We start from the raw sequence: 72089 nt of genomic DNA on the forward strand, positions 1-72089 counted from the left end.
ATCCAATGAATTATTTTTTGCTGCTAATAAAAAATTTAGAGATGAATCTGTTGTTATTGCTGCCAAGAATGTTTTAAATATATCAAATACAGATAAAGCAACTGAATATTCAGCAGACGAAGCACTGGCTTTAATAATTGATGCAAGTCTGACAAAAGCTTCCTATCAATTGATTAGAAGCGGAGCCTTGGAAATGTTATCCTGCATTTAAAAGCAAATATAGAAATATAAAACTTCCTTTTGTAAATCCGGCAAAAATATTACCGAACTCTTATTTAGACATTTATTAGTTAAATTCTAATCTAGAAATTTATTATTAGTCGTTCAAAAGCACAACAAAAAAATAACAATACACTAACTCTAAATATCGCTTACGAATTTTTTACACTTCCATTTTTTATTTGCAATCGTTTATAACGTTTTGAAACAATATCATTGGATAATTTTTGTTAAACGTGGAATGTGATTGGTTAACTTTAATTATGATAATTACGCAGTGTTTAATAGAAAATTATTTTACTACAATAACTGTTTCTTGAAAAATGACGTATTTTAACTTCGTTCTCACTACAGTCTACGTTAACTCCTTGGTAAAAAGTAGTATTTGAAAATAAATAATTTAGTGTAACATTCATTCAAAATATCTTTATAATATAATAAAGGTATATTTCAAGATCAGATAAGTCTTCCGAAATCGCTGATGCTACGGTTTCATACGGAAAAAACTAGGAAGTTCCGTCAGAGACTGTGAGTCAGAGAGTCATGTCTGTCGCATGTTCTTGCCAATGCTGGCATGCATGATCATATAACTGGTTATTGTAGAGCAGAGAATATAAATACAGTCATATCATAAAAAATAAATAATAACAAAAAATGAATTTGAAAAAAAAAAAAAAAATTTTAAATGCTTTTAAATTTTTTCTAGTTAATGATTTTAAATTGGATGAAAAATCCGATCCAGACATAAATTATTTTAACAAGCGAAATTAATTTGGCTGAATTTGCATGCAGGGCCAATAACATGATTTTCAAAGTAGAGGGGAACAATTTTCAATTTCTTAAAAAAAAAATAGAAAAAGAAGGTTAACTAAAAAAATATAATATCTTCTTTTAGCTCTTGGTACCAGTCACATTCAAATAATTGACTTTTTTTATAGATGAAATGTGCCAGATTTTGGTTTCTTTAACAGATACTGATTGGAATCTAAAATGTAGTAGATTAACAATGCTTTTTTTATCAGTTATTAATTTATTGTCACAAGTTTCAAGAGTTACTACTTTTGTGTGTTCTTGATTTTTTCTTTGCACGTATGCATCGAAGCGTTTTAGATTATGTTTTACATCTTTTGCTAAACTTATTTTATAATCACGTGTAGATTTTTTAATTTGTTTTTAAATTATTTTATTAACTAATTTGTATTCATTATTCAAATTTGTATTCCTAAAGTTGGTTGTAGTTGGTTGCTACTTTTGGTTTGGTCAGTAAGGTCGTACGCACGCTAAATCTGTTATTATATTTAGTTTTGAAATAAAAACTAAACAAAAATCCTTGGAGTATGTAATAGAGGTTGCTTTACAATTAAAGTATTTTACGAGCAACTGCAGATGTAGACATTTCAGTAAAGCAGAGTTTCTTGTGTTTTACTTTGAACTGGGTGTCTCCAAATTTTATACTTGAACGTGCTATTTTAGCAATAAAAATATTTTCTTGTTCATGTAGCGGTATGAATATCAAAAAAAAATTCAAAAATATTGCAGAAAAGTGGTATATTTCTTATTTCAGATCTTTCTTGTCCGCGATATTAAAGTTGATATGATAAAAAGTATTCAAGATGCAGAAAATAGTTCTGATAAGTACTTTGTTTGTTTTGATTACACAATATAATCTGAAATGCTTTTGTCAAGAATTTTCAGAAAACCAATCAATACAAGATTTAAACAAAAGCATTGTGTTTTTTATACCCAACATCATCATGATTCATTAAACAAGTTAATACCTCCTGAACGGGAATTGATGGAACAATGTATTAAATTATTAAATAGTTCAAGAAGATAACAAAAAATAACCAGCTTAAATATTTCCTGCAGTTTTAAGATATTTCCAAATGTTGTCACATTGTTAAAATATCTGTGAAGGGAAGAAAACAGCACAGAAACATTTCGCACACCAAATTTAAGGATAAGATTTACAGCATCTACATGCCGAACTTAAAGGTTCTATTTTCATTAAAATAACAAATATCTGGAATTGTTTTGAGGAAGTCACTACAGAAAGTATACACTCAGATGAAGATGTCGAGCAGAAAGTTTAATTCCTAACAATATAAAACTGTTCGCCTTGATTAGACGGCAGACACTTACAAGTGCTGTTCAACAAAAAAGTATCCAAGCCAAGCAGAATTTTTCAACATTTATTTATTAACAGTGTTTACAGTGAACGACTATTTTCGGAAGCAGGCATTTATGAGAAAAGGCGCAACCGTTTGCTTAAAAAAGTCTTATCACCAAATGGTGAAAAGTATTTTCATTCATCATAATTTTCCACTGATTTAAAGTATTAAATATGTTTTTATTAAAATAATATATTTGTGTATTATTCATTATGCAATTTTTTTTCTGCGTTTTTGGTATTTAGCCGATTACCGAATAGTAAAGGAGGTTGAAGAATTACCAAATATTTGTGGTATCTTTAGTCCTCAATAAAGTACCAGCCTCGTCAACGTAGTTTTAATGGCCAGTGGGCATCCAAATACGAGCTTTTTAATATTGCGATTCCTAAATATTATTTTATATTCTGTATTTTCTAAACTCAGATTTCTTCAAACTATTATAGACCTAAAATTCATTTGTTGTTTTACTATATCGTCGAAAATTTTGTTTAAATATTTTTGTGGCAATTTTATTTAAAAGATATTAAAATGATAAAGTTTTTAGGATAGAATTAACACTTGAACTTTTAAGAGTCAAAAATTTTATAAAAACCTTTTGTAGTTTTACAAGTATTACAAAAAATTAAAACTAGTTTTTATAAAGCACACATCAAGAAAAGTTTTTATTTCAAGTCATTTTTATTCATTTTTACTCATTTTAATCATTATCAAAAATTTTCTTATATTTTATTTTTTCTATAGGAATTTTGATAAAACTGAACTTCGCACAGTGGAGCATTTGCATAATAAAACCGCTAAAAAGTCAAATCAAGTTAGCACAAAAATCTTAATAATGTTATTATTTTCAAGCCAGATAATTGCTTCATTAGATTACATCATAGAAAATTCTCTTTGTCTTTCCTATTGTCACATTAATGTTATTGTGGCATTTGTTATACCAGCTATTGTTACATTGTTCAGTTTTAAAAAATCAAATTTTTAATTCAGGCAAAAGATGGTAGAGGAAGGCAGAGGCGATTAAAATAAAATGAGGTATATTATATTTTATTAAAATATATTATATATTATTAGTATATTATATTATATTTTATTAAATAAAATGAGGCATATTATAGGCGGGTAAACCCTTAAAAAGTACCGACTAAATAAAAAAAAAAGGTCCTCAAAACTAAAATCTGAACTGCGTCAAAGACCCAACTAATTTTGTCCGCTACCTGTTAGTTTAAAGTTTTGAAAATAGTAACCAAACTTAACCAAACTAAGTAAATAAATCTTAAATAGATATTATATTCAACTATTAAACTATAAAATCTCAAACAAATAAATATATTTTATTTGTCAATCGTTAACGACACCGTTACCCAGTTTTGTATTTGTTGTTTTATTAATTATAATGATGATTGGCCTGAAGTCAAAATATTGTTCAGTCAAGAGAGTTAAATAAAATAATGAAAGATTATAAAGGTAAAAAACGTGATGAAAAGTTTTCGTTGTGGGAAGAACAACTTATAAGAGCAATGAAACATCAAAAAAATACCATAACAAGAATTTTAAAATTCTTTAAGAGCAATTTCAAGAAAAGACGGATAGCTGAAAGTTAACTGTCAATAAATTAACACCTCAAGAGGCACTGGCACTCTTTGTAGTAGGCAATTTTACCAGGAAGCAGTGATAAATTATTCAAAATAACCCTGCTACTCAATAAAATAACAAGCCAAAAAAAAATGTTACCTTCACAAGGAAATGATAAAAGTAATTGAAACTACAGCTGAAATTCAACTACAAGTATTACTTGACCACACCATATTACGCTTATATAAATATATCTCAGAAGTTTTAGAAAAGTATTCAGTAGAAGAACAGAAAAGTATGGTTTTAATAATATTTTTTAAAGTTCTTTAGTACCTCTTAACCATTGATTTTAACAATCATTTTAGAAAATGGTTGCTAAAATTAATGGTGAACAGGAAAAAATTATTTGTCAAAACCCAGCAGACCCATTCGAATAAGTTTCATTAGTAAATCTAAAGACATAATAATGGACAAAAAAGAACACGTAAAAAATCTAAGCAAGGAATCTCAAGAAAATAAGGTTGCCCAACGAAATCTGAAAAACAAAACATACCTTTCTTATTACATTTGGAAATGGTAAAGTGTCTAACGCTACAACTAATACTACATCTACTACGAGGTCGTTTGTAGGAAAACATCAAAAGATTTCAATAAATTAATTAAAAAAGAGCAAATCAATACAAAAGCCATCTCATTTGGACTCAATTCTTAATGTAAGGATTCGTTTTTTTGAATTGCATCTTTATTTAGATTATAAAATTTCTTTACAAAAGAGGCATCAGACAAGGAAAAAAAAGTTGCCAATGGCGCAAGAAGAAAATACAAGCATCCTTCAAAGAAGAATTTGGGCTTTAATTGGATATCCCTAAAGCAGGGTTTGGGAATATCAATGACGGCAATATATCAAGAACATATTTTTTTCACACCTGGAATTATCTTCAAAAATAACTGGTGTTAACTAGGATTTGATCAAACGTTTACACTTTGTTCTTAAAGTTATTTCAAGTGGATATAAAATTGATACTGTTAAATTTGACCTTTTGCTCATAAAATTAAAATCTAAATCTGTATGGTTGGTATCCTATGTTTCCTACCATGCATAAAGTTTTGATGCATCCTCTCTATCGGCTAGTTATCTGAGGAGGCAACTGAAGCCCGAAACAAACATTTTTGGCAGTACAGATAAAATTTTAGTTAAAAATTTTCTCGCATCGACTGCAATACAGACGTATAAAATAGGCTGTTAATGAGTTCAGACCCATGCATAAGTAGCAGGGTGGGTCATATTTTTAATTTTTCTAATTTTTGCATTGTTACTAGTGGTAAAAGTTGCTAAACCATGTAATATGACTACCTGATAAATATTAGCCTTTTTGAATTTAGTTTAAAGGCGGCATTTTTTGTTTATAATATATGGGTATGAGATCCACTATTATTCGCCTACGTATCACCTAAAAATAAGTAAAAACACCATGCAAAGAATAAAAGCTACATTTGTATACTAAAAAAGAATGTGAATATGCAAAATCCTTAGATAAAATCCTTTTTACAGTCAAATTTTGGATATTTTTGTTTCGAACTTGAAGCAGAAACAAGCATTTGATGACATTTTTCATAGTCTTTGTTGTTCACTTCAGATAAAATCGGAAGAGGAGAGATATCAACATTTGACCAGTTGATCATTTCTAAATACGAGGAAGCATGGAAATTCAGAGATGTCTTTTGTTGAGAGAAAACATGTACCTTATCAGTATTCTCTTCTCTTCTACGTGCAATAATTTTCTTTGCTGCATCGACCGCTTTTTTCTTGTCTTCATCTTTGATGGCTAACAACAAAACACTTTCAGGATAAGCAAAATAAAAGTTTCTTTACAATGGCCATTGCTATTGTATCAGGATGATTAGGACTACGAATACATTTCATAATCATGAAAAAATTCCGTGCTCTATCAACGCATTTTCAATTTTTCTTGATTAAAAACCAACAGAAACAGTAAGCTTTTATGATGTAGTCAACAATTTTTGTCAGACTTATCGTAGATTGACATGTATAGCCGAAATAAGCAATTGGAAAGTGTGAACCCCCTGGCATGATTGAGATTTCCGGAAGGAGTATTTGTGAAATATTTTTTTGTTTTTACATCCAAATTTTGGAATCCTTGGATAGCAGTATTGCATGTTTTAAGTAAGTATTTCTGATCTTTATTGAGATTATGAATGGCACCATCAGACATTTCAATGAGTACTCTACTTACACCGGCAAATCAACTATCGGTAGAAAGTAAACATTAAAAGATAGTGATTAACCAAGAATGCCTTTGAATACAGTAGGACCAGATGTACTGCCATCAAGTGCAGTGAAAATTGCTCTGAAAGGCTGCTCATTCTAATGAAGCAAATAAATACACCATTGAAGATGTCAGCCAATACGAGTTTCAAGAAGACGGTTCCATCACAAACAACACTTTGTAAAATCACAAGAGAATTTCTGTTATTTAAAACTGAAATGATTTCAATCGCAACATCAACTGTTTTACCACTTTGTGGACAGATGTGATCAAAGTAGAGGCTTTTGAGAAGACGACGTAATGATCTTCTTTAATGAAAGTGACCCAGCTAACTTGTTCCACTAACCTTAGGGTTTTGTCTATACGGCCATCAAAACGATTCCAATGATTTCTTTGGCTAATTCTGCATGTTCTTCGACATCTTTTTGTCGCCACAGGTTTCTTTGTATTCTTAATTTTTCTAGATCTAATATGTATTCTGGTGAATCGAATTATATATCTTTCAAGCAAGCGTTAATAATTTTTCATGCATTTCGGTTGCTAGCTCCTATTCGTTTCATTATTTGACGTTCTTTGTACTAAAATGCATCGCGATATTTGGGATCATGTCCATTATGTAAACTGTCTTCTGAATCAGTAGATTTGTCATATTTTCTATTACCATCACAACAACTGCTTACTTAATCGCCCTTGCAGGAAAGAGTTAGTGCCGATGACGAAGTTTGGCATATTTGTTCATTATTTTTACCAAACTGAATTTCCTGTACTTTACTCATTTTCTGCTTTTGGAGTTTGGCACTGAAACGTAGATGAATTTCCCTTTTCATCAACATATTTCCTCAATCATTTTGTATCAGTAACCAATTTATCTAAGCTCTTTAGAATGCTGTTGTATAAAATTGTTGGAAACACCGCCCTCGACCATATGTTTACCAAATCATCAGCTAATATCTTATTTACGTCTCTGCTTGATGGTTCTTCAAAGTTTAAAGATAGTGAGAAAGTTGTATGTAAAAGTCGTATATAAAAAGATGTATAGATTTGTTTTATCAAATGCGTTAACGAAGTAGATATTGCAGGTAATAAAAAAATTATGTTTTTGAAAAATGTTTCAGTTCTTTGTTTTATTGTAAACTCATTTTGTAAAAGTAAAACCTGACGAGATCGTCTCACTTTACCTAAAAAATAATAAAAAATAAATGTAATATTTAGTTTAAAGACTTCTGCTTTTGTTGGCAATTGACTTTCTGTAAATTTATAAGATTGGCCAATTACTGAGTGTTCTGGGTCACTTCAAGTTTTGATAAACTTTTTCTTCAAGTTCATTATGCAATCAAACAAGAATCTTAAAATTGTGGCTTTGCAAATAATAATAAATTTATACTTATAAAAAGTTAAACAAAAATAAAAAATATTAAAAACAAAAATTATTACTTGTTGCAAAATAAAACAAAAAATAAAACTGTCAGGTCAGATCCAGCTATTGGTAACATTTAACCCAGTACAATTTGCTTCATGTCCTGCTGTCTTGTTGGATACGCTTTTTTAGGCAAAGGCTAGGAAAAGCCAACTCCGACTTAAAACACCCCCTGCCTTGGGGTTCTTGGTTGAGTAAAGGCTAGAATTGGTGTCTTGATAAAAACACTCATCACCTTTCTCTTTGTTCTATACCGCTCTCCTTCTTCTCAAGACTGCACTCTTTTTGATGTTATTTCTGATCAAATTGACCAAGACACCTCTCTTTATCCATCAGCCAATATTGTAGTTGTTGGTGACTTTAATTTTCATCACACTGAATGGCTTGGCTCTAGTGTCGCTGTCTCTGCCGGCGTTGAAGCCCACAACCAAAAATTTATTCCTCTAGTTTTTTTTCTTGAACATCAGTTCTTTGGAATTCGCTCCCTTCATTTTGCTTTCCTGATTCATAAATTTGCAACCTTTTAAGTCATCTGTCAATCGTTATCTTGCTCTACAATCTTCATCTTTTCTCTTCCAGTAACTTCCAACTCTAATAGTGGTTGCTTACAGCCTTGTTAGAAGCAAAGATGTTAAAAAAAAATGAAAAAACCATTTAAAATCCACATTTAAAAAAATTAAATTAGAAAAAGTCATGTTCTTATGTAAACGTAAATATCAAGTGCCAAAAAATCAATACACAAACATTCAAATAATTCAACAATGCGTCAAAATTTAACATCAACAATCAAAACATAATTAAAGCATGCATATTTCAATATTAAAATTGTAATATGGATTCAGAACACTCGCAATATTGCGAGTGTTGGATTATCGCGATTATGTATTGAAAAACAACTATCTGATATTTATTTATTCTATCATGTTCATTACATAAATTCTTAAATATTTATATACAAATTAGAACTCCCATGGCAATTCTCTAAGTACAATAGTCATCAAAATAACTCTTATAAGTAATCATAAAAAAATGCGTGAATTTTAACACGCTTCTTTATGTGACATCTAACACGTACGATTATAATTCATCAATCTTAAAGAATAGAACAGTGAGTGATAAAGTAAAAATGAAATTAGAAATAAGGACTATGTCAAATATGGGTATAGTTAATTAAATAAAATTTGAAATATTCCTTTTGAATTATTGGTGAATTCAAACTAGTAGAAAAGCGTTATTTAAAATGTTTTAACAAAAGTTGCCCCCCTAAAATGTTAAAGGAAGCTTAAATTTTCATTGTTTTCTTATTGTTTTCATATTGTAGCAACTTTTTGTAACAGCAACAATAAATTAAAAAAATATGACTCTTCCTAATGAGTAGTTAAAGATTAAAACGACACAAAAAAACGCTGTCTTTTTCATAAATGCAGTCATTATGATGATCTCAGTATCAAGATTTGACAAACGAATAATTGAAAGAATAAATAGCTTTTTTCTTAATTATAAATCACTCTTTCAAATTATTTTTTTCTAAATTAAATAATTATTTGTGATAAAATACTGTATTCAAGCTAATAAATTAAAAAAAATCCATAAAATATTTTTGGGCGGTCTCAGACAAATACTCCGCTGCGCGTCGCAATATAAAGAAGTTTTCAAATTAATTTAGTCATATTTTTTGAGATCTAAAACTAGAATTTGATGAAAGTTATTTTTGAACTTGAGTTTAAGATGAAATCTCTTTTTTTTTTCAAAAGTTGATTACTTTAATAAAAAAATGCGAGAAGACATATTTAGGAGGCTTTAGTTACTTATTATTCAGCATCGTGGTTTGCCCAATACAAATGTAACCACGGTCGTGTATTGAATCGTTCTTGAACAAACAAATATTCTTAAACAAGCAAAAAGTTTGATACTAGACTACAAAACATGCTGCAAGTTTTGATAAATTTGAAGGCCAATATCGTATTTACTAAGTAGAATTGCTAAAAAAAAATGTATTTGGGCAACAATATGTGAAAAGAAGTAAAGTATTTAGTTCATACCAAAATAAGTTTTTTAATTGCAGAAAGTATTGCAAAGAGTGACAAACCTTAAAAAAAACCGTTTAAAATTATTTTGTTAGGAGATACGTCCTAAAAATAGAAGTTTTGATGAAGATGTAAGCTTTTCATACCAAACTATTGCTAGAAAAGTTAAAAATCATTGGGAAAAAAATTAAACAATTGTGAAGCATAAAGTATGGCAAATCAACAGATGATGTCTAATAAATATAAGCGATACTGCTCAGCCAGCTATTCTTTTAGAGGTGTAACTAGTTTGAAGTAATTGAAGAATTGTTAGATTTGGTGATTTGAAAATGGCTAATAATAGCTATTTACAACCCTCCGTCTCAGATAAAAGATTGTTTCTTTCATCAACATAAAGAAGGGCTTGACTTATATTTGCAATCCTTCAATGATTTTATTATAATAGACGACTTAATTTTAGAATACTATAATAGTTCAATAAATGAATTCTTAGAACTCTATCAATTCAGTAATTCAATACAATCACCAAATTGTTTTAAATCGGTTATAATCCCATCTTTTATTAATCTCATCCTTACAAACAGAAAGCTTTGTTTTAAACATTCAAATACTGTTTGTACGGGTGCGAGCAATCATCATCAGCTTGTCTATACTATGTTAAGATCTGCTTTTTGCAAGCTACCACCCAAAAAACTATTGTTTAGAATCTTCAAAAACTTCTAAATCGATTTTTTCTCAAACACTAATTAATAGTTTAAAATCTTGTCATAATTTTAAATTTTATTTGTAAATTTAATTAAGTATTTAGTAAAATTTTGAATTTGCATGCACTATTAAAGACTAAAATGCTAAGAGGCGATGACAAGCCAATCGTGTTTAAGCCATTTAGAAAAGCAGTCATGCTTCATTCATACCTAAAAAATAAATATCAGGCTGATAACTCTGAAATTTCTTTCCTATTGTATAAAAAGCAAAGAAATCTTGTGGTTAACCTTAAGCAAAAAATTATGCCAACGTATTTTGGATGCGTCAATTTGTACACCACAACTAATATCTCTCTTTGGAGGTTATGTAAACTATTTCTTTCAAATAAGCCTGGTAATTCCAATGAACGTATAAATTTGGTGAAAATGGTGAAATGGTTTTTGACAACATTATAATTTCAAATATTTTTAACAATTTTTTCATAAACGTCTCTTCATCTATTTATAATGATGATGAAATCTCTTAACATTCGATAGTTTTGCAATACTCTGTTAAAGCGGCTGTTGAGAGATATATAAACCATACGATATTATAAAAAGCAAATTTAAAACAATATCTCCGAGTTTTAAATTTCATAAAATTATATCTTAAACATTGTCTTTGATTTATCTTTGGATGAAATGGTAAAGTTAGATTAAATCCATCATCAAAATTTGCGATTTCTAATGATTGAAGTTTTTGAATCTCTTAATGGTTTAAACCCTGAATTTATGAATGGCTTATTTATAAAAAAAGCTATACCATTTCAACTTAGATGCTGCAATAAATTAATGTTACCGTCATAAGCCTCTAATTATCAAAATACAAATTATGTTTTATTTAGAGCTACATGTAGCATATTTCTATCAAGGCTGGGGCTGAAACTCTAGAAAAACATTTGGATACCTGAAATAGTGCAGTTTCTAAAAAATAAACGGAAAGCCACAAATTTGTTCGAAAATATTGACTAGCTTTGGTATTTTCGATCGACATAACTCAAATGTTAATGGAATTAAATGTCGCAGGAGAAAGATCAGCTAATTAGAAAATTGTTTGAAAATGTAAAAACATTTGTTTTGAAATTGAAATTTCTGTTTTAAGTTAAAGCTCAAGTGACAGGGTAAAGATCAGATTATTAGTAAATTGTTTGAAAATGTAGAAAACTCAAGATCTCATCAAAATCAAAAAATATTTTTTTACTTTTATCTTTTATAGATATTGATTCGTGTCTCAGTAATATTGGTTTTTAAACTCTTTTTTTTTTGCTATGAAAATCGCTCCACCCTATTGGACATCCCTATTTTAAACATTCTATTTACTTACATTCTTATTTTTTTGTTAATTAAATATGCACTCTTTTATTTTCATTTAATAATTCTCTAGATTATGTTCCATAGATTTTTAAATATCATAAATCAAAATGTTTTAATAACGTCAAGTAGTAATTTTCAATCATTTCAACGCAACGACTTCAGTAAAATAGTCGCGAACAGGTTAAGTGCAACAGCTGCAAAAACCTGAGCACATTACTTGCTTTGTTATCGTTTTTATACGTAGTGACAACATTTTGAAGACTACAAAACAGCTGGACAAGTGCCGACAGGAAATAGTTTAACATCTTTGTCTGCTAATTTAAAATGCATTCTGTTGGTTTTCTTTTTTTTATAAATAAGGATCTAAAGTAGTAAATAATAGCTTAAATTTGATAACAAAATATTTTGTAAAATTATTTGAAAAATAAAGTCATAAAATAAAAAACTACATATCTTTAAAATAATATAATCACCTATAAAATATTATTCATTTATATATATATATATATATATATATATATATATATATATATATATATATATATGTGTGTATATATATATATGTATATATATATATATATATATATATATATATATATTATATATATATATGTATATATACCATGTATATATACCATATATGTATATATACCATGGCCTTTTTTATAGAAGGCCTCGACACCGCGCGCGATTTTTTTTGACTGAAGGCCGGTTTTTAAAAACTTTACACCTTTATCCAAATTTTGTTTGGATAAAGGTGTAAAATATTGATTGCTATTTTTCAGAAATATTTAAAGTTATTCTTCAAGTGAATCTAAATTAAATAATTTAGAATGCCTTTAAAATGCTGTGTTCCAAAATGTTCCTCAAATTACAAGTCTTCAGGTTGTAATGTATCTGTATATAAATTCCCTCGTGAAGAATCTGAAAAAAATAAATGGTTTATGAGTATCCTTCGTTTAAATTAGACTGTTACAAAATTCACTGCTGTTTGTAAATTGCATTGCCCAGATGAAGCGGAGTTTACAATATGTCGTGGTAAATTGAGACCGATTCATGTTCCATCAGTGTTTCCAAATATCTCTAAAAGTTGTCTCTCCTCTCCACCACCAAAAATGAGAAAGACTTTATCTTCTTCTTCAAAAAGAAGTATCAAAAAAGATGAATTAGAAGAATATAAAATAATTGATAATTTAAACTTTGGAGAAATCGAAAATTACTTATCTAATGATAATGATTTGATTGCATACAAGCAAAACAATTCAATTTTCATCCCATCTAAAGTATTCAATTGTGGAGTTTTGCTGATAATTAATCAAAGTTTGTTGTTCGAAGCATTTCATCTTGGTTCAAAATGTACTATTAAACCTCTGTCAAATAACAAAATCACTTCTCTTTGTACAAAGTCATCTTTAAACGAAGCCCTTAGATATCTGAAAATTAAGGATAAGGATCATAAAATTCAAATAATTCTTGAGCATCTAAATGTAATGGGAGATCATTCTGTTGGTTGTGCTGTCTATTCTGCTGATATAATAACGAGAGCTTTTGAATATTTTGCAACAAGTCGTTCCACCTACCATCGATTATGTTATGATTATCAGTTGCCAAGTATTCGAACTTTGACGCGCATAACTTCAAAAATAAACTCTCAGGATGATTTAACTTTTTTAAGTTCTGTGTTATCGAACTTAGATGAAAAAAAAAGAAATTGTGTTTTATTGATAGATGAAGTTTATGTAAAAGCAGCATTATTATAGCATTATTACAGCATTATTACAGTTTTTCTATTGCAAAGAAACAATGCCAAACATTAGCAAACATTTTTTAAAAGAACTTTGCATTACTTCTCACTCCCAAAAGTTATAAAGAAACCAAACTAAAAGAAATCAAGCTTATGTAAAAAATTTTTTTCATGTTTAGTAAAAAAATAATTTGGTTTTTTATTGGTGTATTTTTCTCATTACTTATTATTTCTTATATATTATATATATAAAACTTTTATTTAAAATGTTTTTATTCATTTTAATAAACAATTTAAGCTTATAAAAAAGTTGTTAATTTAACGTCAAAAAACTAATTTTATAATAATGCATCAAAAAAATGCAAGTAGAATGTTTACTAATTATATATTTAGTCTTAGCAAAGCTATACAACATTTTTCTATTATACTAAACTGCCATATTTTTTTTAAATCGGCCTTCAGTCAAAAAAAATCGTGCACGGTGTCGAGGCCTTCTATAAAGAAGGCCATGATATATATATATGTGTATATATATATATATATATATATATATATATATATATATATATATATATATATATATATATATATATATATATATATATATATATATATATATATATATATATATATATATATATATATATATATATATATATATATATATATATATATATATATATATATATACCACTTGTATAATTAGACGTATTTACAATTTTTTTCCTATGTAATTTTTTTAAAGCATACTTAAGTTTAATAATATATAAGAAAAGTTGAAAGAATATATTATTTTGAATAAATAAACAAAAGTGATGAGGAAACATGAGGGATTTGTTTGTTTATTTATTAAAACGATGTATCATAACAGCTACATCCAAAACAGGATATTTGAAGAATGCTGTTACAGAAATCAGAGAAACTGGCTCCCTTGAAGATAGAAAGAAAAATGGTAGACCTCCTAAGTTAACAAAACATGACAATAAATATTTAAAAACCCTATCTTTAAGAAATACAAAAAAAGCATCAACCGAGCTGGCAAAAGACATTAACACAGCAACTGGGGAAAATTTCAACTCTTCTTTTATTCGACGGCATCTACTTAAATCGGGATTAAGAGGGTGTGTTGGAATTCGAAAACCATTATTAGGGTGTGGCAATAAAGAAAAACAACTTAAATATGCAAAACAACACAAAGATTGGGCCCAGGAAATGTTTAATCGGGTTCTGTACACCGATGAGTCCAAATTCGAAATTTTTGGAACGAAAGGACGCCAATATGTTTGAAGAAGAATTGAAGAAGCCTATCAGCCCAAGTGTTTGATATTTTAAAACAATGACTATAAAGCTTTCATAAAACAACAATTTTTTTTTTATCAAAATGCCTTTTCTAAAACTATTTGCAATTGTTAAGTTGATACTTGCAGAGATTCAATAGGCATTAAATAATAAGGTTACTAATGAAGCAAAAAAAATATGATTTTGCTCCTGTTTCTATTTGTGAGAACGTCCAGCAAACTCTTTTTTTAATATTTCGTTAGCAGGTTTACAAAATGGTTTAAAAAATATGTAACTTACCTCTCCAGACACATCACTGCTGTATCCAGTTTTTAAAGAACTAACATGAATAGCAAGAGTTGAATAAGTTTTCATGAAAGCTTGAACACGTGAACAAACAGTGTCATCTTCATTACAATGACCCAATATAACAAAAGATACGCACTTAAAAAAAATATAAGGAAAACAAAAAATTAGTAAGTGCAAAATTTAACGGTTAACTATTTATGTAAGAGTGCGAGAAAAAAAAAAAAAATTAAAAAACTTTTTTTTTTTGTAAAGTTTTAAACTTTTTTTTAAAAGTTTTAAACTTTTTTTAAAAACAATTAAAAAACTTTTTAAAGTTTTTAACTTTTTTTGTTTTAATACAGATTAATGAAACTATAAATTTTTGTTAAAACTGTATCTAGAAATCGTTTTAGGTCAAGTTAAATATGCGTTTTTTGAAAATTTTTTTTTACTTTTTAAAAAGATTTTATATTTTATACATTTATAATATATACATTTATCATCAATATTTATATTATAAACATTTAATAACTTTATTTAAACAGGAGAGAATTTATAGAAAGATATTGATCCAGGAATTCAGATCTAAGAATACATTACTAGCATAAAACTATTTAACACTCTTGTTTTAACTAATAAAAGCGTGTTGCAGTTTTATATATCATAGATAGCCCTCGTTGTAATATCGTTAATTAGCTTCTGTACATACATAATAAGTTTTTAACAAAATACCTGTTTATGTGTTGCAACTTTACAATAATGCAAAAAATCTGCAACAACTTGAGCACTAACGCCAATATTCACCAAGGATGTAATATCATCGAGTATCAACAAAGATCTATTGGATATTTTCTTTTGAATGACTTCCCATAATCCTTTTAATGAATACCCAGGAGAACTGAAATTATCCAGGGATACTGAAAGTATATAAACATGTTGGAAACACTCACCTTCAACTTAAAATATTTAAAATAAAATTTCATTATTTTTCCTAGAGTTTTAATGCGGCAGTGGTAAAGCGCTTGGTTTGTAAGCAACAAGTACCAGGTTTAATTTTGCACTTCACTTTACCCTATGGTTTGCTTCTCTATTTAGAGCTTTTATTTCTAATTGTAATTATTCCTTTCATTTTTTCTACTAGAACAACGATTAAAAAAAATCTCTAAAACGAAAATCACAACTGTTCTAAAAATAGCAGCTGGAGGAGAAAACCAGCAGGAAGAGAAAACCATAACAGCAGGAGGCGAAAACCAGGGGTAGAGACTTGACATCAAACTGACAAGATGAGTTAAAAGCTTTCATAACTGTCTGAGTTCAGGAGGTTGTAATAGAGGAATAATTTTTGACAGAGTGACATAAAACATTAGCCCAAGGACTAATGTTTTATGCCTCTCAATCACAAAGAAAATCACAAAAAGAATTCTTAAAGTAATTCTTTAAGCCTTAAGTTAATAGTAAGAAGTGCAATGATTAGGTGAATCTGATGTAGCAGAGATAAATCTTTTAGTAAGATTATAACATAATCTAATTGTGATCTGATCATGAGATAAAAGTTTTAGTAAGATCATAGCATGGTCTGAACTACCTTAAAAGAAAACAACACGAGACTGAGCACAAGCTGGAATCAGAAACAAGACAAAAATTAAGGAGCCAAAGTAAGTCATTAGGGTTGCCTGGAAATTAAGACACAAGAAATGAGAAAGAAATTTTAAAAATTTAATGTCAGCATGGTCAGCAGTACTAGAGCCAAGTCATTCTATTTGATAAGAATTAAAGTCACCAATAATAGCAATAAGTGCTGGGTCAATTGGATCAGAAACAACATTGAAAAGAGTGGAGCCTTGGGAAGAAGGAAAATGATATAAAGCAAAATGAGAAGATTGACTGAAGAGGTGCTAAAAGAGAAATTTCATAACAAATTGATTAATTGATACATAAGTATATGCCCAGTCCAAGCATGTGACTATTGAAGTTCTTGCAAATCCAAAAAGAATAGGCATTAATATTAAGATCTAAAGAATTAAACAGTTAAAAATTAGTCTCATAACTAACAAGCAGGTCTAGTGAATTTGCAAGTGGAAAATACAACTTTGATTTATCATATTTTAAATTGGATAAACTGAATGATATAACCAAAACACTTAACAAAAACCGTATATCTTATTATGGAGTAATGAGTGATGGTAGCAGCAGTGCTAAGTCAAAGGATGAAAAAGAGTTGTTTCTAATGAAAACGACTGCTACCGGTGTTCCAAAATTTTCAGTTATGAGTCTGGAAGTAGTAGCTGATGCTGATGCAGAAGGGCTTAAAACAGCATTAGAAAACTCAATCCGCAAGTTACATTTAAATATGCATCGTGCCGACAAAGAGATAGGGCTATGTACTGATGGGGTTAATATTAAGATGTACCGTCTTATAAAAGAAAAAATAGGAGATCATTACTAATTAATTTTGTACCCATAAAATTGAACTTATCTTGCATGATGTATTTACAGGATTGGAAATTAATTGCAATGTTGAAAAGGATTGCGCAAATATTTATTACTTTTTAAACGAGTAAATTTAAAATAGCGTTTGTTTAAGCGACAATCACAATTCATGAACATTATTTTAGTAAGATATAAAAGACCAATGGCAACAAGATGGATTGAGCATCAACTTATGCACTTAACTCTACAATTAGAAATCTTCCAATATTTTTAGGCTTTGCAAACAAGCAAATTTTAAATTCATATAAGAAACAAATGAAATCTGCAAAATGTATACTGCAGGGCTATCTGAAATATGAAATATAATTTGAATATCTCAAAGATTATTTTTAACTGTATAAAAATAGATGTTTTAAAAAGACTCCAACCAGTAAGTAAAATTCTGCAAGATTCAGAATTAGTTCTTCCACAGCTTTTGAGTATATTATCTTGCTAAAACCATTAAAAAATCTCTAAATTGTTAGCTCGCGAAAAAGAAAAAAACATTAAAAAAATCAGACATATTTCTAACACTTTGCAAATTTTTGGAAGATGTAGTATTGAGCCTGACATAAATTTTGAAGTACGAAAAACAAGAGCAAAAGACTGCTCCACTAAAAATCAAGTAAAGTATTCATATTATGGCTACTTATTGCAAGGGAAGTTAGATGATGCACTACTTCAATGTGCAAATTTTTTACTGGCATTTTGAAAAAATTAGACAAGTCAATTTGCGCTAGGTTTCAATCTGTTACTGAAAATCCGTTATTTAATGCTATAATATTTTTTCTAGACATGAAGTCATACGTATTGGCAGAATCGTCTGATGAAATTCTTTACTATGCTAATACTATTGTTGATACATTCAAATTGTCATCTTCAAAAAGCATCTTCGTCGGATTGTCATCCGACGAAGATGCTTTTTTTTATGAAATATAGATTTTGATGGCTATAAATTTTGAGGGGTATATATATATTGCCCGATTTAGCGAATGTCTAAATTAAGCAAAGCTCTTGATATGTATATACTATATCTATATATATATAGTTTTTGAAAAATTTTGACTAATTAAGATTTTGAGACTTATTGAATATTCTTCATTATACAAATATTATGTACATATATATAGAACTGTATAATCTTATATGAAATATATATTTTTGTATACATAATACATAATATAAATAAAAAAGGTTAAAATTGATGTTTGTTTCAGTTACTCGCACAGTTCTTTATTAAACAGCTTTAAAGCATTTAAAGCTACACTTCCAATTTCACCTCTCTGAATAGACATCGAAAAATTTGCAAGGGTATTAAATGAAGATTAACTGAATCAAAGATATCAGTGAAAATGTTTAGTTTGTTAAATTATATTTGACGCAAAGGTATTTCATTTTCGAACATTCTAAGTTTTAAATTTTAATTGATGTTTTTGTATTTTTTATATAACAGTCATTTATAAGTAGAATTTAATTGAAGCTTAACTAAATCGAAGATATAAATGGAAATGTTTAGTTGTGTTTAATTATATTTGACACAAAGGTATTTTATTTTCGATCATTCAAAGTTTGGAATTTTCATTGAAGTATTGGAAGTATTGCTATTATGTGCATTTAATGCAATTCAAAATAAAAAATCCTAGTTAAGCAAAGTTTTTTGCTGAAGGGATCCCAAAAAACAGTATAAGTTAGCAAATGGATCAACTTAACCAAGGTACGACTTAAGCTGATAATTTTATAGTAGGTTAATTGAGAAAGTTTAAAAGGAATTAAAAATCTGTCTAACTTAGTAAAAGTCCAATTTATCCAGGGTTTAAGGTAACAAGATTCTACTGTATTATGAATATATTTCAGACAACATGCAGAAAAAAGTAAAATTACAGGTCCATAGTTACATACAATTTTTTATTTTGTTTTGTTATGATGAACTATATTTCAAAATTTGATTTATTGCATGCATGGAATTATTCATATTGATACACACCACCAATTGGTTATAAAAAGCATGTCTTTAGTTTACCATAAATGTATTGAACTTTTCATAACCAAAAAAACATTTTAGAGCATTTGTTATAACTATAGGGTTATAATAATAATACTAAGGACATGTTATTATTTTTAAAATTTTGCCACAGTGGTGCACCAGATAAACAAATGCAATAGATTTAAGTAACTTAACTTTTACATTGCTTGAACATAAAAGAAAGCAAATATGAAAGCATAAGACAAACAGCACGAACACATCTCATAAAGAGACAAGTGCTCTATAAAATAAAAATTAACAATAGAGTGATTTGCAAGTATTTTTACTGGACTCATACATTTTCCAAATGTTCTAAATCATATCATTTGTAATTTGTTGTGCAGTTTTAAAGAAATCATAAACACAGAGAGAAAATTGTTTCTTTTTTTATTTATAATTTTACTTGCAAATTTACCTTATGTTAGAACATTAAATAAGGAACAAATATTTTTACTTAAGAAGGATATTTGGGAAGATATTAAAAATTGTATAAATAGTTTTTAAAAACTCATTATAATTGTAAAATTAATTGGTAACATTAATTATTTAAAAAGTAATTCAAAGTTTTAAAATGATGTAACTTTTAAAGAAATCTACCAATATTTGAAGGTTGATTTAGAATTTTCTGTATTTTAGTAGAAAACACTTTTCTTAATTATTTATTGTTTTTAAAATGTCTCTTATTAATTTGAAAACATAAAAAACTAAATCTAACATAACAATAACAAACATATCTAAGAACTTTTATTTTGTTTTACTCCTTAAAAAGATTATAAACTTTTTTTTGCACACAGCAACATAAAAATTAAAAAAAAACAAACAACCTATGTTTTGTCTATTAATCAAATTTTTTTTTCATACAATAAATTTTAACAATTAAAATGTAAAAAAAAAAAAAACTACCATCAAACAGCAACAATACAAGTTAATATTTATGGATACCTAATTAAAATTTTTTTGAAAGAAAACTTTTGACAAATTCAAAATACTTAACTACCTATTGTCATAAAACAGGGTGTCATTTTCCAGGAAACTGTCACAAATACTTTTCAAAATATCAACAAATGCAAAACTTCCTTCATCTGCGTAAGTTTGCAAGTTAACACCCTATTTCAAAAAAAAAAAAAAAAAACTCTAAAAAGTTCAAGTAATTTTTAAAGTTATGAATAATATAAAAAATAATATAATTATTCTATAATTCGTTTTTTTTAATGATTATTAGCAAAACAAGGTTAGCAGAGCATAAGACTCTTTGACCTAATGATTTTCAAAAAAATCATTGAAATCAAGTCAATGAGTTTTTTTGAATAATTCAATCATCTTTACAAATTAAAAAATAGAACTCGCCTACTAGCTATTGTGAAAGCTCCCCTACTAACTGTTAAGAACTGTAAGAAGCTGAGGTTTTGGCATGCGAGTCTTGAGAAATAAAATTCTATTTTTAACTCTTATGTGTTACATGTTTTATTCTATTATTTTTGTACCATCTCTGCAATCATCCCAAGAAAATACTTGTTGAAGTGACATTCTTTCATTCAGTGAAAAAATAGTTAAATTTGAATGGGAATATTAACAGATTAGTACCAAAATAAATTTTTGTTAGAATACTACAAGTATAAGAAGTTTACTGCTAATGATTTCTCTTAATAGTTAGTAAAAATGTGGCAGAACAATGAGTTAATGCTATATAAAAACTAGTTAATGTTAATAATTTTTTCTTTTAAACAAAAACTTTTTTTGTTGGATTGTGTTAGAACTGGAGATAGAACATGGGTTTTCTATAATATATATTCTCATTTTCCATAAACTTTACATCCTGGGACTCTCTTTTCTCATAGGACTCCTGGTAATTGGCTCATCAAAAAATTCGTATAACTTTTGCTTCGCAACTTAGGAGCAAGTGGTTGAAGAATTTTTGATTTCACTGTCACTATACTCATTAAACACTCCAACTGTGAAGCAGTAAAACTTTACTATTTACCTGTGAATACTAAAAAATTTGCTGAAGTATTGTAGCATTAATAGCCTTCATTAGATAGTAGTAGTATATGATAGCCTTTAATAAATGTTTTTAATTTAAGAAATCTAGCATTCTAGCAACTTTTATGAAACATTTTATATACATTTGTAAATTTTCATTTTTAGGAGCTAAACAGCGTAACATTTAACTTTTCAAAGCTTTTAAAATCATTAAGAAAATATTATGCAATTTTTATAAATCATAACTAAACAGACTTTTGAGCTGAATGAATTACCACTATGTCCACATTTACCATTTAACTAAACAGTATTTAGGTTTGTATATAGTCATTGTTATAACAATGCTTAATTAAAAAGTAAAAAAGGAGCATTGACCTACCTTAACCCTCTGAGGAGTAAAACTTTAAGTTTTAAGTAAGCTAATACTAAGGAGTATTAGCCTACTTTAAACTTAAGTCACTCTAGGCAGTTCACTTATTAAATTGTTGGAATTATTATAACAATTTTTATTATAAAAGAAAAAAAAAAGGAGCCATACCAACTTCTGACATGCATTGCTATAATGTGTTAAAGTTTGAGCAAATCCAAACAAACAAACCTTTCCTCCATCTACAATAATATATATATATATATATATATATATATATATATATATATATATATATATATATATATATATATATATATATATATATATATATAAATTAGTAAAAACACTTATCTAATTTTTTCTTTCTTCTACACAGTGTTTCTCCATCAGTAGGTTCATCAGGAAGAAAATTAGATAAGTGATAAGTGTGATAAGTGATAACTTTTACTTGTTTAAAAATGTCTTACCCATTATGTGCAATTTTCAAATTCAGTAACAAAGTTTATCTTAAAATTTTTTAGAAATGAAGATTAGTTAAACATTAGTCTCTAAATACTGCCTGTGCCCCCTCCATGCCTGTATAAGCCAGTTTACATGAACAAAATAAAACCTGTGCAAAGTACAAGTTTTTTTTTAAACAACAAAATTTTTAAATGTTTTATTAACTTTATCAATACTTTTTAGATTTATTTAAGCAGAATACAATCTCCATTTACTCCGTAGAATTTTTAAACTTAAAAAGTCTATGCAATTTTGATGTTAAATTAAATGGCTTAAAACAAAAATTTACTTAAAAAGAAAAAAGCTTTATTGCTGATTTTAAAAGTGTCTTTTATTGAGAAAATGTAGGAAAATTGTTTAAGATGCTTAGAATTTTTATGGAATGTTTGTAAAAGGCTTATTTAATAAATGAAAGCAAGATTTACAATTATTTGACAATAAATATTTTTTTTAGAGTGAGTTTTGCACGAGTTCACAAATTATTATCCTAAGTTGCTCCTTTTATATCTAAATCTTCTCTAAGGTACGCAGTTGCAACTGCTGTATGATGTGTGATGTACAGCATTGCTACTATCTTGCTACTAGATATCTTGATATTAGCAATGCTTAGATAACAATTGCAATAAGTTTTAGAATGAAAATCCTACAACTGTAGAAACAATTATTAAAGAAACGTGGAGAGTTATTTGGAATGTTTTTGGTAAAAAAGGTTATTTATCAGCACTATCTTCCCAACAAATATGATTTAAAATAATTTCAGAATTCTAGAACCAATGGAATTTTCCTTATTGTCTCGGTGCAATAGATGGTAAACATGTGACTTTTCAGTCGCCAGCTAAAAGTGGTTCAACATATTTTAGCTACAAAAAAACATTCAGCATTGTACTTATAGCAATGCGTAATACAAAATATGAATTCACTTTGGTTAATATAGGTCAAAGTGGTGGCGGTATCTTCAAAATCCATAATATTTCTTTTTTTATCTGACAAGGCATTTGCATTAAAAGTACATATAATGAAGCCCTATCAACAACTAATCTCAATAAAACAGAAATTGTATTAACTATTGCTTATCATGAGAGAGAAAAGTAATTAAGAACTGTTTTTGAAGTCGAGCCGTATAAAAGGTTGAAAATGTTAAACTTATCATGAAAGCAACTGCGACTCTGCACAATTTTTTGATAATAATAAAAATAAAAACAGACAATTTTTCATATTGTCCAGGCGATTATGTTGATTAAGAAACTTCAAATGAGAGTATAGCTGGTCAATGGAAAGAAGAAGCAAATAACTATCAAACTAAACAAATATCTTAAACCAAATTAATGTCAAGGAGCTGATAATTTTATAAAAAAAGCAAAATCTATTAGAAATAATTATAAAAACTACATTAATTCAGAGTTAATAAAATGCTCACTTGCAAACTTGATATTTAAATAAAAAAATTCAATATTACTAATACTTTATTAATTCTAATAATAAAAATAATATTATAGCTAATAAATACTTTATTTTATATTATAAGTAATTAATACTTTATTTTTCAACTTTTATCATTTTATCAATTTCTGCACAATTACATTTAGCTAGCTTTAGGAGAATTTATGTTAACATGAAACATGATGCAATTTATACGATAGGTATAATATTAAGAGATAAAAACTAGTTATGATTGATGTCATATTCATCATTTTATGCCTTCCCATGTCATCCTTTTGACATCTTTTTTTTTAACCCAGTCTTATGTATTTTTTTTAACCCAGTAATATGTATCTTTTGTTTTAAACCTTAAAAAACTAAGATCTATTGAAAAGTTCTAAGAACCTCATGAAATGTCATAAAAATTAATCAAAATAAATTCATTTTGCAAATTAAACACTTAGTCCAAAAGAAAATAAAGTAGAGAAATAAAATAGTTTAAAAGAAAATAAAAGTTTCTAAAATAAACTTACTTTTTAAAACACTTGATATAAAATGATGAATCAAAAAATTACCATCGATATTTGAATCAGCAATCGTTATAAACTCACACTAAAGTTAAATATATATATCTTTAGTGTTGACATGTAATGTAATATTAGTAAAAAAACATCGATTAATACGAATTCTCTTAATAAATTATTTATTATTAGTTTTTATTATAATTTATTATTAAACTAATAATAAATTATTAAATGTATTAAGAGAATTCGTATTAATTGATGTTTTCTTACAAAATATATATATTATATATATATACATATTATATATATATACATATTATATATATATATATATTATATATATATATATATTATATATATATATATATATATATTATATATATATATTATATATATATATTATATATATATATATATATATATATATATATATATATATATATATATATATATATATATATATATATATATATATATATATATATATATATATGTATATATATATATATATATATATATTAGGGTGTCCCAAAAAAGAACATTTTTTGAAAAATATATGCTGCCATCCCCTCAATGTATTTTATATGATAAAAAAAATCACTGGATTTAAAAAATTTTTAAACAAAAATTTTTTCAGGAGTCCCTCAAATCCCTTGAACATTTAACGAGTTCCTAACATTATCACACAAAAAAAGTTCTTGAAAAAGTTCATGTTGGGTCTCAAATTCGAAATTATATCAAAATTTTAAAAATAATAATTATATAATTAAAAACTTAATTTGTAGCCATTGGGTAATTTATGATAAGTGTAAAATTGGTCATTTTGAGATAACTACGCAGTTTTGTTATATTTTGTTAGATTTTTTATTCGGATAAATTAAGATTGCTGTAGTTTATACAGAAATATCTATATTTATACAAAAATAATTAATTTTTCATTATTACCTTATTAATTTTTTAATTGATTTATGGCAACAGATCAAATTTTCAAACTCTCCTTGAGCCAAATAGCATATTTGCACTTATCATAAATTGACCAATGTCCACAGATATATATATATATATATATATATATATATATATATATATATATATATATATATATATATATATATATATATATATTTATTAGTGATGTACCAACTAATCCGACATCGTACAGACTAATACCAACATCAGCTTAATCGGCCACTTTTTGTACAATTGGAATCAGTATTGGCCTTTTTTTATTAATTTACCATTTTTCCAACTGATGGCATTACTTAGAATTTTTTTGAGAAATTGCTTATTTTGACTTTGTTTACAGGCAAATTTGTTTATTCCTAAGATAATGTTTATAATTTAACAGCTGAATGTTTTTTTTATTTTATTACCATAATGTTGTTTTTAGAAAAATTTTATTTTGTGTTGCTTTATTGTTATACTTAAAAGTAACCTATTTAAGCACTGTTATCTATGTGTTCAAGTATTCTATATTTCACTGTTATCTATATTTTCAAACCTTCTATATTCCTATATAATTGTTGTTTAGATATCTAAATTACTCTCAAGTCCATTATAAAGGGACATTTATTAATTTTTGGAAAATTTTCCCACCCACCCCAAACTTAATAAGACCCCCCCTTCCCATTTATTAATTTTTACTTGTCAGCAAAAACTTTATATCTCAAAACTAAAAACATCGCCCTTAAAAATTAAAAACATTTCTTTTAGTCTCTGATAAAAACAGAAACTTTCAGTGTAAACAGGTTTTAAAAATCGCCGACCTAGTAAATCTCAATTTGTCAAAAACAAGGTGGTTTAATAAACTTTATTTAAGGTTTAATAAACCTCATTTCACCGCAAGCCACACTAGAATTAAATAGTTTTAAGTGTGTTTTATAAATATTAGTTTGGGTTTATAAACTAAACTTTTTTATAAAAAATACTTATATTGTAACATAAAAAATTGAACCAAGAGAGTTATGCCCCTTTGAAGGGGCATAACTCCCTTGGATCATGAGATAAAAACTTAATTTAAAAAAGAAAAAAATAGTATTTTAGGTGGGCAATTTATTTGCATATTAATTTTTTCAATAAAACCATCGGGTCTTACATAGTCTAATCGATGTCAAGTTGAATCAGAAAAGCGCTGTACAAGAGATTTTTCCATTTTTAGAAAGACAATATTATATCCTGTTGCACTATTTCTTGATATTGTCAGCTTTCCAATTATTTCCAATTTCCAATTCAGAATACTCCAAAAATCCTCAATTGGGCAACATTCAAGCACATTAGCAGGCGTATCTTCTCTTTTGACAAAAATTACCTTTTTCTCATTCATTTAGTTTTGTACAGATTTTGCGTAATGAGACAATTCCAGATCAGGCCGAAATATGTATTGGTCATCAGAATGATGCTTTTTGATAAATAGAATAAGTTTGTTCTTGATACAATCATTTTTGTAAACATCTTGGTTGATTGCAAAGCCACTTTCTCTGACTATTGGTGAGATATTCCTTTATCAAAAAAGCAAATCCAAACGAGTAATTTCTTTTTATATTTTGCAATGGGGTTGAATTTGACATTTGTTGGTGTTTAAAAAATATCACTAAAATAATAAATATCATTTCCATTAATCGAAGAGTGGTTGAATCTGAAGTATGACTCATCGTCAAGGATTAACAATTTATTGGCGAAAATTCGATACAGCCGACTGCACTTCATTCGAGCTGTCTCTAATTGGTCAGAAGTTCTTAATGTAATCTTCTGCTTCTTCTTTGGCCTGATTAAGGATTTTGTTATTAATGTTTTGCTGATATATACTTGGGTACACTTTAATTTCTAAGTTGCTTATGTTTGCAATATTCCATCTTTGTGGTCAAACATTGTTTTAAGTCTTTCGATGTTCCTTTTTGTCATTTTTTAACAATCCTACCACATATAGGGACTCTCTGGTGCCCAGAACTATTTTCAGCGCATCGAATAACGGTATAAGATTTTTTCAGCTAGAAAGTGATCAACTGTAAACTTTTTCCCTTTAGATCGACTTTTCAAATAAAACCTGTACAAACGCTCTTAAGGGGCTTCTTGTTTTTCTGTCATTTTTCTCTGTAATTTTAAATTATTTTAATTTAAAATAAAACAAATTTTGTAGAGAATAGAAAATGCTACAAACTAGGTAAGATTGCAACTATAACTAATATAAAGTCTGATAAACAACTTTGTCTTCAAAGTCATTACCAATTTTTAGTTAGAATCTGTTATATATATATGTATGTATGTATATATATATATATATTTATATATATATATATATATATATATATATATATATATATATATATATATATATATATATATATATATATATATATATATATATGTATATGTATATGTATATGTATATGTATATGTATATGTATATGTATATCTATATATATATATATATATATATATATATACATATACATATATATATATATATATATATATATATATATATATATATATATATATATATATATATATATATATATATATAATATATATATATATATATATATATATATATATATATGTATATATATATATAAAGGCCTTGTTTTAAATAAAAAATGCTTAACATAATAGCCTAATGTGAATTTGACATCATAAAATTCTCTTTATTTTTTTATTTTTAAAGACTTTTTAATAATAATAATTACCGCAAAACAAGTTAAATGTTATTTAACTTCTTTTTTAATATTACTATAAGGGAATTTTCTTTTCTTTTATTTTTTGTTAATATTAAGTAATTAAATTTAATTTTACATTTAAAAAAATGTTTGATATTAACAAATTCCTTTCTTTTCTCAACATTTACTATGAATAAGAATATGTAAAACTTTTAAATGATTATTTCTTAAATTATATATATTAAATTAGTTTTAAATTAAATCATATATTTTTTATCAGAACTTAATTATATTATGATGATCTTTGCTTCAACCTTAAAGTATTAGCATTTTTCAAGAGAAAAAATCAATCATTTCAATAATATAAAAACAAAATAAATTAAATAAATTTTTAATTTTATTTGAGTTTTTTTCATTAGTAAATAGCGCTTATATCTAACATAATTGTCATTCAAACTTTGGTAACAAATGTTTTTACATAAACATACCTGAAGTGATTGAAGGATTACATACTCAAAGGACTGAAGTGTTAGTGGTGGTCTCACTAACTAGATGATTAACAACATTAAAACTATTTTAGTCATTAATGAAACTTTTGTTAGTGTGATGGTTGTCATTAATGAATTCTCTTGTTAGTATGATGATGAGATTCATCTGTGGAAAATGTGGGTAGTATGAAGTGTACCAAATGATCTAGATTTTTAAAAATGTTTTTCTACAAGGTATTTACAGATTCTATGAATCATTGAATACCTTGTAGATATCATCATCAAGCTAATTCAACATCTTTGTCAGATTGTGAAAAGCAACCTCTTCTTAATTCTTTTGGTTTTATATAAAAGACATTTGGAGCAATAGCTAGATCAGTTTTGCAGTAGTGAATCTTTTGTGAAGTAAAACTTTAATAATTTAAAGTAATTTCTATTTTATTTTTAGTTTGATATGATCAAACAATTTAAATAAATAAAGCAAATAAAAAAAAATTAAAATGAACAAAATATAAAACTAAAAGTTAAAAAGAAAATGAAAACAAATTAAAAAAAAGAATCAGGAATTTTACTAAACATAAAAAAAAGGTATAAATTTCTACCTTTAAGGTTTATCACAAATCCTATCCCTTTAAGGTAGAAAATGATACCTTCAAGGTAAAAATTGTACTAAAAATGGTCATATGTGGTGTAATTTGCTACCTTAAGGGTATATTGTTGTACCTTAATAGGTATATTTCTCTACCTCAAGGGGAAGGATATGTCATATACCCTTAAAGGTAGGAATTTGATATACCCTTGAGGTTATTTCTACCTTTTCTTTTTAGAGTGTATCAGCGTAAGATAGTTTACACGAACGAAATAAAGCTTGTGCAAAATACAATCATTTTAATTTTAAAACACCAAAATTTATTAATGTTTAATTTTAATATATCACTTTGCTAAGTATTTTGTAATTATGCAATAATGAAAAAAAAAGCAATAAAATGTTTATTCTTTAATAAATTTTATTTAAATTTTTATATTTTCAATTAAAAAACTATTTTTTAACATGCAATATTTATAACTCCACTTTTTGCTTAGTATGTTAAATGCAACTTAATCAAAGCAAAAATAATAGATACATGCATATTTAATAACTTAAATAACAGATACACGCATATTTAACAACTTAAATAAGATACATGCATATTTAATAACTTAAATGAAATCTTTTTTTTATAAACAGTTGTAAAGAATTGTTCATTTTAATTTGAATTACATAACACAAAAAAAAAGTATCAAATTCATTCAAAAAAGATATTCGAACTTATTCAGTCGTGTTTTAATTACAAAAGCCTTTTCTTATAAAAACTTGCTCTCTTAGTTAAAACGATTTTAGTGCAATTTTTAAACTTTTCAAATTAAAAAAAATTTCACAAAGAAAAAGAGCAATAAATGAACTTCTTATATTTAAATAGCAAAAAACACAACAAAAAATATTTTAAAAAATGTATTAATAAAAAAAACGATCTAAATATATACTAAAATAAAGTTAAAAAATTCGGTCAAATGCTATGTGTTTTTTTAACAATTTTCCAGAAAACTATACAATTCTTGAATAAATAATTATCAAAAAAACAACTGATGCTAACAATTGTTTCTCTGATGTTTATATTATATAATAAAAAATAATGTTACGAAACAATATAAACAAATTCTGATACAAAACAATACAGTGTAACTAACAAAACTAAAACCTAATCAACTATCATAATTCTAACTTGTGTATATAACTACTGTGTTTATATAAACAAGTTGCTTATTATTTTTATTATAATTAATGCTACTGCAATTATTATTTTTACTGTTGTTTTTCTTATGATCATTACGATTCTTTTTTTTTTAATTATAAATAATATTTTTATTATTAAAACTATTACTATTTTTTCATAGTCATTATGTGTTAACTTAATTTTGGTAATTATAGTATTTGTAGGGGTAAACAGATTCTATTTAACAGATTCTTAGGGGGTAAACTGATTCTATTTGCTGAAAATCCTCACACCCCTTCCTCATCTATTAGGTTGGCGCAGATGTATTTATAATACATTGTTTCCAGTTTAGGATGTGGAATGCTGGATCTTCTAGAGTCAATGCATAGGTTTTACTTGTGTCTCTGTTTTTATGACTAGGCAACTCATTCTATTACCTCCTAATGAGGGTACAGCTCTAAAACTCAACTTTATTGTTCTGAAGGCGGCTTATAGTCAGGCTTCCGAACTCTGTGGTAACTCTCAGAGAGGCTGATTCCATCAACAGCCGGAAAATATCAAAGTATTAACAGTGCCTTGCTGTGCATGGATGGTGTCCATGTTTGCACTTTTAGTGTGCTTTGTCAAGGCCACATTTGGAGTCTTTTGCTATGGCTTAGGGTTTATTAATAGTAATCAGCCAATTGTTTGGGCTATTAAACAGTATACTGAGTACTGTCTATGCTTTGAGTCAAGTTCTTTAACAAATTTAAAATTAAATAAAGTACCAAAAATTCTATAAAACACAAAAAACCATCATCATCATCAAGTTCTCTAAACCTATCATTCACTAATATCCGTGGTCTTCAAAGTAATTTTTCTTCTGTTGAGTCTTATCTCTCACAAAGTTCACCAGACCTACTTGCTCTTTGTGAGACTAATTTGAGTTCAGCTGTGTCATCTTGTGATCTTAGTGTTAATGGTTATCTTCCTATAATTTGTAAAAACTACAACAGTCACATGTTTGGCCTGGGCATTTACATTCGTAAGAATTCACCCATTTGTCAGGAAACTAGATTTGAATCCACAGACTATTCTTTTATGAGCTTTCGTTTAGAACCATTTCACTCGATTGTCTTTCTTTTTGTTCTCTATCACTCTCCTTCATCTCAAAAGCAAAATAACTCTCCAGAAAACAGATGTCTGTTCATTACTGCTAGGAACCATTGTAAAAAGGTTTTATCTAACGCCAAATAACGCTATTCTCAGGTCATGAAATCTTATACTTCATCACAAAGATTTGGCTTTCTTGACTAAAGGAGAATCTTTTATAATATTAAAAATAAGGGCAAATCTGTTATTCCACCTCTCTTGTATGGGTCAGACTTTAGGTGTCACCTCACCTAAAGACAAAGCTGAATTGATTGCTAAGAATTTTTCATAAATATCATCTCTTGATTTCACTAGTAGCGTCTACCTGATTTAGTCGTCAAATGGGTTGATCCATTGCTTGACATTCGTATCACTTCAGCTTCTGTATCTAAAGTGATTTCCTGCTTAGACTCTTCTACAGCTTATGGTCCAGACAAGATACCTGTTAAAGTCTTGCAGAAGTGTTTTTCGGAGCTGCCGTCTATACTTTCAAAACTATTTAACAAGTGCTTATCAGAGTCTTGCTTTCCAGCCTGCTGGAAAGCGGCATCTAACATCCTCATTTTCAAAAATTCTGGAGAGCAATCTGATTCATCTAACTACCACCCCATTAGTCTTCTTCCTATCATAAGCAAGGTTTTTGAATCTTTATTTAACAAACACTTAATCTTGAATCTAATAACTTTCTTTCTGATCTTCCATACGGATTTCGATCTTCTTGTTCTACAGCTGATTTGCTAACAGTAATAACCGATAGGTTATATTGTGCATTAGATAAAGGTGGAGAGATTAAGGCTATTGCTCTTGACATTCCTAAAACTTTTGATAAAGTATGGCATGCTGTTCTTCTCCATAAGGTTTCTTCTTACAGTGTATCTGGTAAAATCTTTGAGATTATTGAATCTTTCCAATTGTAGTATAAAAGAAAAGCACTCTTCATACCCTGTAACTTCAGGGTTCAACCCATAGCAATATATTCTTTTTAATTTACATTAACAATCCACATAAACGATCATTAACATTAACATTAACGATCCATTACATTAATGATCTCACATCTAAGATGGTATTGTTGCCTGATGATACTACCATTTATTCTTGTCATGATAAGAAGCCAACACTCTCTGATTGCTTAAAGGGGGCATTTGAGCTTGAAAAGGATCTCACTTCTGTGACAGCATGGGGCTCACAGTGGCAGTGAACATAAATTCAGATAAACCCAACTTTTTAGTTGGGTTTTATCTGAATTTATGTTCATTTATGTTTTTAGCAATAATTTAGATCTTCCTATATTTATGAATGGTAATGTACTTGATGAGTTATCTACCCTTCATCTTTTAGGGTTAACTCTTACTTCTGATCTTTCTTGAAAACCATATATCAAATCAATTGCAAAATTAGCATCTGCTAAGGTTGAATCTCTTTATCGAGCTCTACACTTTTTTACTCTGGATTCTACTCTCTATCTCTATAAATCTCAAATCCAGCCTTGTATGGAATACTGTTGCCATATCTGGGGCGGATCTTCTATTGATGCCCATTCTCTTTTAGACAAGGTGCAAAAAAGCATTGTAAACATAGTTAGACCTGCTCTTGCAGCCAACCTCCAATCATTATCACATTGTTGTAATGTTGCTTCTCTTTCTCTTTTCTACAAATACTATAATACTATAGCCATCTACTAAAATTCATTCTCATGTTACTTGTCATTTAATTAAATCTCATCCGATTTTTGTGACATTTCTTAAATGCTCCAAAAACGCTTATTCGTCTAATTTTTTTCCTCGAACATCAGTTCTTTAGAATTCGCTTCCTTCATCTTGATTTCCTGATTCCTATAATTTGCAATCCTTTAAGTTGTCTGTCAATCGCCATCTTGCTCTACAATCTTTATCTTTTCTCTTCCAGTAACTTCCAACTCTAATAATGGTTGATTGCAGCCTTGTTGGGAAGCAAAGATATTCAAAAAAAAAATTGTAAACAAAGTTGAAATGTAACATTAACTATTTCAGAAATATATTAATTTATTGATTAAAAAACTATATAAAAGTGGAAATTCTGTTCAGAAACTGAAGCTAATTTGTAATAGAGGTCAACATTTTATTGTCTCTCTTCTTATAAGTGTTGTTGTTATTTGATTAGTCTTGTATAGATCAATTTGAAATATTGGAGGTACAACCTCAACTTAAAAATCTTAATAATAAACAAATCTCGGAGAGCATTACACATTAATCATTCAAAACTCTTTGGATGTAATTTTTTTTATTTAAAACTACATCAATGGACTTTTTATTTTTGCAGGAGGGGCTATTGCTTCTTTAAATCGATTCACCAGCACTTCATAATTTTTCAAAAAAGACAAAAGCTTAACAGAAACTGATGATGACACATACTATTTAAACTTTTAGCAGCTGAATATCTAGTAATTCTGCACATGAATTAATAACATTCTCTGTTATTTTAAGGGGAAGCATGATACACAATGTCATGTAACATAAAGCTTGTCAAAAAAATTATTTGAAACCTGAAAAATCTATTGAAACCTGAAAAATTTCTATAGTATCTACTATTGCCTTCTTATAATTCTAGTTTATGATCAGCACAATGCCACACTATAACAGAAAATTTTACAGTAATTTAACAATTTGTTTTTGCATCCAAACATCACTTCTGCACCATCACATGCTACAAAAAGTAAACAATTCTTTAAGTATTCTCTGTCATCTTCATTCTTAACATGAATGTCATTAGTTAAAAATGAAGACATTCAGGTAAAACGTTGGGTAAAACTATTTTAGCCATAACGCTTATAAGTTTTACTAAAATAAACTGATTTTTGCTATTGATTCAAAGCTATTAAAGCATTGATTTCCTTTTACAACTTGATATAAAGTTCAAAAACAAAAACTGCAAAAAATTTTAAATTCTTCAAGACTTTAAACTTTTTTGCAGCCAATCAAAAACAAAAATTTGTTTTTTGCTCAAATGAAAGCCTTGTGATAATGCATTAGGCACAGTGCATTTCACATATACAAAGAGCAATTTGCTTTGCACTATGCTTTTTTTGTTTAGCAAAAAAAAAATTTGTTTAGTAATCTTCAAAAAATCTATAGTTAAGTTTAAGGGATATTTTAATGAAGTAACTAATGCTTACTTTAACAATATTTTAATGAAGTAGTTTACATTTTATAAACCCCACACCGCTGTTACAAAACTTTAAACTACAAATAATTAAAACATGCTCATTATTTACAAATATAAGTAATTTAGATAAAACAATAAAGATTGAATTTTTATAAGACTAACTTTTTTATCGAGAGATTAAAATAATTAAAATAATCAGCTATAGTCTATTTTTTTTAATACAATTTAAATGAAGGTAAATGTAAAACAATAAAAATAAAATTAATCTAAGCAAAATAACTAAGCAAGCATGTGATTATTTATTTAGACTATGATAGTTTTATAACTTACATTAGCTCAGTTATTGGAAAAACATCAGCAACCGGCAATAAAAACTTTAAAAAATTTTATTTTAACTAATTATCTTGACTCTTAAAATTCAGTTGTTTGGTTAACAATAAAATGATTTGTTTTATTGCTTGACAGATACAGCATTTATTAAGAGCATGTATGCTTAAAATAAATTAGCCTATATAAAAATATATTTCTCATATGTAACCATGTAATGTTCAGGTTAAACCTGATTAATTTTAAATTAGTATAAATTAAAGTTGTTTTAATAACGCAAGTGTTTATAACACATTTTAAAAACTCAAGCATATATATCAATCATTTTGTAAAAAACTTAACCTTACAAAATAAAAAGGTGAAAAAATTAACTATTGCTCAATTTTTGTTCTTTTCAATATTAAAGGTTTTGAGTTTATTACTCGCTGAATTTTCTAAAAACAAAAAAATTGATATTTGCACAACTGTTAATATGGATTCAAGAAACAAAACAAAATCTTTTATAATCATTTAGTTATAGACAAAACTGATTGTGTCAAATATCGAGAAAATAAACTAATATTAATAAAAATCAGAAGCTTAGTAAACATTTGATATTATTACATAATAAAAATTCTGCATTGTTAAGAGTTGATGATTCATTTAAACTAGTAATGAGGTAATTTAGTTAATTGGAGTAGTCCAAAAAGTGTAGATAAACAAGAAAAGAAAATTTAAAATATTTTACGACACTAAAAATTTCGTTATGCAAGTGCAATTTTTTACTGTTTTTAGATGTTGTTTATTTTTTAAATCTATCCTTTTAATTAGGATTGAATAATTTGAGGGGTATCTAATGTGATACTTGTTTTCTTTTTTTAAGATCGTTGTAATCAATACAGCTGATTGTAAAACAACTAACTATTGTCAGAGTTTCAATTGTATCATGTATTGCATAAAGGTTTTTTTTAACAATGATGTGCAATTTTTTGATATTCTCAGCTTCACATATGGTCAATGTTCTCAGTCTTTTTATATTTCTTCTAATAAAATGATAATTAGAACTAACTTAGTTAGGTTTTTTGATTTCTATTCAAGCATTCAAAATAAATTTTTTCACAATAACTTGATGCATTCCAAAAATAAAACACAAAATAAAATAAAAAAATCTTTTTTCTTTGCAGAAACCAAACATTTTAAGGCTTTACCATCAGACATTCAAAATACTCCCAAACTCACATTATTCAAATATAAATTTAACAATCACTTTTTTAGAAGCAGCAATAATGTACATTTTACTAATTTTAATGTTATTTTTAGATAAAAATTTTATGTTTTAATAGGAACAGGTGCATCCCTGGTCCTGTCAAGTCTTATAAATTTTTAGGGACTCCGGGGTCAAAGAATAGAGACTTATTGGACTGCGAATTTTTTTGTTTTAGAATTTTTTTGAGCTAATAAACCAGAGTTTTTAGGGATAAAATCCCTGAAATTAGCATTTAGAGTAGACTATATAAAGTTTCAATTATGCTGTAAAAAGTTGTAATTTATTTTTGATTCCATTCTTTGCTCCAAAAACAACTATTTTTTTTAGATTGAAGGTAATTCTACTATTATACTTTATATAATGAACTTGTTAAGTTCAAGCATACCGATTCGATTACCACATTAAACTTGTTTCTGCTCATTGGCCTTCTCTTATTTTATACCCTAGATATATTGATCACATTTCTCCTTGATCAGAGAAGGCTGTTGATGTTTCACAGGATATATTCTATTTCTAAAAATAGAATCTTTGCAACTTATAGTTTCAGATGGCACAAATGTTAACACAAGTGCTAGAATTAGAATTTGAAAAGTTGAAATGAAGGTAAATGATTGCAGTGACTAATATGCTTACAATGCATAGCAATGAGATCCTGTTAAAAAGTATTTAAAATAATAGATGGTTTAACCGCAGAATCAGCATCATTGGAGGTGAAACAGAAAAATCAATTCAAGTCAATGTTTAATAAAAACCAAAAATTAACTTAAAGCAATCAAGGGATTAGTTGATAACTTGTTTTAAAAACTTACCAATTATTAAAATTTTTTGCTTCTTGCTTGTCTGATTGTTTAAAAAAAATTGCAGTAAATTATAATTTAACAAATTATATTTACTAAGAATAAATAATATTAAAACAAGATTACTGACTTTGCATTTCTGAAATAAAATAACTCTCATGATCATATTTTATATAAAAAAAGTGTTCTAATTACACTGTCTAGAAAATTATGTTTGGTAAACATTTTTTTTAAAAAAAACTTATAAAAATAATTCTGAACACTATTTATATATAAAGCATAATAAACTCTAGCTACCTGTAAACTTTCTGAGAGTCCTAGGTAGTAATTCAAATTGCTATACATAATTTTTAGTAACAGAAATAAACTAAAATACAAGCCAAATTATAAACTATTAAGGTAATTGACGGCAGTGCCGGCAATTAATTCCGGGGTTAATTGCCGGCAGGAAATATTAAAGTATCAATTTTTAACTAATTATATGAACCCCTTTTCGTTGTTTTGATTTTGCGAAACAAGTGCGCATGCGCGCGTTATTAGCAGTCAAAACAAATCAATTTTTGAGCGAAACAGTAAATACTAACTTGCACCTTTCAATAATATAGGAGTGAAAAGTTTAACTTAAGCAAAAGATTTTTAATAATCATTAATATTTATAAAATAATATGCCTGACGTGCGTTGTGCCTATGGATGTACTAATAGAAGAACATTAGCTAATGCTCATTTAAGCTTTTATCGAATGCCAGCTAATAAATCTGGATCTAATGTTAACAGAAGAGAAAAATGAGTTGCAGCAATTAAAAGAAAAAAATGGATCAAAAAACAAATAAATAATGCTCGTTTGTGTAGTTCTCATTTTACAATAGGTAAGATTTTTAGTTTTCCATTCTTTTTTTTTTTTGTGCTCTAATAGTTTTCATGTATTTTTTATACTTAAATAAGAATAATGAAAAATAAATAAACTCTTTGATTTAAAACTTTAGTATTCTTACTTACGTATTAACTGATAATCATCTTTTTTAGGGAAAAAATCTGATGATCCCTGTCATATTGATTATGTTCCAACTGTATTTTCTTTTAAAAAGACACATGGAAAACAAATTAAAGCTTCTTTAGAACGATATTAACGATCAAAAAAAAGGCAGCGAACTCTTTCTTGTAATGAGACTATATTACTGACTCACGAGGTTGGATCATTTAACGAGACAGAAACTAATGAGTTGATTGAAGAGAACTGTTTAAATTGTCCTTCAGAAAACGAGATAACCTAAAGAGCTGTTGAAATAAATAAAACAAGTACAAAAAATTAAAAACAACTAGAACGAATTTTGAGAAAAAAGATATTTTAAATACAAAAATTGAAACAAAAGTTACAAAAATGTTAAAGACAATTAAAGTATACAAAGGAAAAGATTATTGACTATATTAATATTAAAGAAAAAGCATTAAACTTTTTAACTGAAATGAGAAAACCTGCTTTGTTTAAATGGATTTTGCAAGAAATTAAATCTTGTGTTAAACCTATTTTTAAAACATTGTCCTTAGAAAACCATTTATTAATTGTATTAATGAAGTTAAGACATGGACATAAAAATAAAGATTTAGCTTTGAGGTTTAACATTAGTGAAGGAGTCATATCAAAAATATTTTGCTTATGGATAAAATAATTTGCCAATAAGTTGTGCAATTTAATTGTGTGTCCTGAATGAGCTGCTATAAGGGCAAACTTGCCATGTTGTTTTACAAACTTTAAAGACTGTGTATGTATAATGGACTGCACTGAAATATTTATAGAAAGCCATATAACTTAACAGCTAGGGCTCAAACCTACTCTACCTATAAATCAGGTAATACCATTAATTATTTAATTGGGATAACACCAGCTGGTGCTGTAAGTTTTTTGTCATCTGGATGGGGTGTTTGAGCATCCGACTCAAACTGATCACAATTGAGTCAGGTTTTTTAGATAAAGTTCGTAACGGAGATTTTAGATGTATTTTAACTGATAGAGGATTTTTATTGGAAGAAGAATTAGCAACAAGAGGAGCTATTTTAATAATACCAGCATTTACAAAAAGTAAAAATCAAATGGCTGTAAAAGACATTTGATTTATCTCATCAAATTGCTCGTGTGAGAATCCATATAGAAAGAGTTATTAGGCGTTTAAAAAAATGACATCTATTAACATCAATTATACCTGTAAGCCAGGTTGATTTACTTGACAGTATAATGATTTCAGTAGCTGGACTTATAAATTTGAATAAAAGTGTAGTACAGAAATAAAAAATGTCTAGTTATAAATTTTATTTACGCATTTTTACATTTACGCATGAGTAGTGAAATCATTTAATTTCACAGCTAGGTTTATTGCATGCAATCATTGGTTTAAAGTATGGGCATTTACAAATGAAATAGTTTTTCTGCTTATTGCTATAATAAATATCAATTTCTCTTGTTACAGTTTCTAGTAAAATGTATATAAAATAATATTTGTGCAATGCCTGCCTTATCTCATTAGTAAATTTCTCATCTTGATAAACTCTAACTAATAGGTAATTTCCTTCATTTTCTATAATAAAATAGTAAAAAAAGTCACAAAATTCTACTTCTAAAGTCATTATTTGTCCTTATATTTGGGTATAATACTTATGGCTTGTTTTTAAATCACCATTTTCACTTACAGGAAAATCTTTATCCTCTTTCCAACCACTTAAACCTTCATGATATTTGTAGGGACTCTTGATTTCTACTAAACCTTTATTGTGACATGTACATTTAATAATTCCATCTGGCGATGCTCCTAAATATGGATAATTAGCTTGGATATGACTACCAGTTGTTTCTATTTTGAAATTGTTGTGATTTTTTTTTTATAATTTAATATAAAAACAACATGCTTTGTCCTCCATTTCTCTACCAGAAATAACACTTGCTACATTTGGTGTAGTTACGTAGTTCATTATTTTGAATAACAAAGGTTTTGACTTTTGTAATTTTTTATTTTTAATTTCATGGAAATTGGATGCTGTAGTTCTACCAGGTCAATGCAATTTCCATACATTCGACAGGTTTTGAGTTTTACTCACTTCTGCCAATAAGTTAAAGTTGCATTGAGAATAACTGTTCTTGGATTCATTAAATTTCGATAAGCAAAATTCTCCAAGCAAAGTTAATTTCTCCAAGCAAGATTAATTGCTTTTTTCGTCAAACAAAGAAGTAATTGGCTCTGGTAAAAAAAATTTATCATTTTGGTCAGCAGTTGCAGTGTTGTCACTAAAACTATGATTTAATATTGGTGCTAGACCAACTACACTTGTAAAAAAAGCTGCTTCTGGAGAAATTACTCTGAGTTTATTTAAACTATCATTGTTAAACTTGACAACATTTTCAGAAAATAAGTTTTAAGGTTTCTTGATATTATGTGTTGAAAAAGGTGGTTGATTTTTCATTGATCGCCTAAAATTAACGTTTTGTAGCATTGATGGTTCTGCTTTTTTTCTAGATCTGTTTCACACACAAAGTTTTCTAATAACTGCAACTTTATTTTCCTGTATTCTAACACATGCTTTTAGTTTAAATAGAAGAGCTGCTACATCGCTGCATACAGATCCAAGACTGAATAAATGACATAGATTATTTAGCAAATGTTAAAATTGTATATGTTATGTAATAAATAATTTTATTTTTAATTGTTTTTTATTACCCTGCCATGCCTTTTCCAGTAAGTATCCATCCGTCAACTTAGTTAAGGGCAACTCATACATCATACAGTTTAGTTTTTCGGCCATGCCTTTGACACGGAAGTACCTGTTTAAAAAAGACCTATTTTATCGCTAACAAATAAAAAATAACTTTCAAAATTAAAAAATATACACAATATATATACTTCCGTAGTATGCATGTATATATGTATGTATGTATGTATGTATGTATGTATGTATGTATGTATGTATGTATGTATGTATGTATGTATGTATGTATGTATGTATGTATGTATGTACGTATGTATGTGTGTATGTATATATGTATGTATGTATGTATGTATGTATGTATGTATGTATGTATGTATGTATGTATGTATGTGTTTATGTATGTATCTCTCACTTTCTCTCTCTCTCTCTCTCTGCATTTTTCTGCAAATTTGAGTTTTAAATTCATTAATTACCCTGATAAACAAATAAAATTTTATTGTGCAAATCTTGTTAACTAGGGGGTTTTTTAAAACAAATTAAATATGCTGATTTAAAATATGCAAACCATTTTTCACCATCACGTCAAGTTGTAAAGATATTTGGGTTCAAATCTTTAGTATTCAAGGTAAAGTCCCTAATATTGTCGAAAAAAAAGTTATTCAAAAGATTGTCACCTGGGTCTCAAAAGAAGCGTATTTTCATAGAGATTTTAGAAAAGATAAATATTTTTACTTAAAATTTATTGACAAAAAAAATTATGTGAAAAAATGCTAAAGACTTTTAAAAAAATTTTAACAAAATGTTTCTCAGCAATAATACAAAAAGTACTTTTTTTTATTACAAACAAATACCATTTTTAAAATCTCTATGAAAATACGCTTCTTTTGAGACCCAGGTTGACATACTTTTGAATAACTTTTTTTTCGACAATATTAGGGACTTTACCTTGAATACTAAAGATTTGAACCCAAATATCTTTACAACTTGACGTGATGGTGAAAAATGGTTTGCATATTTGAAATCAGCATATTTAATTTGTTTTAAAAAACCACCTAGTTAACAAGATTTGCACAATAAAATTTTATTTGTTTATCAGTGTTATTCATGTAGCGAACGTTTTTGAGCAATGCACAGTGGGCCAGTAGGTGGACAAAATGGGAAAAATTTTAGTTGTCTAATCTTGAAAACCTATTTAATTTTAGTATCTACATATATTAGGAGAAATCTATTGATAATTTATTTATATTAAATCCCTTAGTTACCAGGACTCTAAGCATTTGAATATTGAGATAAAATAAAAAAATTATAAATAAGTAATTAACGGTGACATCAACGTTGTGTTATATTTCAATTACATCTACGTTTTTGAAACAAAAAATTAGTACATGTTATTCTAGAGTATTTAGAGATAAGAAAAACCAATGTGTGAAATAAATTTGTCATAGCATGTTATCTCAGTTATTCTTTGAAAATCACAGATTAAAAAAAAAATTTTTTAAGAAACTTATTTTTTGCCGCACAATAACTAATAATTACCACAATTTGCCATGTGTTGTCTTATATTTATTTGAGCTATATGATGCTTCAATCGAGTTTTAATTGATTGCTCGTCCCCTTAAATCCCCGTTCAGATTTTATGTATGTTTTAACTTGGTTGCTATGGTACTAAATTTTGCATAGCAACAACTCATTTTTACATTAACGTTGTTTTAACAGTATTTTACTTGCGCTAAATACACAATATTGAGGGTATGTATTAAAATGAGATTCAGAATTCTTATAAGGTTAACTTTTTTTGGTTACTATGGATACCTTACTTTGCATAACATAGCAACAACATATTTTCGGTAGTTGTTAGTAATTTAATTACTAACACTGACAGTAATTTAATTACTTTTAATTTTAATTACTAACACTTGTAGTAACTTAATTACTAACAAGTATTAGTAGTCCAGGCGGCATATATATTATAACATTTTACTTTTAAATACAAAATACTTGTTACAATAATTATTTAGATAAGGTTTTGTTAAACTTAGACATTCATAATTTTTTCCAAAAAAACAATCTTAGTATTTCAAAACAAAATATTACTGAAGATATATTAAAATTTATTCGGCCAAAATTTGCTGATTTTAAAGACGTTGATTTTAGACATGCTGTTCAACGATTTGTTTACTTGTATAAAAAAAAGTGGAAATCTGCAAACTATACTGTGAAAAATTTTGAAAAGAAGTTTGTGAACTGGCTTAATGAATATTTAATTGTCAGAAAAAAAGACAATGAACCAACTGCAAGTAGACGTGGTCGAAAACCAGTTGCATTTGATAATAGTTCTAATAAAACTAAAAAACGGCGTGTATCTTGTTTAATTGAATCTCATTCATCCAATGAATTATTTTTTGCTGCTAATAAAAAATTTAGAGATGAATCTGTTGTTATTGCTGCCAAGAATGTTTTAAATATATCAAATACAGATAAAGCAACTGAATATTCAGCAGACGAAGCACTGGCTTTAATAATTGATGCAAGTCTGACAAAAGCTTCCTATCAATTGATTAGAAGCGGAGCCTTGGAGAAAGAATATAACATCTACCCCGCTTACAATGATGTCAGAGATACAAAATTGAAATGTTATCCTGCAAACATAACAGTGGAGGACTATTCAGCTTCAGTTCCTTTAAAAGATTTAATGACTCATACTTTGCAAAGAATCTGTGCAGTTCAGGAACCTGTGCTAAGGCACTTGATGTTGAACGACAAAGCAATAAAAACAATGACACTAACGTGTAAGGCTGGTTTTGATGGTGCTACTGGCCAAAGCATTTATAAACAAGTTTTATCAGAACCCGACATTGACAGAGATTTAAAGCGTGAAGAATCATTATTTATTACTTGTCTTGTCCCATTGGATTTGACTGGATTTAACAACAGCAACGAAAAGGTGCCTATTTGGAGAAATCAAAAGTCGTCCTCCACAGCCTATTGTAGACCCATAAGATTTGCATACAAAATGGAATCCAAGGAATCTGTGATTGAAGAAGATCAGTACATTAAAAGTGAGATAGAAAGCTTGGGTATGATTTTATTAGAGGTTTGCGGATCTTCTATTGAAGTGAATTGTATTATTGAACTTACAATGATTGATGGGAAGGTTCAAACAATATTATCTGAAAAAAATAACTCATACCAATGCTGTTCAGTGTGTGGTGTCTCTCCAAAAAATATGAATAGTCTTGATATCCTTAATATAGATTATACTAACAGAGAGTTCAAATATGGTCTTTCCAGTCTTCATGCATGGATTCGATTTTTTTGAGATGTTATTGCACATTGCATATAAAAAAGAAACAAGAAAGTGGCAAGCAAGATCTAAAGAACACAAAGAAAAGGCATCTGTAGCTAAACAAAAGATTCAGACTGATTTTATGAACAAAATGGGACTTGTTGTTAATTTCCCTAAAAGTGGTGGTTCTGGAACAAGTAATGATGGCAATACCTCAAGGCGTGCTTTTGCAGCATATGAACAAACAGCTGAAATTCTGGGTATTGACCAAAACCTTATATTCAGATTTTACATTATCTTGGTAACGCTCTCTTTAGGATATGAAATAGACTGCTTAAAGTTCAAGGATTATTGTTTTGACACTTTTAGACTATTATTGTCCCTTTATCCATGGTATTACATGGCTCAATCAGTTCACAAAGTATTGATACATGGACATGACATAATTAAAAGCCTTACATTACCCATCGGACTTATGTCAGAGGAAGCTCAAGAGGCTAGAAATAAAGACTTTAAATCTTATCGCGAAAATTTCAGCCGAAAAACATCCAGAAAAGCAACAAATACTGATCTTATCAATAGACTCCTAGTTTCCAGTGATCCTGTTATTTCATCATTGCGTAAATCAACATCACACCAAACAAATCATAAAGCATTTCCTTCAGATGTTTTACAATTACTTAAACAATCTTCAAACGATATTATTGTTTTATAATTTTTTGATGTAATTTAAAATTGATAACGTTTTCTTGCACTATTTTTTGCTTTTATTATTCCTAAAACATTATTTACCTAAATACTCAATTGTTATTCAATATAGGTGGGTCAAAAATCCGATAAGATATTCAAATATCAATTTACCACTTTGTAACTAAGGAAAGTATCCGGTAACTAAGCTATATAAGTATCCATAACAACTAAATTTAAAAAATTATCACTTTTGTAAGAAGTGTGATCTCATATTGGTACTCATGCCAAATTTAGTGAATATAGCACTTATAAAATATCTGCAGATAACAAAAGTAGGTTGTTGCTAAGCAAAATAAAGGTATCCGTAGCAACTAAATAAAAAAATATTACCTTCATAAAAAGCGCAGACATCATATTAGTACTCATACTAATTTTAGTGAATATAGCTCTAATATTAAATTAGTTATGAATTTTGTCCAGTTAAAGTGCTTTCTGGCCCACTGTGCAATGGAAAAACTCTACGGTAAACGAAATTATTCACCTCCTTATGAGCCATGGGATCGTCTGCTAACCGGAAGTCACAACGTAACCTCCGTCATCCTGATCCAATTAAGGTGTCCATCAATCAATCAATCATATATATTCTGAAAAATAATTTCATGGATATTTACAAATAGTAATTCTACTAATTTCAAGTAAACACCAAAAATATAGATCTTTATATATATAATTAGTAATAATTATAAAAATAGTAACGGTAATAATAAAAATAATATTTATCTTAATATTAATACTATAGAAACGTTCAATGTTTAACGTCGTTTTATTAGTTATACTTTGAAAGAATGCGTTTTCAAAATGCACGCGGTCATTGGAGAAAGTTCTCTTAAGCGAGTTAAATTTTTTTTCCTTTTGGAATTTAATTATTTAGATATATTACATAAAGATACATATTAGGATAAATAATCATCGTTAAGATCATATTATAATTGAAGTAAGTATATAAAATAATTATATATACATTTTTATTAGATAAAGTAGAAAGGATTTTAATTTTTTATATCGTTTGTATTTTGTTTGTTTTATTTTTTCCTTTTAGCAGCTTTATTTTTATTTATTAGAAGGAAAATAGGGGTATGGATGTTATTTAAAGTTATACTAATGCTATTTCCATAAAATGGTTATTACTACTTTGAAATTTCTGTGATGCTAATTAACTATTTTTGTTCTTTTTAGAAAATTTAGAAAAATAAATTAAAATTTTGTGCCAACACTGACATGGCATGTCACATGTTATTGTATGTAAAGGTTAAATTATGTTATGAGGACTACAATTCTTATGAAAAAAAAAGAAGGTAAAGAGTATTGTTTGTAAATATATATTTTGTCTACTTTGAATCTTTTTAAATTCTCTCGCGTCATTTTTAAAATTTTTGTTTGCACACGTTTATTATTTTGCATAAATGCTTTTTTAATATGTATGTGTAGGTGGTAATAAGTGCTTTATAGTTGTTTTATCAATGTGTTTTTATAATAATGTAAAGTGTTTTATTATTGTTTGTGCATGTGTTAATATGTGTTACATAATTGTTTTAAAAATTTGTTTAAACACGTTTATTGTGTTTATAGTTATTACATATGTTTATATTGTGTTGTTTCCATGTTTTCAAAGTGCTGTGACTTGGTAAACGTTTAGAGCAAGATTTTTCAACTTTGCCGTCCAAGTGATGTATTATAATATTCCAAGTGATGTACTTATAAATATACAGAAGCTTACACGACAGTGTTTAGTGTCAAACTGTTACTGGTTTAGGTCTATTTGTTTTCAAGCCTTTATTATTAATCATTCTAAAAATACATAATAATATATTTTAATAACATTTTGCGTAATGTTGTTACTTTTCTTCTGTTATATATGAATGTTATCTTACTTAAGTTATGTTATATACATATTATATAACCTTATGGTGTGTGCTATTGTGTGTTGTTGCTGTGATGTTTTTTTTGTTATCTTTTGAGTTGATAGACATTTGGCTTATCTTCATGTTGGTGTCTATTGTTAAAAATGGTAAATAGGTAATTTTATTAAAAATCACTGCTTTTAATCATTTACTAAAAGCCAATACAATTTATTTTGCCATATATACAATTTGTTTTATCTCAATTTAATTTTTTGTCTTTAGCGCTGTTTACTACATGATTTTGCTATAAATATTTTTGAATCATGATGTTCCAGCATAAATTATTTTGTAAAAGCTAACATGAAATAGTAATATTTTACAACTACTACTCTGGTAAATCACAACAGCTTTTTTCTATAAGGTACATTGATTTTCATTTTTTGTATGTGATGTTTTTCTTATTTAACTTATTTACTTATTCGTTATTTACTTATTTATTCGTTATTTACTTATGTTACTTATTCGTTACATTTTTTATTTTAGATTTATCAGATGATGTATATATGTGGTATAGAAGAACAAAATATTGTAAAGTTTTGTGAATTTTTTAAAAACGTTTACTAATAATTTTTTTGAATAAATAAAATTTAAGTTTTCAATAAAGGGTTTACAAGGTTTTTTTATAATTATTTTTTCTTTGTTGGCGGTATGTTTATTATTAGAATTGCATGTTTTAATAATTTTTTTTTATTATTATTTGCTAAGCTAATTTTTTTTTCAAACATCTCCTAGCTGATATATATATTTTTTAAAGTCATGAGATTATTATATTATTTATTTTAAATGACAGTCTGTTATATATAAAAATTATTTGTGTGTGTTATTTAGAGTAGAAAAAAAATAATATAGGAAAGATCGCAATCTTCATGATTCGTTTAAGATTTTTCGTTACTACTTTCAATTAAAAGTTAAGTTTAAATGAATGATATTAGGCTAGAAGCAGATATTAGTTTAGAAAGTGGAAATGTTAATAGACAAGTTAATCGCCGCAGAAATGAAAGAAATAGACTTAGGTGAGATGAAATTAATAATTGACAAAATGCTAGAAATTCTGCTCGGCAAGCAAAGCCTATCCAGTCAGGCATAATTTCATACATCTCGTTGTAATTTTATCGCAAAGCACACTGGGATGTCCTGCCGGACCTCAGAATTTTATAATATAAAGTAGCGAATACTTATTTTTGTATTTAACTAAAAAAATTTCGATCTAAGTTACAACAATGCCATCATTTTGTGCTACTATAAACTGTGCAAATAAAAGTGGAAAAAACTGTAAAGATATTTTATTTTTTCGTTTTCCTAAAGACGAAAAAAGGCAAGCTAATTCATATATTATTTATAATAACTTTTTTTTACATAAAAGTTTATAAAATTATTATTGTAGTATTTTAAAATATATTCTTTTATTGTTTAATTTTTAGATGTAAACAGCGGGTCATGAACTGTCGTAGGAAAGATTTAGACAAAAAAGATTTTGTATTTTTAAACAAAAACTTTTATTTGTGCAGTAATCATTTTGAAAATACAATATATTATTCTACAAATAGTGATGGAAAACGTTTGTTACATTTAGCAATTCCTACTATTTTTAACATCCCAAATCCTCCTCCACTTATTGGTTGTAAAAGGAAACTACCAGTTGAACGTCATTCATTTCCTGCAAAAAAGCAAGTTGTTTGTTTACCTATTAATTCAGATAGTAATTTAGAGAACAAAATGTCTACTAATAAAATAAATTTCAACAAACTTCAAAGGGTACTATTAACATTGCGAGTCAAAAACTCTAGACTACTTAAACAAGTTCGACATTTAAAATCCAAACAGAAAACCCAAAATAACTGTGATGGGTCTATAAAACTTATTTTAAATTTATCCAGGAAATACTTATCTCCTAGACAAGTTAGTTTTTTTAGAAGTCAATTAGAAATGAGTAAACGAGTCAGCAAAGGAAAACGCTGGGCAGTTTGTGACAAAGTTTTGGCTTTGCGAATTCTGTTTCATAGTCCTCAAACTTTTAATGTCTTGCAAACAATATTCTGTTTACCAAGTCAAACTTGTTTATTATTATTTTTGTCCTGCGTATTTTCAGATCTTCAAGAACGGTTTTCTACTCAATTATTTTCTTTATTAAAGTTACGTGCTGATGCAATGAATCCACTTGATCGTAATGTCATTAAAGCAGCATTTAGAGTATGATAGAAATTCTTACAGGGTTTACGGTATGAAAAATGGAAAACTTTTAAATCAGGCTCTTATAATTATGGGTAGAGGCTTGGCAAATAAATGGAAACAACCAATAGCTTATTTTTATAATAATTCAACAGTATCAACAGCTGACTTTACTAAGTGAAACCATTTCTAAGGTTCAAGAAACTGGTTTACACATTAGATGTGTAGTTTGTGATCAAGGATCTACTAATATGGCTGCCTAACGTTTGCTTGGGTTTTCCAAAAATTTACCGTACTTTCCTAATCCCTCCAATGATAAAAATATTCGTGTTATTTTTGATCCTCCGCATTTAGTAAAAAGTATCAGAAACAATTTACGAAGACATAACATTGAAATTAATGGTGAAATTGTTTCTTGGGAACACATCCAGTCTCTGTATAATTTAGACAAAATAAACTCTGTACGTCAAGTGACAAAACTGACAGATAGACACTTAGATCCTGGTCCTCTTTTATCTACGAAGATCAAACTTGCCACTCAAGTTTTTCGTTATCAAGTTGCTTCTGCATTATATTGCTGCTCTAATAAAAACTTACTTCCTTTAAGTTTATTACCAACAGCAAGATTTGTTGAACGCATGGATATATTGAATTCATATAAATTTTACGCAGATAAACCAGCTCGTTGTGCTCTAACTTTAAAAGCAAGTATTTCTCAGTTGCAGCAAGTATTTCTCAGTTGGAAGAGTTAAAACATTGGATTGAGAAATGGAAATTTTGTAATGTTAGAAGTCAAGCAAGTATCTCATATCATTGGGGTTTAAGTGTCACAATTAATAGTGTTCTAACCTTAAGTAGAGAGCTATTTTCTGAAGGTTTTCAGTTTGTTTGTACTTCTCGTTTTAATCAGGACTGCATTGAGAATTTTTTCTCCATTATTCAAAGCAAAGGTGGTTGGAATGACCGTCCAAATGTTAGACAATTTCGAGTTGCCTATAGAAACGCTTTATTACTTTTATCTGTAGAAAAAAGAAAATCCAACAGCAACTGTATAAAGGATTCAAATTTTGAGACAGCTTTCAATCTAAATGATTTTATGAAGTGTTGTACTCAAACAAATTGTGGAATTTATGAAACAGAAAGTAACATATCTAAAGGAATATCTTTTTTTCATCCAGGATCATTTTATATGTTTACTGGAAAAATTTTAATGCAACCAAAGAATCAAGCCTTTTTACACATGGCTGGATGGCTTATTCAAAAGGTTAAATTATGTCATAGGTGTGCAGATGTACTCTTTCTTAGTTCAGCTGACAATCCATTAGCTTTTATGTCACTAGTTTGTGAAATGGAAACAACTTTTATGAAACTTATTGATAAATATCGTGAAAGAGATGGACTGGCCATGATTCTCATCAATAAAATTAAAAAAAGTCATTTTCAGTTTTTGCACAATTAACATAAAGAACATGCGCTTTATTTGAAAAAAAAACATTGTTCTGTTTTTGTTATTACAAGAATTTTTTATTTCATAAAATTTTTAAACAGAGACAAACCCACGCAATAAGTCAAATGCAAAAAAAAATTGCACGTACTCTTCATAATTAATATATTATAATACTATTTTTTCAATTTTTTTTTTTTTTTTGTATTAAGATGTGCTAATAACTTTTAAAAAAAATTATGTTTTTTGTTATAACAAGAATTTTTTATTTCATAAAATTTTTAAACAAGAACAAAAACCCACCCCATAAGTAAAATTGCAATTTCTAAAATATTGTACGTATCGCCCTTTGATATTTTATGATATTATCTTTTCAATTAATTCTTTGTAATGAGACTTATTTATGGTATAATGTATAATATTAATAACTTTTGTTTATGTATAATGTTAATAACTTTTATTTCTAATAAAATAATTTTATGTACTAAAAAAATTATACTAACTTTATGTTCAACAAAACTTTTTTTGTTCTACAAAATGTTTTTTCCCCATTTTTTGTTCTTATTGAAACATTCTAATGGTAATCTTAACAAAATTGATGTATCTTAATGTTACGAAATTGATATATCTTTAATACAAAATTGAGATAGCACAAAGTTGATATATCACGAAGTTGATATAGCACGAAGTTGATACAGCACGAAGTTGATACAGCACGAAGTTGATATAGCACGAAGTTGATATAGCACGAAGTTGATATATGCGGTAGTGGTGTAGTAGTAAAGCGCTCGCTTTATAAGCGAGAGGTTCGGAGTTCAATCCCCACCACGTCCCTGGTAGTACCGCGCTCAACTTGTTTCTCCGCGCAGCGGTCTTGTTCGTCAAGGTTCGTGTTTCGGAGTTATAGAGTTGAGAGAGGGTTATAACCACTATTAAGTAGCCTCCTCATCTGTTGTGGTCTCCTCGGCCTTGAGGAGGTGAATAACAAAAAAAAAATAAAAAAAAATAAATATCTTTAATGTAAAATTGAGATTAGCAACAAAGTTGATTAATTAAAAAAAAAACAATTTGTGTTAGTTGCGGAAGAGGTCCGGCGGGACATCCCAGAATGCAATTTTGATCAATTAACAGGAGTTTCGCGAAGTGGATAGGTTTTGTTGGCAAGCAGCAAATAATTCAAACTCAAATGAGGAGACCTTGGTTAGGCGAGTTAAAAATAATTGTCGCAGAAATAAAAGAGGTAGACTTAGGCGAGATGAAATTAATAATCAACAAAATGCTAGAATTGCTGCTAGATACGAAAGAATGCATTGTATAGCAATAAGTAATACTTTTCCAGATAATTATTATTTAGGAGAAATGAATCATATTTGTCAGCATTGTGGTGCTAAGAAATTTCCCAATGAAACACATTTTTTATGTTGCCATAAAGGAAAGGTAGTTTTGTCACAACCTTCATTATTTCCACAAGATTTAGAAGATTTATTTAAAAGAAACTATGCAAATAGAAATGCCAATCTGAATAAATTTAAATATATTAGAAATTATATTGCCTGTCTTTCTTTTGCTTAATTTAAAGCTAATGTAGTTCAACCCATGAATCATGGGCCGCTATGTTTTAGAAAATATGGTCAAGTTTTTCATCGTGTAGGTAATCTTAGGTTAAATCAAGACGTTCCGCTAACATATTGTCAACTATACATCTATGATCTACTTGCAGCAGTAAATTTTAGAATGCAACAACGTGGTAATGATCTTTGTTTAAATGATTTAATGTTTTGATTGCAAACTATTATTAGTGAAAAGAACCCATTTGCTCTTGCATTTAAAAACATGGCGGAAGTAGAAGATGAAGAAATTCGTTGAGCAGCTCTAGAAGGTAGCTCAGTATCAGTTGTAAAAATATTGTTCATCCATTTTTTACTCTTTTATTTGTACTTAAAGTCTTTTTACAAGCAGTTTTTATTTATAAGATTTAGCAGATTTATATTTAAGTTATTAATGAGTTATAAATATGTTACTAATACATTATAAATATAAACATTTTAATACCACATTATTTTATTCTGGTATTATTTTTTTGTTGCTAAAAAGGCAAGATAGACGTCACTATAATCTCCCTTCACATAATGAAGTTGCAGTTGTATTTGTTGGTGAAGATGGTGCACCACATGCTTTCAGAGAAGTTGTTATTTACCCAATTGGTCATCCTCTTAAAACTATTTCAAGTATGTCTGCCAACTTAGATCCTATGGTTTATACTCTATTTTTTCCAAGGAGTGATGGTGGTTGGCATAATCAATTGGTTAACAACCCTGAACTTGCTACATTGGTTAGAAATCATGTTACATTATCTCAGTATTACAATTATAAACTTTCAGTTATTCAATTTTTTTCTTCAGTCTTTTCAGTTATTCAATTCTTTTCTTCACTGTTTCAGCAATATGCTCGAGATGCGTATGTTACAAAAGGCCAGCGCCTTGCTTTCATCAGAAATAGCCAAAACAAACTGAGAAGCAAGCAGTATGATGTCTTACACGAACATGTAAACAACCTTGGAAATGATCATAATGTTAGACCAGGGCGTGCTGTAGCTTTGCCATCAACTTATGTAGGAAGTCCTAGAGCTTTAAAAGAAAATTTTGAAGATGCTATAGCTATAATCAAAAAGTATGGTAAATTAGATCTTTTTATTACTTTCACTTGCAACCCAAAATGGCGCGAGATAACTGAAAATTTATATCCAGGTCAGACAGCAAATGATAGACCTGACTTGGTTACTCGAGTATTTAAACTCAAATTAAATAACCTTCTCAATGACATTTTTAAATTAGGTATATTAGGGAAAGTTGTGACACATGTTCAGGTTATTGAATTTCAAAAGCGTGGTTTGCCACATGTTCATATTTTACTTTACTTTGCAAATGATAAGCTTGAAACAGCACATGATATCAGTAATTTAATATCTGCAGAAATTCCAGATCCAATAGTTAATCGTGATCTTTATGACGTTGTTAAAACTTGCATGATTCATGGTCAATGTGGCATACTGAATCCAAATTCTCCCTGCATGAAAGATGGGGTGTGCACGAAAAACTATCCTAAAGAATTTAATGTTGACACAGTAGCAGTTCATAATGGTTATCCGCGCTATAGACGTCGTGATAATGGTTTGTTTATCAATATTAAAGGTAACAATGTAGATAACCGCTGGGTGGTACCTTACAACCCATGGTTATCAAAGAAATATCAAGCTCACAATAATGTTGAAGCTTGCATGTCTGTTAAAGCTATTAAATATTTGTACAAATACATATATAAGGGTCACGACTGTGCCAATATTTTAATAAATGAACAAATTAATCATGATGAAGTAAACACTTTTTTAGATTGTCGTTATGTTAGTGCACCTGAAGCATTGTGGCTAATTTTCGAGTATCCAATAAGTCATATGTCACACGCTATTATACGCTTTAAAGTTCATCTACCTGAAAATCAATTAGTGTATTTTAGAGAAGGAGCAGAACAAATGGCTTTAGATCGTGCTGCTCAACGTGATACGCACCTAACGGTATGGTTTAAGTTAAATACTGAAAATGAAAGAGTACATTGCTATTCGTATGTAGACATTCCTTATTACTTTATATTTGATGATAAACATTGTAAATGGAAGGTTAGATAAAGGGGTGGTAATAAGGTGATAGTAAGAATGTATAAAGTTAATCCAACTGGAGAATTATTTTTTCTAAGACTGTTACTTTTGCAGGCAAAAGGTGCAACATCTTGGGAAGATGTGCGTACTGTTAATGGTATTGTTCTTGAACGTTTCGTGAAGTATGTGTTTTAAAAGCTTTGTTGCGAGACGATACTGAATGGCAGAATACGCTTTCTGAGGCAGTTTTAACGCATATGTCAAAGCAAATTAGACAGTTTTTTTCAATAATTTTGACCTTTTGTGAACCTGACAATCCTTTACATCTCTGGGATACATACAAAGCTTTTATAATGAAAGATTTCATTCACCGCTCAGTCCCACTTCTAATAGCTGAACAAGCTACTCTTCGTCAAGTTGAAAAGATCATTAATCAAAGTGGTAAAACACTGGCTAATTACAATCTGCCTGTTATTAATAAGTTTATAGGTTTAAATCCAGAAAATTTTGATGAAATGTTCAACAATTTATTGACGAAGCCAATGAAATGAGACTGTTGCTTAATGTCAATTAATTAAATGTATATCCTTGCTGCACTGAATGAGCAACCAAGTGTAGAAAATCAACACTCTAGAATGTTTTTCATGGATGAACCAGCTGGTAGTGGAAAAACTTTACGTATAATTATTTGGTTGCTGAAACCATAAGTAGGGGCTTGAAATCTGCTACAGCTGTATGGACTGGCATAGCAGCAACTCTTCTTACAAATGAATCTACATTGCATGGCTTATTCAAACTTCCTGTTCTAATATTGGATAATAGAACATGTAATATAACTCCTAACTCTATACACGGGCATTTTTTAAGTCAAGTTACTTTTTTTTTCCTGAAGCATCCTTGATACCTAAACATGCCTTAAATGCAATTGATAGGTTGTTAAAAGATATTTGCAACAATAACTTTCCGTTCGGAGGAAAAGACATTCTTTTTGGTGGTGACTTTAGGCAAATTCTGCCTGTTGTGAAAAGAGGACAACCAGCTGAAGTAGTTGAATCATGTATAAAATGTTCTTTACAGTCGCAATGGGTGCAGAAGTTTGCATTAACTCAAAATATGAGAGTACAAGATGGGGAAGTTGAGTTATCACAATGGCTACTAAAACTTAGGAATGGAACAACACCTGTTAAAGAGGAGGATCCATTTAAAGGATGCATTGAAATACCAAATCAGTGCATTATTAGAGAAAATAAATCTATTTTTTAAAAGATTTTTGGAGATACTGAACAAAATGATTATTCTAAACGCGTGATTTTAACGCCAACTAATGTTGATTCATTATCAATCAATAAAGAAGTGCTTCAATGTCTGTCGGGTGAGGTCAAAATTTATTTAAGTGCTGATCAAATTGAGACTGATGACCTTAATGAAAGAAATAACTTTCCTGTTGAATTTTTAAACAGCTTAACTCCTTCAGGTATGCCACCTTATTGTTTAAAATTAAAAATTGGTTGTGCAATTATGCTACTTAGAAATTTAGGTCTCAAAGCTGGGTTATGCAATGGTACTCGTATGAAAGTTTGTGCTCTTCAAAATAGTTATATTGATGCAGAGGTTTTGACAGGTGTTTCTAGTGGTAAACGGGTTTTTGTTCCCCGAATTCAGTTGGCTCCATTAGATTCTAATTTACCTTTTGTTCTGAAACGTCGTCAGTTTCCTGTCAGATTGGCTTATTCAATGACAATTAATAAAAGTCAAGGTCAAACATTTGATAGAGTTGGGGTATATCTCAAAAGATCGTGTTTCTCTCATGGTCAACTATATGTTGCATGTTCAAGAACTAGAGCATTTAATAATTTCTTTTTCAAAATTGATAAACATCTCATTCAAGGTATGGTAGATGAAAAGTGCTACACAAATAATTTTATATTTTCTAATGTTCTTAATTTATAGTCTTTAGATTTTCGTTTTGAAAATTTACTGTTTGTAGGTTGTGAGCACATTTTATATGTATAACTTTATTTATTATTAAATATATCTGTCATTTAATATTGTTATAAAATGTGTTTATATGTGTTAAAATCTATACAACTAAAAACAAATAAAAAACTTATATACAACTATAAACAAATATAAAATCATATTTGTTTATAGTTGTATATATGTTTAAATTATGTTGTTTCCATGTTTTCAAAGTGATGTGACTTGGCATTATATTGAGCAAGATTGCTCAATATAATGCCTAGCCAAGCGTTGTACTTATAGCAGAGATGTGACTTGGCAGCATTTTGTGGCAGGCGGTGTTACTGCTTTAGAGTTAGGTTGTGTTGTTAAGCCTTTTTTAATTATTCTGGAAACAAATAATGTCTGTTAATGTTTAGCGAAATGTGGATGAGAGAGTATGTAACCTTGATCTTTAAATCTAGGGTACTTTTAATGTCCTAAATTTGAAGTAATTGAGTAACTAATATTGAATATAAAAACAAATATACTTTTATGTATTTATATGTTTAGTAAAAAGATAAATATAGTTAACTCTAAATTGGTTTTTTAATTTTGCTCTTCATATTTTAATTTGGTTTGTTATTTTCACTGGATTTTAGGATCAAAGATGAAAATATTCTATCATTATGTGTTATTGTTGTGATGTTTTGTGCTGATGGACAGCTTGACTTACCTATCCGTTGATGTCTATTGTTAAAAATGAATAATAGGTAGTTTCATTATTGGAACTTACTGCTTTTATTTATTTACTAAAAGCCTAGACAACATTTTGCTAAAAATGCAATTTATATCTAAATTTGATTTTTCTTTTTTAGTATTTTTAATCCTTTTGTACTTCGAAACAAATTTTATAGTTACATTTTCATTTCTTTTTTTTTTGTAATTATGTCGTCATAATTCCATTTGATTTTTATTTTTTTAGATTTACGATTGATGCATTTATATGATTTATAAAAAAACAACCTGATTTCCATTTATTGTAAATTTTTGTTAGTTAAAATGATATAAATAAGCAATTAGTTCAATTTTTTTTACATTTTCTCTATTTTATGCCTAATAATTTGTTGTACGTAACTTAGGGGATCTTTTTAAACGGGGATCGTAACTAAAAACAAACTAAAAACCTTTAAAAACATGGAGAATATTGTAGTTTTGCGCATTTGTCAAATATCGAGTTACTTAAATTTTATAACGTGCTTGACTAATTAATTAGCTTAGTTTACATTTGCAACATTCTTGAGGAAAGAAAGAAAAAATTCTTATATATGTAAATCATTGTTTTTCATTTTATTATTTTGGTAAAAGGTCTTCATCAAAAACTTGATTACTCTTAATAAAAAAACTCTATTCACCTTGCCATCATTAAGGCAAAAAGAGGGAAGGGACCTCTTTGTTAGTGTCAAAATATTTAAGAAAATTTAATTTTGAGTAACAAAAGGAATTGTTAGTAAATGGTAACAAGTTACCGTTTACTAAAAACTATTGAAACGAAGAAACCATACAAATAATATAAAAATGGCCTGTGTTGAACAGACTTAACAAGACCCGGGTGCGGTTAGCTTGATTTACAAACATGAAATTATGTCACGTTGAAAACTGTAAACGTTACGTTCACAGTTTTCGTTCACGTTTCGTTTACGTTCACAGTTTAAAGGCTACGTTACGTAACCTTTAAAAGCCAATTTAAAACAAAGAACAAAGTTTACATATTTTTTTTCAATTTGTTTTACACATGTTTGATTGTAAATTCAATTTTTTGTTTCAAACGTATTTGTATTCAATTGCTTAGTTATTTTTAATAAATTTATTTGGTTATGTGCATTTACCGTTTTAAAGACAATTTTCTTTTTTAAAGAAAAATGTATCACGGGGATACCAAAAAATTAATAACTCCTGTATAATTTACGTTCACTTCTTATTATTTAATTATTATTTAATCTTATTAATTAACTAAAGTTCATGTTATAAATAATATAACAAAAATTAAGCTTTAGTTTTTCGTCACTTTAAAGCAATATGAAGTGTTATTATTTTGTGTCAGTTACTAAAAACGTATTGTGTTGAACTTAGTAATGTCGAGGAAAATGGCTCTGCCTTACACACTGATATGACCTATGTCAGTTGTATATTACTCAAATAATGTTAAATAATTGGTAAATTATTTTACCTCCTCATACTTTTTATGTTAACTTGACAAATGGTTCACTTTTTTTCAATTTGAAAGCGTTTTTCTAAAAGGGTAGGGAAAAGCGTGCACCCTTGATCATAAAATCCAGGGCGCATTATGTTAATAACATACTCCTAAATTAATAATAATTGTAAAACTAATATTGACTATATAAAATATATGTATACTTTCTTAAAGTTTATTAGAACCATAAATACAGAAAACTCTAAAATAGTTTTATAATTTTGTCTTTCGTAAATTTTTGTTTAGTTTTTTTCCACTGGATTTTAGGATCAAGGATGCATACTTTACCCTATAAGTTAATGTTTCGCAACTTTAATTTGTGGAAAACAGCCACTATAAATTAATTACGTAACAGACCGACCATAACCCGTATTGCGGGTTGCTTTCAGCTAGTATTTATTAATATTAATATTATATATATTAATATTTTATAGTAATAAACATAAGAACCACATAATAATAATAAAAAAAAAGAACAACAATAAAAGTTATGCTACTAACAATCATACTTTAAAATAACAATAATTATAAAAATAATAAGTCACTTGTTTTTATAAACACAATAGCTAAATATACATATAAGTTAGTTACAAACAGTTGACTAATAAAACGTAACAACTAACAATGGCATAAAACAGTTGTTTAAATTGAAAATAATAAAATAAGAATAAATAATTAATAAATAAATAGTTAAAAATAATAATAATTGAGGTTACGATAAATATTTGAAACTAAAAGAAATAATAGTAAAACAAAACACATAACAAAAATATGATAAAAATTAAAAATAAAAATAAAGAGAAACAAATATGCAATAAGGTGGTACAATACCAAATAAATTAAAAAATGAAATAAACCTCCAAAATAAAAATGCTTTTAAATATAGTTCACTAAAAAGATTCAAATTAAAAAAAACAAAAAAAAAATTTAGCATTAGGACCATAATGGCGGAAAAACTATCAAAGAATGCGTTTTTGGACTAAACTTCAAGACATATCTACGGCTAGCCATCATCATATGACCTGAAATTTTGTACACTTACTCTAACACTATTTTATTCTATTTAACAGATAGATTTTTTAAATATTAAACTAAATGATGAGTTATGTAGATTTTCCTCATATTTTATTTATTTTTTGACGTTTTAAAGAGATCTGACTCTAAAAAAAAATTACTGATGATAAAAAAAATTCATCTATTAAATGAATTTTATAGGTATTTCGATCAAGTACTAAAAATTTCAGATCAACTGAACATCGCTAACTCAAGAAAATGTGTTTTGAAGTTTAAGCAAAAACGAAAAAATGCGAACGGAGAAGAACAGCTTTGAAAAATTCTTGATATATTATTTACAATATAACTATATTTTCCACGCGGACAAAACTGGGGGCGTGTGTTGGAATCAGGAAAATTGGTGAAGTGGAAAAGTATGGCATAAACCGTTTTCTTCATTAAATACAAGTTTCCCACATTAGATCTGATTGCGAGACCATAGAAGTTTTGCATTGAATTGATGCAGTTTTTTAGTGGGTTTACCTTTAGTAACTTTCTGGGCTTTGACAAGGTTCCATTGATATGTTCCTAACCATTTTTGAACATGTCCAACACATTCCAGTTTTACAGGCAAAATACCATACTCTTTGTAAGGATCTGCTACTATTACATCATTAAAAGAAAATGTATTCCTATCTCCAAAATATTCTTTATACATCAACTTATTTTTTTGTAAAGATCTGTTAAACATAGCCACAGCTTCTATAGATTCCATACTACCTAATGAACCCTCGTGATTTGATTCACACTGGTGATCAACCAACCAATACTGATACTCTGGAGTTCCTCTTTTAGATCTCCACATTTTACATCCATTGCAATGTTTGGTAAATATCTCTGCATCAGTACATTTATCAATACAAACAGCAGTTACAACACCATTCATGACTTCGCTTTTGCCATGAACCATCAATAGAAATTCAAACTTCTTTCATTTCAAGAGAGTTGCTTATTGATTTTTTTTTTTTTTTTTTAGGTGCCCCAAGAAGTCCTTACGGTCTTGTCACAGAACACCGCGGAAGTGCATTTAACCAGGAAGTTCACGCCTCCTTCCTTACCGTGACGCGATTTGGTTTCAGAATTTCAGGTTTCTGCATACTTTCCTCATCAGCAATTTTGTATACTAACATTGCAGTTTTATTAAACTTATTAAAGCCGTTATGCGACAAACAATAAAGATTCATTCAGAAGGAAAAAGCTTTCACCGACTCACGACCAGTACCTATATCTCATTATTGTTAATTTATCATCATTATTATCATTATTATTTGTATTATTAATACTATTTCATGGTAATTACTTAAGATTAGTTTTTAACTATTTGTAAATGACCTCGATTGTAATATCTTTTATCGAAATATATTGACTGGCTGGTGGATTGATTGTATTTATTTATCCTCAGTCATTTTTCTATTTATATTATTTGGTCTTGTTTTTACATTGTTTGGTGCTGTTTTTTTACTTGTTTTTTTTTTTTAAATAATTTTAGATTTTCCTTACTTTTATTTTCTTATTTTATCCCTTTTACTGTTAAAAACCACCACTGCCATTTGTGATGTCATTGCAAAGCGACCCACTCGTGTACATTCATGGCGTTGTATTTCAAGCGCCTCGCTCACTTTTTTATTAAAATTTTTACCGCTACTTTTAAAAAGTGTTTGAAAAACTCGTTAAAGAAAATAAATTGATGCTTTTAAAAGTTAATATCTTATACCCAGGGCCGACGACACCGGGAGGCAAAGCCCTCCCCCCCCCAAGAGTTTTTTTTCTAAAAGACTTTTTTTTTATTTTTTAGAAAATTCTAGATATAGAAGACTTTTTTTAAGAATTGACAATTTTGCCCTACTTCGAAATCCGTGTTATCGGCCCTGATACCCCGTTCATACCGATAATAAAACACGTTTTGTTTTAAATGCGTATAATATTCCTACTATAAAAAACTGTATAAAACAACAATAAAACGATACTGCGAGGTTTTCAATATAAAAAGCTTGTACTATTATAAAACAACCTTGCCATGCTGTTTTATTGTTGTTTTACACAGTTTATAACATTTAAAACATAAAGCGCGTTTAAAATCAATCGTGCTTTACCGTCAGTGTGAACAAAGGGCAGATCCATGGAAGGATGGGAGGGGGGGGGGAGGGGCAATCGTCTTCCTTAGAAAGTTTTGAAATTTTTAATTTTTGTAAGTTTATATGTTAAACACAGCAAGTTGTTTGAAAACAATATAGTCAGGTTATCTAAATAAAATTTAAATTTTAATAAAATTATGTGGTGCAAATTCAAATTGAATGGTTGCTTACAAATCGTAATTTCTGTAAATCACCCCTTCCCCCTCCTAATTAGATTGTCTGAATCCCCCACATAGAAAAATATTAAAAATCGCCCCCCTTACAACATAGTCTGAATCCGCCCTCGGTGTGAACGGGGTATTATATAAGTTTTTATATAATTAAACTAAAACATCTGTTTATAGTATATAAACTTATCCTTACAAAAATTTTTTTTTTAATATGATACAATATTTCAAGGGTTTTATATACCCTTGCTATTCAAGTAATATAAAAAACCGTTGAAAAATAAATAAGTAATAAAACTTCAATGTAATGTGTTCTTACGACTTAAATAAAAAAAAAAAAAGATTTCCGAAACAATGAAGTAACGTAATCACCTTCATCTTCATTCAAAACACCTTGATTTTGGGAACACTGGTGATATTGTAATTCTAAAAACCCGTTCACTTTTCTTTTAAAATAGTCTACCTCTACTTTAACAGTGTTGTTTTTATTCCAGCCAAAAGCACCGTGGCAATTTCTGGATTGCCCCGCCACTGGCGAATTTTTCCATTTTTCCTCAAAAGTATGTTTTTAATGTTAGCAAACGTGTGTTGAAACCTTAAGCTTTTTTTTTCCCTACATTAAATTTTCCATATGAACACTCCAGTATGTAGACTCCATGATAAGAGTTGTTGGGAAGTCGAGGCTTGTTTTTTTGAGTTATTAATTGTCGATGGCTTTTTGGTGATCTGAAAACTGGAGTATACCCTGTATTTTTAAAGATCTCTTTTAAATGAGTACTCTATTTTGGTACCTATGGTAGGGAAATATAATTAAGTTCTAGTTTTTTGATGTTATTGTTGTTGTGTTGATTATTTTGCTTATTGATTTTTATTTTTTTGACAATGTTTTGAAGTATTTTTTTATTATGACCATTTTCTATTAACATTTCCGTAAGAAACTTTAATTCTTGATTTATATGCTCTTTGCTTCATAATGCAAAAGCTTTTTAGAAAAAACCTTTGAATACATCATAAATTGTTTTTAAATGTGGCAAGAATGCGTTTACAAAAAATAAATAAAATTTATTAAAATGACGCCACTCCTCCACGATTATATAGCATCATCAAGCACACAAAGTACCTAATAACTATCCAATGCAAATTACATTTAGCACAATAGAGTCACCTAAATATAAATTATCCAATTATTTAGTAAATCTTATTCAACCTATTTCCAATCTTAACAAAACAAAACTTCGAAATTTAAAACAATTTGTTGAATATGCATATCAATCATGGCATATCAATCTTGGTGAACTTCAAGTTTCTTTCGATATTGTTAAATTTTACTCTTTAATACCAGTTAAAGAATCAATTGATACTTTATGAAAACAACTTCGTAATAGTCTTCAATTTAAAACTATTGTTTTCAGAAAAAAGGTTTTTTTTTAGATTTGTGCTTGTCAAGCTGTTATTTTTACATGATACACACATTAGAAGATGCGATCTAATATGTTTATCATCAATGGTAGTAGGGGCAGAGAGTTTTTTGCAACATTGTATAGTCTGAAAAACTTGATTTTCGGACAAAATTAAAATTTTGATGTTTTTATACTAAATCGATAATGCTGGATCCAAATCTGGAAACAGTTATTGTATAGTAGTTTATTTTCCTCGGGCCTTTGCCCTGCAGAGGTATTAATAATGTTACAGTAGTAAAGAAATAAAAATACAAGGTGGTCTACTGTTCCACTATTAAAATACATAAATACAGACTCCCAGGAGGCTCACGTTTAAGAAAATAAAAAAAACCACTATATAAAAAATCGAAAATGAAAACGAACGAAAAAATTAAAAATCAAAGAAATTTAAACGAAAAAACGAAAAAGAAAAATTCAAAGAAGAAATTTTCATAAAAAATATATCTGGGCATTTTAATTTGTAAGAACTTTGTTATTAATTTCGAGATTGATAGTATTTTCTCCGCTCCAGATATTTTTTGCATTCTTGTGGAAAAGAGATCTTTTTATCATTAATTATAAAAATTTGGAATTCTTCTGACAAAATTTTTTTAGTTTTGCCTTGGAATTCCGGTATGAGCGTCCCTCTGGGATAAATTTTCTTGTTGTGGAACGACCTCATTCTACTGCAATATGTTTTGTATAATAGTTCGTTAGTTATTAGTTTTCCAATATAAAATTTATTTACAAAAGTTGATGAAAAGAAAAGTAGTGATTTGAAAGTGTTTTTAAGAGGTGTTAGGTATGGGTATATTTTGTGAATGAGGGCTAAAGTGTATTTTACTAAGGGTTGTACTTTTTCACATTCAAACATCATGTGTTGTATGTTTTCTGATTTTTTCATACATTGTGGGCAGAGACCGTCTATTATATGGCCTCTTTTTTTAAACAGTGTATTGGTAGGTAGTGCAAAATGTATTAGTTTATACTTTATTTCATCGGCTTTGTTGTTGCTTTCGTTTTTGTGTATGGATATAAACAAATGGGCCCATTCTTTTGCTGAGGTATTATTCATACTGTTGAAAATGTCCTTCCATCTGTAACATTTATTGGGTGTACTTTTATCGTTGTTATTTAGTGAAGTGTTGTAAATTGCTTTAGGAGTTAAGTCAAGGAATCGTATTCGACGGTTATTTTTGGTTCTTATGCACAACGACGTTTTGTTGTAGTCGAAGCTTTGACTTTGGGTGTTTATGATATTTTTCCATTGGGGTGGTAATAACTTTATTATGGTTGTTAAGAGGCGTTATTTTATACCAATAACTTGGCTTTCCAGAAAACCCTGGACAAATACTTTTGATATGTCCCCTAGCTTGATTATGTTACAATTTATGGATTCTGGAGTTGGTTTCATAGTTTGGTTTTTGTTGCGTATGTATGGGTTAAAAGATATTGGTTGCATTAGCACTTCTTCGACGGTGAGATTCTTATTGCTAATGTGTTTTAAGTAGAATTTATTCCAACTTTTCATTGTTTGTTGGTAATACGGAGGTAGAGTTTTTAAAGATTCATATGAGTGTGATGTGACAAGGACAAGGTTTCCTTGATTAGCGTTTTAGTATTGAAATTTGGACACAGTTATTGATTTATAGATTTTGTTGCTTAGATATCGCATGAGAAAAATTTCTCATTATTTTGCTTGTTGTTTCATTATATATATATATATATATATATATATATATATATATATATATATATATATATATATATATATATATATATATGTATATATATATATATATGTATATATATATATATATGTATATATATATATATATATATATATATATATATATATATATATATTTGTCATTAATTGGGCATTTATTTTTTCATAAAAAGCTACTATTTTAGTTTTCAATTTAATAATCGATGATATATAAGTCAATATATTAAATTAAAAACCATAATATAAAAAGTATACGTACAATACGAAATAACAAAGATATGATTAAAAATGTGGTATAACAGCAACACAAATATAGTGTCGAAATAGGTATGGTTTGTAATAAAAAAGTATTATAAACTTCTGTGCGAATAAAATTTCGTTAAAAAATTGATTGCAATTGAATCAGATTAATAGGGAAAAAAGTAAGAAAACCATTACAGTGGCTACCTAGCCACTGTAATGGTTTGTATTGTAATGAAGCTGACGTTCAAGAATGTCAGCTTCATAGCAATGAATTGCCACTGCGCCATCTATTACAAAACCATCGTAGTCGGATAACTGGTCCTTGTGATTTTTATGGACCTTTTGGTACAGCATTATCAAATGTCAACAATTCGCTGTAATTTGTTTAAAAAAAATACACTTTTCCTTGCCTACAATAAAGTTGGAAAGCCTCAGCTCAGATCAAAAATGTTTATAAGAAATTACTAGTGCTGTCTCTCTTGGTAAAAGTTGCGTTAAAGTTATTACTAAAGCATTGGCAGCAATGTGCTGTTATAAATTGAGAAATGGCTTTATCTGACTGAGATTAGAGAGTCAACGTATAATGTCAGCGACTAATACTAATCACTATTTGGTGTTCCACCTTATGGCAAATAAGCAAATACCTAAGCATTATGCCAGCGTTTAATACTTCTTAGTATTCGGTAACTTGGTATTCCGCCTTAAGGCGGACTACCGGGTTGCATAACTTATTAAGTTAATATCCGCATTTCAGCTTTACAAGCATTGTCTTAACTTGTATTAAAGTTTGATTACATTTTTTAGTTTTATATTATAAAGTTTAAGTTTTATTGTTTACTCCATGCACCATTAGTAACATTGTAATACGTTTAGAAATTAGAAATAATAGTTTCAGAAATAAATATGAACCGAATTTAAATCGGTTCAAATTTATTTCTAAAACTATTATTTCTAATTTCTATCTCAAAAATATATGAAATACACAAATTTTGAGATAGCAGTGTGCAATGTTACATAAGCAGTTTAAATAAGTATGCTAAGTTTTGATTAAATTTCAGGAATTCAAAAAACAAACGAAACAACAACTTTTTAAAAAACAAATAGCTTCGGGTAATTTTATGTTAATTTGAATTAATATTAAACTAAAAATTAATTAAATTACTTAGTGTTTTTTACATATAGGGTTGAAATATTGGATCAGCAGTTATGGCAACAATAATGGTCTTGTGAAAAGTTCTTAAATTTAAGTTTTTTTTACAGGGCTATAAATGTCGTTATAATTGTAGTACTTATACAAAATCAAATATAAGTTAATTTAATTAAAGTTTAAAAAATAAGAAAATTTAAGTTAATTGACTTAAAACAATTTTTGTCATGTGGAAGACAGTTCACAAATAAAGAAAGCGATGTTGTTGTTTCACTGCTGTTCACATTATAAATTGTACTATAACATTTATGACTCATTATTTTTGGATGAACTTTTTCTATATCTGCAATTTTAACCAAAAAACATTATCTATTTTGATTTTAAGGGTGTCACCCGTTATACATTGTCTTCTTCCTGTCCATTTTGAACAAATTTTGCACAAGTAATTCAAATTGTTGTTAAGCATTTCCATCTAAAAATAAAAATATATAGTTTATTTACGAGCCCAGAATTTTTGATCAGGCCATCTTTTTTTAAATAACTTTTTAAAAATTTTATATCTAACAATAAATCTAAAGAGAACAGCTTGACATTTTTTATTTGGTGAGATTTGTGTTAACAATGATACAGTACTATTAATTGAAAGTGAAATAAAATAATATTGATGAAAAAAGTATATTATAATATTTTTTATAAATATCTAGTTTGAATTCCGGAAAGTTTCCTGAAATTTTCCGGGAAATTTTCAAAAAAATTTCATCGCAATAAACTTTTAGTTATTATATAGTTTTATAAAATTTTTTATTTTACTTCAAAAATATGAGTTTAATCATCGAAGTATTTGGGTATTCTTCGAATATTTTAACAAAAAATCTGAAATAATAAACACCCACAAACGAAAAATGCACATCATTTTGTCAAATTTTTTAGTAAATTTAAGAATTGCGCATTTTTTTTAAAAAGCAATAAAACACTCGCGTTGTTATATGTTACTTTTACTTACATTACTATTGTGAAACAACAAATAGTAGATGTTTTCCGAGTAAGCTTGTCTTTTGAGCCTATGTATAACATATTTCTAGCTTTTACTTCTCTCAACTACGATGTAAAATATTCACTAAATGCAAAGAGCGAGATGTTTTTAGAACAATGAGTATTATTGTGTATTATTTTTGTAGAGTGATTTAAAGAAACAAAGACTTTTTATATGTAAATGATTAATTTTTATATGCACTTCGTCATAAAGTTTTCAAGCTCGAGTTTTAGCTGTCAGTGATTGCTTAACAGCTTTTTTTTAATTTAATATATTTCAATACTATAGTTTACATTTTTATCTTCATAACTTGTTATTATTTACATTTTTTTCTTTAGTAGTGATTACTGATTCTTTCGACCTCTAAAATTTGTTGCATTTATAAAATGTTTACTTGCGGAAATTAAGTGTCTTTACTAGTAGAAATTTACTATATATATTACTTGGCTAAAAATAAAATTTATCATTGTTATTATTGAAATTGTTTAGCGATTTAAAATAACGATGCAAAAGGATTTTGTAGATAACTGTGTAAAATTGTTTTTCGTTTTTTTAACTGTTTTGATGACATTTTAATTAAGAGAAATATTTTAACTCGTTTGTAGATGTTTTTAATTAATACCATCAATTCTTAATGTAATTACGCAAAAAAAAGAAGTAGTTTTTAAATGTCATAGTGAAAAAAAGAAGAAAATCATTGTTCCAAATTTAAAGATTGCATGCTTAACAAAGACGATTTTAGGGGGAGGGTGTGTGTATGGAAGGGAGTGTTCTACCCCCACAAAAAGTTGATTTTCAAGTTGTTGTCGGTTTTTGACAAATTTAGTCGGCTAGTCGGGTATTTGATACAGTTCAATCGGGTGAGTTTTACTTTTAAAGGAACATTTTTATTTTTATTTAAAAAAAAAAACAGTCGGTACTTTTATAATTCATCCATCCCCTTCTTCCCCTCAATTTTAACTTATTGATTTATAAAGTCAAAAGTGCCCAAGCAAAGTAGTGGCGAGTGAGACTCAAGTCTTATCACACCGAAATCATTAGTTCTTTATTTTTATTGCTATCTTCATTTTTAAATAGTTCAATTTTAGCAAAAAAATTTATTTACTTTTGCCGTTTATTAATTAATAACGTCTTTATATCAAGAAAAAATTGTAAAATACTGTAAATATTCAATCGTATCTTTTTATATATAATTTGACAGTTTTCAGTACATTGTAGGCCAATTAAATAGATATTGAAATATGCCCCGTCCTCTTTAGGGATGGAGGGGCACAATATGTTAAACCTTAAACAAAGCTTGCTACGGCAATTAACATCAATATGCTTAGCAAATAACAGGATATAACAGTTTTGGAAAGTTTTGAAAACAAATCATCATAGTTGCTACTTAAAGTTATAATAAAAAAACTCAACAAAATACCAAAAAAATGTTTTTCAAAGAGGGTTTTGTAAAATTTTTATAATCTACTTCACAACATTTTACCATAAAATTGTCCATAACAATTGCCTTAATAAGACATAAAATTTTACCCGTTAATTATAAAATAACTTTTTTTTTTTGAAAATTTCCAAAATTTCTAAAATTTCCAAAACTTCCAAAATTTCCAAAATTTCCAAAATTTCCAAAATTTCTAAAATTTCCAAAATTTCCAAAATTTCCAAAATTTCCAAAATTTCTAAAATTTCTAAAATTTCTAGAAACTTATAAACCTATAAATATCATTTTAATTGGTTTTATATTATTTTTTGTTTAACATCCCGAATAAAAGGAAGTGCAATTATCAGTTCATTTTTTAAAGTAGCGTGTTTTGTTTCAAAGTACGAGTCGATGATCAAGTTTAACGCCCCTCACTCGGTATGGCACCTTGTGTGTCCCATGATCTTTATTGTCAAAGAACGTCCGCTTTAAACATAGAAATAATTTTGATAAGTAAAATGATAGAGAATACTTATTTAAAAATTTTTTCCGCGGAACAGAAACAGCTCTGGTCTGCCTAATTGCACCTTAATAACCAGAGGGGAAAAAAACCAAATTAAAGGTACCTTTGTGCAATACTTTGAAAGTGACTGCCCTTTTTTGCTTTAATAATAAATTTATGGATTACTGAAGGGATTAGAGCTTTCAATCTATAATCCAAGTGAGTGGTAAATGTTTAAGATTGGTAAATTTTTTATCTTGTTTCCTTCAACTGCATAACAATTTATTTGATGCAGTCATCATTAGACATTTTTTTATTCTTAATGAAGAACATGGAAATGTAAAATTATTCAGGTCAATTATAACTCAGGTCGATTTTGGGTTATTTTAGACACCATACCCTTGAGCAATCTCTTTGTTAGATATCCCTTTCTTCAGGTCTTTTAATGTTTTGCATTTTTCTATTATAAGTTTGTTAGTAAGTTTTCGTTTAACGAGCAGAATGTTTTCGTGTTTGATAAAAACAACGAATAACTATTTATAAGAAATAAAATTTTAATGCTAAAATACTTATAGCAGTAAAACCAGACTAAATAAGAACGAACTAAGTTTCATGCGAGCCACACATAAGGACCATATGTAAACCATATGCATACAAATCTCCATTATGGAATTGGGTTAATGGAGTTCATGTGAAGCTATAATGTTTAGATAGCTGAGAACCAATTCATGTATAAATATATTATGGCAGTTGTTCTAAAAAAGAACAACTGTAATAATATACTCGTACAGAAAAGTTTCATGTGGGCTACATGTAAGAAAAACAAAATAAGTCTAATGAGTTGTTAATATATTTATACTTGAATTTATACATATGCATATACAGAACCACATCTTCATTACTAAATTTAAAGGGCAAAATAATATACTTTTTTCATTTTTTTTTTAATTTTATTTGCAATACATATCTATATACAAAACATAAAATTTTCAATATGTTAAATGCTTTTTTATTTATAAGCCTATTTCCCATTTTGTATTATTTAATTTACTCATTTATTTTATTTGCCCTATAATATTATTTACAATAAGATTTTTAATATTATACGGGCAGGACTTCAAGAAAATTGTAATGACCTTATCACGAAGCCCTTAACAAAACTCTATTTTCTTCTATAATTAAAACATCTGTATACTATATAAAATAAATATATACCGAAAATATATAGTCACTAAATATAACATAAATTTAATACTCTACATACTTCAGAAGTGAAACTCAAAATAAAACATAACAAATCTATATGCAGTATAGCAACTGAAAATATTTTTTAGAAAATCAAAATAAAATCAAGAATACTTTTTATTAAAAAAATGATTTTTTTTAATAGATTGTTTGAAAAAGGAATAGGTCAATTCAGATAAAAAAACAAAAGTAAGCTTTACTATTTCATTCCAGAGATCCACGATAAGATATGCAAAATTGATCTTGTTTAACATTGCGAAAAGGTTATTTTAGATGATTAGTATTAGAGCGACACATAGTGTGCATCCACCCCAAATCTAACGTGTATTTTGCAACTCTTCTTGAAATCCAGCAAGTACATTAGTAACGATATTGTTAATATACAATTATGAAACATTTTTTTTTTTAACTGTACCTGCATTACTTAAATTGAAGGGGACGATGGCTCTCTTAGACTCAAAAAGTTCATCAACACTGTTGGTGGCAGGAGCCCTTTTCAACAGCATTTCTATAACTATTTTCGGAATAAAATTATGAATTTTCGATTATGAACAAGGTAATTCAGATATTAGTCACCCTGCTATCTAGTAATTTGCAGTAGTGCTTGACTGATTAACACACTTCACAGGCAGAAATATTTCAAATGATTCAGATGGAAACCAGTTATTCATTATCTAGTCCGAAAAAAATGTACTCAGTTGGCTTTCTAGTCATATTAAAAAAATTTTTTATCAAGGGTCGCATGTGCCCCCCTTTGTCCGTGTGCCTAGGTAAAATGTTCCCAGTGTCAACCAGTGTTACCCTACTGTCAAGATAAGGTTGTAAAAGTTTGTTAATTAAAGATTCTAATGTTAGTAAAAAAAATTATACTGCTAATAAAAAAAATAATAAGAGACTGCTAATAAAAAATGATAGGACAAATTGGGCAACAGTTTGAGGGGTCAAAGCGATCTTCAAAGGTTTTCAAAACTTGAAACTATTTTCAACCAGGCAAAAAAGCTAGATTTTGTTAAGTACTTGTTAAATAGTTTAGAAAGGTATGAAGAAAGTTCTGGAGAACACTTAAAAACTATGACGGGAATGTTTTCCGGACAACAAGCTGTAGAAAAATATAAGTGAAAAATAACTGCTGTAAGAGAAGCAGGAGTGGTTTGAATGTTTAATATGGAATCGTTAAGGTGGCAGAAAGTGTTTAAGTGATTAAGTGTGGCCATTTGGTTCAATATGTGAGTTAGAGAAAAAGTTGTTTACACTTATTAGGTCTAAACAATTTATTTCGAACATTTAACAATTTAAACAATTAATTTCAGCTAAATGAACTTATCTAGCTTTTGTATTTTAGTAAAAGAAAACAAAAGAAGACTTACAAAGCTGGCCTAATCAAGTTCTAATATCAAAACAGGAGAATAAGAAAATTCTGCAGGTGTTGCGACTAAATCATTTAATTCAACTTTAGAGAGTTTTACGGATAATACGATATTAAATTTTTACAACAATTTCTAATAGTACAATTTTATTAGTACATTTTTAGGATAAAACTACTGATACAAAACAAACATAGTTTACTTTCTTGTTCTTAACATATACCATTTTATGATATTATTATTTATTTTATATGTATACTAAAGGAGTCACTTAGAATCATATTTGAATTTAGGTCTTTTAAAACTATCAGAAAACTCAAAGTACCAGAAAAGCCAAATAAATATCAACAATAATAAAAATGTACAAAAAATATCAACAATGTTATGTATTAAAACACTGATTTTAATCAACACAATTTTAAGGATTATTACATTAGAACATTTCTATGTTTTTAAATGTTATTTTTATTTCACAAGATAATTTTTTTATCATATTGAGTCTATTATTTGTTTTATCGATAAATACGATTTTCTTTTTTGATAATTTTTCTATTATTTAGGTTTTTATTCTTTGATAAGTTAAATATTTATAAAAAGTATCAAGTGACTAATTTGATTTCTTTTTGTTTCAGAAGCA

General features: G+C 27.9%; 2 protein-coding genes across 2 annotated transcripts; one reads left to right on the forward strand and one right to left on the reverse strand.

The window, feature by feature from the left end:
- Positions 1-12010: 12010 nt before the first annotated feature.
- Positions 12011-37296, reverse strand: LOC136086704 (elongator complex protein 6-like). The gene is made up of 7 exons (XM_065808989.1): positions 37188-37296; positions 24357-24435; positions 22072-22142; positions 20551-20660; positions 15794-15959; positions 15074-15217; positions 12011-12114 (listed from the first exon to the last, which is right to left on the reverse strand). The coding sequence occupies exons 1-7, from the start codon at positions 37233-37235 to the stop codon at positions 12013-12015; spliced, it is 720 nt and encodes a 239-aa protein (XP_065665061.1). The 5' UTR covers positions 37236-37296; the 3' UTR covers positions 12011-12012.
- Positions 37297-54364: 17068 nt separating this feature from the next.
- LOC136087065 (uncharacterized) lies at positions 54365-55736 on the forward strand. Its single transcript, XM_065809571.1, has 3 exons — positions 54365-54464; positions 54679-54968; positions 55053-55736. The coding sequence occupies exons 1-3, from the start codon at positions 54365-54367 to the stop codon at positions 55734-55736; spliced, it is 1074 nt and encodes a 357-aa protein (XP_065665643.1).
- Positions 55737-72089: the final 16353 nt, after the last annotated feature.

This window comes from Hydra vulgaris, chromosome 11, assembly GCF_038396675.1.
Source record: "Hydra vulgaris chromosome 11, alternate assembly HydraT2T_AEP".
NCBI lineage: Eukaryota > Metazoa > Cnidaria > Hydrozoa > Anthoathecata > Hydridae > Hydra > Hydra vulgaris.

Bases quoted from the DNA above. Each gene is read 5' to 3' on its own strand.
- LOC136086704 (XM_065808989.1), bottom strand. From the start codon at position 37,235: ATGTATAGCAATTTGAATTACTACCTAGGACTCTCAGAAAGTTTACAG. The intron at 15,960-20,550 runs GTAGTTAAGTAT...GGATAATTTCAG, and splicing joins ACCCTGTTTTATGACAATAG to TTCTCCTGGGTATTCATTAA. The intron at 12,115-15,073 runs GTAAGTTACATA...TTACTACTTTAG, and splicing joins GCAGTGATGTGTCTGGAGAG to ATCCTTATTTATAAAAAAAA.
- LOC136087065 (XM_065809571.1), top strand. From the start codon at position 54,365: ATGTATATCCTTGCTGCACTGAATGAGCAACCAAGTGTAGAAAATCAA. The intron at 54,465-54,678 runs GTATAATTATTT...TTTTTCCTGAAG, and splicing joins TGGTAGTGGAAAAACTTTAC to CATCCTTGATACCTAAACAT. The intron at 54,969-55,052 runs GTTAAAGAGGAG...ATTTTTTAAAAG, and splicing joins TTAGGAATGGAACAACACCT to ATTTTTGGAGATACTGAACA.